Source organism: Ornithorhynchus anatinus, chromosome 3 (genome assembly GCF_004115215.2).
Source record: "Ornithorhynchus anatinus isolate Pmale09 chromosome 3, mOrnAna1.pri.v4, whole genome shotgun sequence".
Taxonomy (NCBI): Eukaryota; Metazoa; Chordata; class Mammalia; order Monotremata; family Ornithorhynchidae; genus Ornithorhynchus; species Ornithorhynchus anatinus.
In genome coordinates this window covers 5,859,371-5,920,985 of record NC_041730.1, presented here as the reverse complement: position 1 = coordinate 5,920,985, position 61,615 = coordinate 5,859,371, and the positions used below count along the sequence as shown (strand labels likewise).

The 61,615-nt window shown below is 58.5% G+C and overlaps 6 protein-coding genes across 8 annotated transcripts in view; 2 read left to right on the top strand and 4 right to left on the bottom strand.

Moving 5' to 3' along the window:
* CST6 (cystatin E/M) overlaps window positions 1–494 on the bottom strand; it is a 3,359-nt gene extending 2,865 nt beyond the window's left edge. The window contains exon 1 of the mRNA XM_029060949.2: window positions 67–494. Coding sequence (XP_028916782.1) covers window positions 67–354 — 288 coding nt within the window. The 5' untranslated portion in view covers window positions 355–494. The remainder of the gene's footprint in view (window positions 1–66) is intronic.
* Window positions 495–12,401: 11,907 nt separating this feature from the next.
* On the bottom strand, window positions 12,402–16,593 carry BANF1 (BAF nuclear assembly factor 1). The gene is made up of 3 exons (XM_029060332.1): window positions 16,488–16,593; window positions 15,498–15,636; window positions 12,402–12,975 (listed from the first exon to the last, which is right to left on the bottom strand). Exons 2-3 carry the CDS (start codon window positions 15,618–15,620, stop codon window positions 12,829–12,831), a joined length of 270 nt encoding a protein of 89 aa, XP_028916165.1. The 5' UTR covers window positions 15,621–15,636; window positions 16,488–16,593; the 3' UTR covers window positions 12,402–12,828.
* Window positions 16,594–18,320: 1,727 nt separating this feature from the next.
* EIF1AD (eukaryotic translation initiation factor 1A domain containing) lies at window positions 18,321–22,312 on the top strand. 2 transcript variants are annotated; one of them, XM_029060330.1, is made up of 5 exons: window positions 18,321–18,488; window positions 20,253–20,361; window positions 20,461–20,569; window positions 20,727–20,774; window positions 22,008–22,312. In XM_029060330.1, exons 1-5 carry the CDS (start codon window positions 18,336–18,338, stop codon window positions 22,180–22,182), a joined length of 594 nt encoding a protein of 197 aa, XP_028916163.1. In that variant the 5' UTR covers window positions 18,321–18,335; the 3' UTR covers window positions 22,183–22,312. The 2 variants fall into 2 exon arrangements, with proteins under 2 accessions (XP_028916163.1, XP_003429077.2); XM_003429029.5 differs by lacking the exon at window positions 18,321–18,488 and adding an exon at window positions 18,571–18,691.
* An 86-nt stretch (window positions 22,313–22,398) lies between these two features.
* Window positions 22,399–30,847, bottom strand: SART1 (spliceosome associated factor 1, recruiter of U4/U6.U5 tri-snRNP). Its single transcript, XM_029060329.2, has 20 exons — window positions 30,338–30,847; window positions 27,992–28,049; window positions 27,719–27,774; window positions 27,375–27,501; window positions 27,029–27,134; window positions 26,646–26,723; window positions 26,405–26,504; window positions 26,179–26,321; window positions 25,859–26,065; window positions 25,617–25,741; window positions 24,949–25,091; window positions 24,727–24,860; window positions 24,461–24,634; window positions 24,263–24,373; window positions 24,085–24,172; window positions 23,908–23,998; window positions 23,645–23,780; window positions 22,810–22,899; window positions 22,598–22,719; window positions 22,399–22,495 (listed from the first exon to the last, which is right to left on the bottom strand). The coding sequence occupies exons 1-20, from the start codon at window positions 30,669–30,671 to the stop codon at window positions 22,477–22,479; spliced, it is 2,442 nt and encodes an 813-aa protein (XP_028916162.1). The 5' UTR covers window positions 30,672–30,847; the 3' UTR covers window positions 22,399–22,476.
* Window positions 30,848–39,096: 8,249 nt separating this feature from the next.
* LOC103168845 (testis specific 10 interacting protein) lies at window positions 39,097–49,850 on the bottom strand. Of its 2 annotated transcripts, XM_007663633.3 has the most exons (6): window positions 49,225–49,850; window positions 48,517–48,658; window positions 48,034–48,207; window positions 45,646–45,745; window positions 43,079–43,167; window positions 39,097–39,273 (listed from the first exon to the last, which is right to left on the bottom strand). In XM_007663633.3, the coding sequence occupies exons 1-6, from the start codon at window positions 49,766–49,768 to the stop codon at window positions 39,114–39,116; spliced, it is 1,209 nt and encodes a 402-aa protein (XP_007661823.1). In that variant the 5' UTR covers window positions 49,769–49,850; the 3' UTR covers window positions 39,097–39,113. The 2 variants fall into 2 exon arrangements, with proteins under 2 accessions (XP_007661823.1, XP_007661824.1); XM_007663634.3 differs by lacking the exon at window positions 48,034–48,207 and having other exon boundaries at window positions 43,079–43,206.
* A 7,314-nt stretch (window positions 49,851–57,164) lies between these two features.
* Window positions 57,165–59,049, top strand: LOC114810314 (collagen alpha-2(I) chain-like). Its single transcript, XM_029061629.2, has 3 exons — window positions 57,165–57,296; window positions 58,007–58,628; window positions 58,666–59,049. Exons 1-3 carry the CDS (start codon window positions 57,280–57,282, stop codon window positions 59,047–59,049), a joined length of 1,023 nt encoding a protein of 340 aa, XP_028917462.1. The 5' UTR covers window positions 57,165–57,279.
* The last annotated feature ends 2,566 nt before the right edge of the window (window positions 59,050–61,615 follow it).

The window sequence follows — 61,615 nt, the reverse complement described above, 5'->3', positions numbered from 1 at the left end:
CTCTTGAGCCCGAGGACCCCCCCTCAAAGCCTCTCAGAGCCGCTCCCCGCCGCCTGGGCCGCTCACCTGGCTCTGGGCCTTGAGCACTTTGACTTGTCTGAAATAGTAGAGGCTGTTGCTGGCCTGGTTGTACCTGGCCACGACGTCGCGGGCCACCTTCTGCACCTCGGGGTCGGTGACGGACAGGTCCCGCCGGCCGCCCAGGAGGTTGGGCCGGACGACGCCGGGGTCGGTGGCGGGGCCGGCGGCCGGGTCGGCGCCCGGGTCGGCGCCGGGGTCCCCCTGCGCCCAGGAGGCCTCGGGCAGGGCCAGCAGCAGCAGGCAGAAGGCGGCGAGCGGCGGAACGGCCCCCATGACGGACCTGAGGAGGCGAGGAGATGAAGGGACGAGGAGGTGGACGGGCAGGTGCCGGGACGGGCGGATGCTGGGCAGATGGGGAGCGCCCGCCCGGGGCACGGCCTTTACCTGCTCCCTTGGCCCTGCCCCTAACCCCAGACCCCGCCCAGCACAACGGCCCCCGCCCCTTCATTCTCTCCCCTCCCCCCACCCCCGCCCCTCATTCATTCCAATTCGCTCCATTTCTCAGGGGAGAAGCGGCGTGGCTCAGCGGAAAGAGGCCGGGCTGGGGAGTCAGAGGTCGTGGGTTCTAATCCCGGCTCCGCCGCCTGTCAGCTCTATGACTCGGGGCAAGTCACTTCACTGCTCGGTGCCTCAGTGACCTCATCTGTAAAATGGGGCTGAAGACCGTGAGCCTCACGTGGGACGACCTGATGACCCTGTATCTACCCCGGCACCTAGAACGGTGCTCGGCACACAGTAAGCGCATAACAAACACCAACACGGTTATTCCTCGACCCCATCGGCCCCTCTCTCCCTCAACTCCCCGGCCCCGGGCCGGTGGAGCTGGTAATAATCACAGTCATAATCATAATTGGGGTATTTGTTAAGCGCTTACTGGGGTGGATTCAAGCAAATCCCGTTGGACCCAGTGTCCGTCCAACGAGGGGCTCACAGACTCCCATCCCCACTGGACAGATGAGGAAATTGAGGCCCAGAGAAGTGAAGTGACTTACCCAAGGCCACCCGGCAGACGAGTGGCGGCGGCCAAATCAGACTTCCGACTCCCAGGCCCCGGGGTCAAGCCACTCGGCCCCGCCGCGGCCCGGCCCGTCCGGGCCCCGCGGAGGAGCGGCCGAGGATGGGGGCGGCGGGCCGGACCCCCGGACGCCTGGGTCCCGGCGGGCGGGCGCGGTTTGTCATCCTCCCCGCCGGGCCGGCCGCGCCTCGACGTGTTTCCCCGCCTTTATCTCTCCGTGGCCGCCCCCGGCCGGCCTTCCCTCCCTGCCCGCAGCTGGCGGCCTTCGCCGGGCCCGTGGGCCTCGGGACCTCCGGATGGCCTTCGGCCGTCGAGGCCCACTTGCTGCTGCTTCTGGGAGGGCGAGACCCGTTGGAGTCACGCAAATGTCTACTCGGAAGGGACAACGTAAGGAACGGACAACACCTTCTGCCTCCTTCCCCCCGTCCGGCCTTCCTCGCTTAAGAACAACAATCCTCGAAAAGCCCTTACTATGTGCCTAGCACCGTACTAAGTCCTGCGCTAGATACAAGATCATCGAGCCGGACGCAATCCCCGACCCGCCTGGGTTGTACGGCCGAGAGGAGCGGCACGGCCCGGTGGAAAGAGCAGGGGCCTGGGACTCGGAGGACCCGGGTCCGCCGCTTGCTGGCTGTGAGACCTTGGGCAAGTCGCTTCACTCCTCTGTGCCTCAGTTCCCTCAACTGTAAAATGGGGATTGAGACCCGGAACCCCATGTGGGACAGGGACCGTGTCCAACCCCATTTGCTCGTATCCAACCCGCTGCTGGGCACGAAGTGAGCACTTAACCAATTGTTATTAATTATTAGAGGACCTGAGTTCTAGTCCAGGCTCCACCTGGGGCAAGTCATTTCACTTCTCTGGGCCTCAGTTTCCTCCTCTGTAAAGGTGGGATCGAATCCTTGTTCCCCCTCCACCTTAGACTGTGAGCCCCGTGAGAGACGACAGGGACCGTGTCAGATCTAATTGAATTGGCCCATAATGGTGACCTAACAAATTTCAAAATTATTATTATTTTTAGAGGACCAAAAATGAGTCAGCACAGTTGAGGAGTGAGTGTCGGGGCATCCCCCTGCCCCCCAACACATCCTCCTTTTCCTCCTCTCCCTCGTTTCCCTCTCCCCTCCTGCCCCATGTATTCGTTTCCTTCACATCTAAGAACCCAACTCTTGGGCTCCTTCTTCTCCTCCCCACCCCGGCTCCCCCAGGCCTAAGCATTTTTGGAAAACACCGTGTCAGTTGATCGATCCGTCAACTAATCGTATCTACTGAGCACAGGACACTGGGCTAAGCACTTGGAAGAATGCAATAATAATAATAACGTTGGTATTTGTTAAGCGCTTACTACGTGCAGAGCACCGTTCTAAGCGCTGGGGTAGATACAGGGTAACCCGGTTGTCCCACGTGAGGCTCACAGTCTTCATCCCCATTTGACAGATGAGGTAACTGAAGCACAGAGAAGTCAAGCGACTTGCCCACAGTCACACAGCTGACGTGGCAGAGCCGGGATTCGAACCCCTGACCTCTGACTCCAAAGCCCGGGCTCTTTCCACTGAGCCACGCTGCTTCGCTACAACAGAGGCGGTAGTTGGGATCCCTTTCCACAAGGAGTTTACAGTCGTAGAGGGGGAAGACGGATAAGCAGCGTGGTTCAGTGGAAAGAGCCCGGGCTTGGGAGTCAGAGGTCATGGGTTCTAATCCCACCTCTGCCACTTGTCAGCTGTGTGATTTTGGGCCAGTCACTTCACTTCTCTGTGCCTCAGTTACCTCAGCTGTAAAAATGGGGATTAAGACTCTGAGCCCCACGGGGGACAACCTGACAACCTTGTATCTACCCCAGTGCTTAGAACAGTCCTTGGCACGTAGGAAGGGCTTAACAAATACCCTCATCATCATCATTATTATTGTTATTATAAATTAGCAATAGGGGAAATACATTATAGATAGGGGACAGAGCAGACTATGAGGCTACGTACGGAAGTGCTGTGGGGCCGGGGGGTGGGGTGAGTATCAAAATGCCTAAGGAGAACACGCCCAAGAGCATGGGCGACGTACAGGGCAGGACAAATAGATTGGGGAAATGAGGGATTAGTCAGTCAGCCAGTCAATCGTATTTATTGAGTGCTTACCGGGAGAACAACACTGTACTAAGCACTCGGGAGAATAGAATAGAATAATATGGGAAGCAGCGTGGAGTACTGGCGAGATCACCGGCCTGGGAGACTGAAGGTCATAATAATCACGGTATTTGTTAAGCAGTCTCCTTCATTCATTCATTCGATCGTATCTATTGGGCGCTTATTGTGTGCAGAGCGCTGGACTAAGCGCTTGGGAGAGGACAATTGGGCAACAGAGAGAGACCATCCCTACCCAACAACGGGCTCACAGTCTAGAAGGGGGAGACGGACAACAAAACAAGTAGACGGGCATCAACACCATCAAAATAGAGAAATGGAATCACGGCACTTACTGTGTGCCGAGCACCGTTCTAAGCGCTGGAGTAGATACAAGGCAACGAGGTTGTCCCACCTGGGGCTCACGGTCTTCATCCCCATTCTCCAGGTGAGGTAACTGAAGTCCAGAGAAGTTAAGTGGCTTGCCCAAGGTCACAGAGCAGATGAGTGGCGGAGCCGGGATTAGGACCCACTTGCTCTGACTCCCGAGCCCGGGCTCTTTCCACTGAGCCACGCTGCTTCTAATGCCGCCTGCACCACTTGTCTGCCGTGTGACCTTGCGCCAGTCACTTCGCTTCTCCGGGCCTCAATCGCCTCATCTGGAAAACGGGGATGAAGACCGTGAGCCCCAGGTGGGACGGGGACTGTGTCCAACCCAGTTTGCTTGGATCCACCCCAGCGTTTAGTACAGCGCCTGGCACAGTGTAAGCGCTTCAGAAATACCACAGTAGTCGTTATTATATTAAGCTCAGCAAATTCGATATACTGAATATTCAATATTCGGTTCGGAGACGGAGGCCGGGCCGGGAGTCAGCTACGTGCCAGGCACGGAGGGGTTTCCTACTGGCCGTGGACCGTCCCCTTCAGCGGCGGGACTGGACCGCGACTCTTCCCCACCCCCCGCCTCCCCTCCCATGACTCCGCAGGTCTGCCACGGCTCGAGGAGGACACGGAGGCGGGGGGGAGAGCCTCACCTTACTCCTCCAAACAGTCCTCGAGGCCTCTCTCGGGGCCACAAATCTTTTTTTTTTTATGGCATCTGTTACGCACTTACTGTGGGCCAGGCACTGTTCTCAGCACTGGGGTACACGAGGATAACCAGGTTGGACGCAGTCTCTGTCCCACAGGGGGCTCAGAATCTTAATCCCCACTTTACAGATGAGGGAACTGAGGTCCAGAGAAGCAAAGTGACTTGGCCAAGTTCACACAGCAGACAAGTGGCGGAGCCGGGATTAGAACCCATGACCTGACTCTCGGGGCCAGGCTCTGATTAAGCCCTCGTTCCCCTTTCTACCTCTCTCCCGCGTCGCCCTCGCACTCGGATCTGCCCCCTCTGAGAGCTTGCTAGCCACCCCCCCATCGGCCCACACCACTTCCGACCGGATCCGACATTGATTTTAACCTCCGACTCCCCGTCTAGACTCCAACCTAAACGAGGAGCAGCTTGGCTTAGTGAAAAGAGCCCGGGCTTGGGAGTCAGAGGTCGTGGGTTCTAATCCCCACTCCGCCACTTGTCTGCTGCGTCTGCAAGTCGCTTCGCTTCTCTGGGCCTCAGTGACCTCATCTGTCAAAATGGGGAATAAAAAATGTGAGCCCCAGGTGGGACAATCTGATGACCCTGTATCTCCCCCAGCGCTTAGAACAGTGCTCTGCACATAGTAAGCACCTAACGAATACCATAATTATCATTATTATTATTAAACTCCCTGTGGGCAGGGAACACGGCCACCAACTCTGCCTTCTGCGCTCTCCCGAGCGCTTACTACAGTGCTCTCTATAGTCGGTCAGCGCTCAGTAGATACTTTAGAACAGTGCTCTGCACATGGTAAGCGTTTAACAAATACCCTAATTATTATTATTATTACTACCACTGCTTGAGCGATCGCCTGGAGACGCAGAGCTGCCCGCCCCGACCCAAACGGTCCCCGAGGGGGTCTCCGCCGTCGGTCCCCCCCGCTCTGTCGGGCAGATCCCGGAGGGACGAGGGAGGAGGAGTTGGAGAACCAGGTGAGCGAAGGCCAAGTCGTCGCTGCAGCCGGTGGCTGCCGGGATGTGGAGGGCGGCGGAGGGTGGGGGCGGGGGGAGCCCCGGAGGCCCACGGTGCCGCCGTGCCCGTACCCGCCGTAGGCGCTCGGTGAATATTTGTTGCCGGGGACTTCTTGAGTGAGTTGAAGGGCACGCCTGTTTGCTCTTCCCATGCTCTTGCTCGGGCGATGCAGACTCCCTCTGGCAAGAGCCTCCTCTGGGGGAGGTGGCGAGGACCCCTCTGAAAGGGCAAACCCGATGCCGTCCCAGAGGCTGCTGAGACTTTGCCCGGCCTTGACCGTCGGAGGATTGTCATCAGTATTGTAATAACGATAATTGTGTCCGTTAAGCGCTTACTATGTGCCGCGCACTGTATGAAGCCCTGGGGTGGATACGAGGAAATAGGGACACAGTCCCCGTCCCACCTGGGGCTCCCGGCCTTCACTCCCATTGTACAGACGAGGTAACTGGCTGAAGGGACTTGGCCAAGGTCACACACAACAGATGAGTGGCAGAATTAGAACCCAGGGCCTTCTGACTCCCAGGTCCGGGCTCCATCCCCTAGGCCACGCTGCTTCTGAAGGTCCGTGCTTCCAGAAGGTCCTCCCGCCACCCTCCCCGGCCTGGTTTCCTGAGAGGCAGCGGAGCCGAACTACTGTCGTTATTTATTTGCCTCATCATTATAGCCATTATTATTACTTTCACCATACTTATCATTATTCTCATTATTATTATTCTTAATCATTATTATTATTTGCTTCTTAAGCTCTATGTGTCCAGCACTGATTTTATTTTCTTTTTTATAACAGTTATTCGTTAAGCCCTAGGTGCCAGACGATATACTCAGCCCCGGAGAAGAGACGAGCTAATCAGGACGGACACAGTGGTCCCTGTCCCGCATGGGGCTCACGCGCTTCATCCCCATTTGCCAGACGAGGGAACTGAGGCCCAGAGAAGTGAAGCGACTCGCCCGAGGTCACACAGCAGGGCTGCGCTCTATCCACTCGTCCGGCCTGCTTCTCACTGTTCTAATACAAGTTTACGTGGGGAGAGGCCGGAGCGGGGCGCAGCTGCCCTGGGTTCTCACCCCGGCTGCGTTGCTTGCCGGGTGAGACCTTGACCGGGAACCTTAACTTCTCCCTGTCTCGGTTTCTTCCCCCGGTACAACGGGGATTCGGTATCTGTTCCTCGTCCATCAGTCCACGGTATTTATTGAGCGCTTCCTCTGAGCAGGACACGGTACTGAGCGGTCGGAAGGGTAGGATACCGCGGACGCGGTAGACGGGCTCCCGGCAGAGACCGGCTGCAGCGTCGGCCAGTGGGAAGAGCTCGGGCTTCGGGGTCAGAGGTCATGGGTTCGAATCCCGGCTCCGCCACTTGTCAGCTGGGTGACTGTGGGCAGGCAACTTCACTTCTCTGGGCCTCAGTGACCTCATCTGTAAAATGGGGTACTAACCGTGAGCCTCACGCGGGACAATCTGATGACCTTGTATCTCCCCCAGCGCTTAGAACAGCGCTCTGCACATAGCAAGCGCTTAACAGATACCAACATCGTTATTATTATCCTATCTGATCTGGAGCGTATCTAGCCCAGGGCTGGGCACAGAGTGAGCGCCGAACGAATACGACAGATATCAATCGACGGTAGTTACTGAGGGCTTATTGTCTGCGCTTGGGAGAATTCGGTCCAACAGAATTAGCAGGAGTGTTTCCTTCCCATAACGGGCCCCAGTCTAGAGGGGGAGAGTATTATTATTACCATAATATTACTACCATAATTATTATTAATACGTTTCCGGTGTCCCGTCAGCAGGGTAAGGCCGTGCCCTCCTCCCCACCCCCGTAGCACTCTGAGATGACAGGGGTCCTAGCGGCTACCAGGAACCAGGGCCGGGCTCTGGGGCAAGCCCCGTGGGTAAGAGGGAGGGCGGACTGGTATTTAAGCCCCATTTTACAGATGAGGAAACTGAGGCACCGTGAAGTGACTTACCCGAGGTCACCCAGCAGACCGGGGGGGGGGGAGCTGGGATTAGAGCCCAGGTCCTCCGACCCCCAGGCCCGGGTTTTTTCCTCTAGATCCTGCGGTTTGACCCGCTTCCTTTCATCAGCCCCCCTCCCAGCGCCACCACTCTTAGGTACGTAACTGTCTTTTATTTCTATTGCTATCTGTCTCCTCCTCTAGACTGTCAGCTCGTGGAGGGCAGGGAACGTGGCTGTCATACCGTTATATTGTACGCGCCCAACCTCTTAGTACAGTGCTCTGCCCCCAGGAAGCGCTCAATAAATACAACTGAATGACTAAATACAATTGACTGACACCTCTCGTCTCCGGGTTTGGGCTACCGTCCCTATGGCTCCCCCGGACCTTCCCGGACCGGGGGAGCCTCGGTGACAGGTAGTAGAAGTCGATCCACACCTCGGATCACCAAGGTTACTGTGGGATGCTTTTTTCCTGAGTTTTACCAACGTGCAAGGGAGAGTGACACACCTCTGGCTCTCAGCGCCCCGAACGCCTGGACCTCCTTCTCTCTTCACCCCCACCCCATCCCAGCTCACCACCCCATCTTCGAGGCCCCGGGGATCTCGCCCCCCTCCTACCTCCTCACCGATTTCTCACACACCCCGCTCCTCTCACGCCAACCCACTCTCTGTCCCTCCATCTCGTCTATCTCGCCGCCGACCTCTCGCCCCCGTCCTGCCTCTGGCCTGGAACGCCCTCCCTCCTCAGATCTGACGGGCAACGACTCTCCCACGCTTCCAAGCCTTACTGAAGGTGCATTTCCAGGAAGCCTTCCCCGACGAATCCCTCTTTTTCCCTACTCCCCCTCCTTCGGGTCCCTGCACGTGGACCCTTTGCACACCTACTAGACGATGTACAAATTGCACAGCCCTAACGTACAAATCCATAATTAATTTATATTCACGCTTGTCTCCCCTTCTAGACTGTAGGCTCACTGTGGGCAAGGACCCTGTGCAGCATGGCTCAGTGGAAAGAGCCCGGGCTTGGGAGTCAGAGGTCAGGGGTTCTAATCCCAGCTCCGCCCCTTGTCAGCTGTGTGACTTTGGGCCAGTCACTTCACTTCTCTGGGCCTCAGTTCCCTCATCCGTAAAATGGGGATGAAGACTGCGACCCCCCACCTGGGACGATCTGATCACCTTGTATCCCCCCAGCGCTTAGAACAATGCTCTGCACACAGTAAGCGCTTAACAAATGCCATCGTTATTATTATAGTGTACTCTCCCGAGTGCCCAGTACGGTGCTTTGTACACAGTAAGCACTCAACAAATATGATTGCTACTCCCCCAAGAGCTTGGTACCGTGCTCTGCGTAGGGTGCTGAATACTGTTACTCTCCCAAGAGATCAGTCCAGCGCTCTGCACGGCAAATAGCACCGACCGATTGACTGATCCATCAAATTCTCCCCAGCGTCTAGTACAGCGCTCTGCAGACTGACAGCTGCCACTCGAGACTGTCGATTTTCAGATTGGCGGATGGCGCCCCGGTGGTGTTCCCACGGCTGCAGGGGGCAGACCCAGGCTCAGACATAACATGGGGGAAGAGAGGCAGTGTGGCCTAATAATAATTATTAGTGGTATTTGTTAAGCGCTTACTATGTGCCAGGCACCGTATTAAGCCCCGAGGCGGATACAAGCAAATCAGGTTGGCCACAGTCCCCGTCCCCGTCGCGAGCCACCGGTTGGGACCGACGAGGACCTTCCCGGACCGGGGGAGCCTCGGTGACAGGTAGTGGAAGTCGATCCACACCTCGGATCACCAAGGTTACCGTGGGATGCTTTTTTCCTGAGTTTTACCAACGTGCAAGGGAGAGTGACACACATAATCACTTGCGCCACTCCACCGAGGGTCCGATACCAGTCTGCCCGTTCTGCCAGTCCTTCTTCTTGCTGCTTCTACTCCTCCAACGCTAGCTTCTCTTCCCCATTCAAAATGACCGCCTCTTATCGGCTTAGGTGTCGCGGCCGGGTCCGGGCCCCTTAGCGGGTAGGACGGGGAGAGAGCCCCGCCGCCCTCCAGGTCCCCGGCCGCCCCCCCCCCCACCGGTCACCTGCCTCAGGTAGAGCCGGCCAAGGGGCTTCGCCGAGTCTCTTCCTCGACGTCGTTCACGGGATCACGGGCAGTCCCCAACCCGGCAGCCTGTCGCTGGCTCGCCGCAGTCCCGCTTAGGGGCTCGCGGTCTCAATCCCCATTTTACAAATCGGGTCACCGAGGCCCGGAGAGGTGGAGTGGCTTGGCCCAGGTGACGCAGCAGACAAGCGGAGGAGCTGGGATTAGAACTCATGGCCTTCCGGCTCCCAGGCCTATGCTCCAGCCGTTACGCCCCGGGAGGGAGAGGACCCGGGTTCTCATTCTGCCAAATGCTCACTCTGTGACCTTGGGCAAGTCACTTCCCTTCTCCGGCCCTCAGGTCTCCCTCCTACTAAGACCGCGAACCCCACGCGTGACAAGGACCGGGTCCAACCCCATTAACTTGATTCTACCCCACTACTTAGACCGGTGTTTGACACACAATCAGTGTTCAGTTCCATTTTAAAAAGAAGGAGATCTAAAAAAAAATAAGGCCGTGACAGGAGTCGAAGGCACCGATATCCAGGCCTCGGCATCGAGGGCTTTTCCCTTGCCCTTTGCTCCTGCTCAAATCCGTTCACATCCATCGATCGATGGCATTTACTGAGCTGTGCGCTGAGCACTGGGCTAAGCGCTTCAGATAGTGCCACGGAATCGACAGGCGGGAGCAGCGTGGCTCAGTGGAAAGAGCCCGGGCTTGGGAGTCAGAGGTCGTGGGTCCTAAATCCGACTCTGCCACTTATCGGCTGTGTGACTTTGGGCAGGTCACTTCACCGGGCCTCAGGTCCCTCATCTGCAAAATGGGGATGAAGACTGGGAGCCCCACGTGGGTCAACCTGATGACCTCGTATCCTACCGCAGCGCTTAAAACAGTGCTTGGCACATCCTCACCATTACGCAGGATCTTTGCCCAAGTGGAGCTTACGGTCTCCAGGGGGGGACGGACGTTAAGACAGACTAGGGAGAGGGGAAATAGCGTGCTCTACTCTGACACCGAGAGCTCCTTCACATTCTACCGCTGTTCTGTTGCACGCTCCCAAGTGCTTAGTACAGCCCTCAGTAAGCGCTCAATAAATCCAACTGACCGTTGGCCTCCAGCTTTCTGTCGATCGGTGGTATTTATCGAGAACTTACCGCGTGCGGAGTATTGTACCAGGTGCTTGGGAGGGTACGATCCAACAGAGTCGACCGGATCCCTGCCCACGACGAGCTTCCAGTCTAGAGGTGGATCCGTCAGTGAATGGTATCGATCGAGCACCGCGCACCGCGCGCTAGGGAGAGTACAATCCGAGAGACGTGGTAGACGGGATCCCTGTGCGCACCCAGCCTACACGATTATCTGCTCCCTTTGTGTAAAACCTTCGAGGCGGCGGCTGAACGTATTCCCTGTTGTGTTCTCTCAGACCCTCAATGGAGAAACAGCGTGGCTCAGTGGAAAGTGCCCGGATTTGGGAGTCAGAGGCCATGGGTTCTAATCCCGGCTCCGCCACTCGTCTGCTGTGTGACTCTGGGCCAGTCACTTCACTTCTCTGGGCCTCAGTTCCCTCACCTGTAAAATGGGGATTAAGACTGTGAGCTCCACGTGGGACAACCTGATCACCTTGCATCCCCCCCAGCGCTCAGAACAGTTCTTTGCACACAGTAAGCGCTTAAATACCAGCATTATTATGCCGCTTTACACGCACAGTAGGCGCTCGGTAAATAGCACCGATGAATCCTCTGTTGGAAAGATGACGACCTGTCACTTATGCTAGTGTCTGTCGGGCCCACTGATCTGTAGGCTCCTTGAGGCCAGGGATCATTCATTCAATCATATTTATTGAGTGCTTTCTGTTTGCAGAGCACTGTACTGAACGCTTGGAACGTACAGTTCGAAGCTCTAATTTATTCTCCCAAATTCTTAGGATGGTGCTCTTGCCCAGAATAAATGCTTAATATTATTATTATTAATAATAGCGGTCTTTGTTAAGCACTTCCTATGTGCCAGGCACTATACTAAGCACTGGGGTAGACACAAGGTAATGGGGTTGGACACGGTCCCTGTCCCGCGTGGGGTGCTCAGGCTTATTCCTCATCTGACAGATGAGGCAACTGAGGCCCAGAGAAGTGAAGTGACTGGCCCAAGGTCACACAGCAGACGAGCGGTGGAGCTGGAATTAGAAACCTGGTCAGAACAGGGCACGGGGGGAGAATTGGAAAGATCAGTCCGTCGGTCAGTGGATCAGAATACAGATCCTTCTGACTCGCGGGCCTGGGCTCTAGCCACTAGGCCCTAGCCACTAGGCCACGCTGCTTCTCTAAGCTCTCCTAAGCGCCCTGGGTAACTCGGTTGCATTACCCATCCCTGCCCTTCCAGCAGCCTCCGTGGGCTGGTGGCAAGAGCCCGCGCCCGGGCGTCGGAGGACCCGACTTCTCATCCCCGTTCCACTTGCCTGCCGGGTGACCTCGGGCAAGTCACAACATCTCGGCGCTTCAGTTTCCTCACCTGCAAAATGGGGGCGGGCGGCGGGGGGGGACGACTCGATACGCATCCTCCCTCCTACTCAGTCCCTGAGCTTCGCGTGGGGACAGGGACCGTGTCCGACCCCGTGATCTCGGACCAACCCCGGCTCTCGGCACAGCGTTCGGCGGACGGGGAAGCGTTTTAACACATACTACGATCGGCCTCACTCCCCGGTGCCCGTCGATCTCTTCTGATTTGCCCCGGGCAGGACGGAGGGCCCGGCAGGGTGGCCGGCGCGGACCCGGGCGGCCCCGCCCCCGTCCCTCGACCTCGGCGGCGGCCCAGACCTTTGCTCCCATTCCTGGGTGGTTGAGACACCCGAAACCTCCGGGCCGAGTCCCACGCCGTTGGCAGCCGCGGCCTCCGAGGGTGGCAGGGGAGGGCAGCTGCCGGTTTCGGGACGATAAGCCTCCGCGGCCCCTGGGCAAGTGACCGCTCGCCGCCGCCCTTCCCCCAGTGCCGCCCTCCCCAGCCCTCCCCCGACCCGGGCCAGGGCCCTTGGGGCGAGACTAGACCTCGAGGTGTCAGACTTTATTGATTTTTAAAAAAAACCTTTACAACGGCAGCGTGTGGAGCGCGCTGACAGAAAGACAAGCCGGACGGCGTAAAACAGACCGGAGGGTGGGGGCGGGCCGGGGAGACGGGCCGGCCACGTGAGCGGGTCGCCGGCGCCCCTGGGTCCCCGGGGAAGGGGGGGTGGCAAGCTCGGGGGGCGGGAAGGGGGACGGGGGGGGGGGGGGGGCGGCGGGAGGCCGGAGAGCCGAAGGGGCCGAGGCCACGCCACCTCCCGCCAACGGGGAGGATGTCCGAGGAGATGCGACGGCAGCAACCTTTCCCCGCGAGGAGGAGAGGGAAACGGGGGTTCCCACTGGGGCGCTGACGGCCAAGGCCCGACTCGGGGGGGCGGGGGCACCGACCCCCACCCCCACCCCCGGCGTCTCGCTCACAAGAAGGCGTCGCACCACTCACGCAGGCAGCCGAAACAGTCGCGGGACTGCTTGGCGTTGGCCCCGCACGTGTCCTTGAGCCACTCCCGGAACAGGTCCTCGTCCTTCTTCAGCACCAAGAACTGGCCCAGCACCACGTACGCCTGTGCCCGCGACGCACAGCCATTAGGAGCGAGGGACGGGAGGGCGTCCGGCCGGGGCGCCCGCCCTTTCCCCGCCCAAAGACCCCCCGCACCCCACCCGGGGGGGAAATAAATCCATCGGGGCTACTTACGGAGCACAAGTGCTGGACTAAGCGCTTGGGAGAGGACAACACGACAGAGTGGGTGGTGATAATAGCCGTGATGCTGGTTAAGCGCTTACTATGTACCAGGCACCGTGCTGACCGCTGGAGTAGATACAAGGGCTCCCAGTCTGAATCCCCATTTTGCAGATGAGGGAACTGAGGCACAGAGAAGTGACTTGCCCAAGGTCACACAGCAAACCCTGGTGGAATCGGAATCTGAACCCAGGTCCTTCTGACTCCCAGGCCTGGCCCCTAAAGGTAACCTAACAGTTTACGCCTATCTCCCCTCCTAGAGTATAAGCTCAGTGTGGGCAGGGAACAAGGTTATTACCTCCGCTACACTCTCCCAAACACTTAGTACACACAGTAAGCGCCCAATAAGAGCGAGTGAGAAGCAGCGTGGCTCAGTGGAAAGAGCACGGGCTTTGGAGTCAGGGCTCATGAGTTCGAATCCCGGCTCTGCCACTTGTCGGCTGTGTGACTGTGGGCAAGTCACTTAACTTCTCTGTGCCTCAGTTCCCTCATCTGTCAAATGGGGATGAAGACTGTGAGCCCCACGTGGGACAGCCTGATTCCCCTATGTCTACCCCAGCGCTTAGAACAGTGCTCGGCACATAGTAAGCGCTTAACAAATACCAACATTATTATTATTATTAATAAATTCCCCTGACTACTGTTCTCCTCTCTGAAGTGCTTAGTACAGTGCTCTGCACAGAGTAAGCGCTCCGTAAACACCACTGATTAAAGGAGAATCCCGCCTACGCACTCTACCGGACTCTCCCAGGCGTTCAGTACAGCACTCTGCCCGCGGAAAACCCGAAGCTATTTCGAAGATCATGCCTGCTAACTCTATTGGACTCTCCCAAGCACTTAGAAGACGTAGAATAAATGGTCTAAAAGCAGTCTAGATTGATTATATCCTTTGGTAGTTGATAAAGCCCAGGCCTGGGAGTCAGAAGGTCACGGGTTCTAATCCTGGCTCTACCACTTGCCTGCTGCGTCACCCTGGGCAAGTCATTTCATTTCTCTACACGTCAGTTCCCTCGTCTGTAAAACGGGGATTAATAATGATGATGATAATAAGTGTTGTGGTATTTGTTAAGCTCTTACTATGTGCCAGGCACTGTATTAAGCGCCGGAGTAGACACCAGCAAATCAGGTTGGAGAGAGTCCCCCACATGGGGGCTCACAGTCCCAATCCCCACCTGACAGATGAGGTGACTGAGGCCAAGAGACGTTAAGAGACTTGCCCCAGGTCACGCAGCAGACAATAATAACGTTGGTATCTGTTAAGCGCTTACTATGTGCGGAGCACTGTTCTAAACGCTGGGGTAGATATAGGGTGGTCGGGTTATCCCCCGTGAGACTCACCGTCCTCATCCCCATTTTCCAGATGAGGTCACTGAGGCCCCGAGAAGTGAAGTGGCGTGTCCAAAGTCACACAGCTGACAGGTGGCGGAGCCGGGATTAGAACCCACGACCTTCTCACTCCCAGGCCCGGGCTACGCTGCTTCTGTTCAGACTGAAAGCCCTAATGTGGGACGGGGACTGTGGCCAACCGGCTCCGTGGAAAGAGCCCGGGCTTGGGAGTCCGAGGTCATGGGTTTGAATCCCAGCTCTGCCGCTTGTCAGCTGTGTGACCGTGGGCCAGTCACTTCACTTCTCTGGGCCTCAGTGACCTCATCTGGAAAATGGGGAGGAAGACTGGGAGCCTCACGTGGCACAACCTGATGACCCTGTATCTACCCCAGTGTTTGGAACGGTGCTCTGCACATAGTAAGCACTTAACGAACACCATTATTATCCTGCTTCTGCTACTTGTCAGCTGTGTGACTGGGGGCAAGTCGCTTAATGTCTCTGTGCCTCAATGACCTCATCTGGAAAGTGGGGATGAAGACTGTGAGCCTCACGTGGGACAACCTGATGACGCTGTATCTACCCTGGCGCTTAGAACAGTGCTCTGCACATAGGAAGCGCTTAACAGATACCAACGTTATTATTATCCTGCCTCTGCCACTTGTCAGCTGTGTGACTGGGGGCAAGTCACTTCTCTGTGCCTCAGTGACCTCATCTGTCAAATGGGGATGAAGACTGGGAGCCTCACGTGGGACAACCTGATGACCCTGTATCTCCCCCGGCGCTTAGAACAGTGCTCTGCACATGGTAAGCGCTTAACAAATACCAACATTATTATTATTATTATTAATAAGGGATGGGGACTGTGGCCAACCCGGTATCTACCCCAGTGCTTAGGACTGTGCCTGGCACCTAGTCAGCCCCTGACAGATACCATGATTACGATTATTGTAGTTAGGCTGACGCCAGCCCCCGGGCCCCCGGCCGGTCCCTCCCCCGCCGCCCTCCCCGTCGCCCCCGGACCTTATCGAAACCCTTGTCCTCCAACTTCTTGCCCAGCACCTCTCCGATGCCGGCCAGGCTGCCCACCGGCTTCTCGCCCATGGGCTCCGCCACGAAGTCCCGGTGCTTCTGCGAAGTTGTCATGGTGGCTGACGCTGACCTGTCACCCCCGGGGGTGGTGGGGGGGGGAGGGGAGGGGGCAGAGGATGAATGGGGGGAGGGGAGGGGGCAGAGGATCAATGGGGGGGAGGGGAGGGGGCAGAGGATCAATGTGGGGGAGGGGAAGGGGCAGAGCCCTCGGTGGCGTCGACACGGCGTGGTGGTGGTGGCGGCTCCCCCGCCCCCCGGTTAGCCCGGGAGCCCGTCAATAGGCAGGGCCGGTCTCTCTCTGTTGCCCAATTTGTCCATCCCAAGCGCTTAGGGCAGTGCTCTGCACATACTCAGCGCTCCAGAAATGAGATGGAATGAATGAATGAAGGAATGAACGAATGAATGAATGCATGCATGAGGGTCTGGCCTCCCGCCTCGCCCTTTCCCGCGCGCGCAGGCCCCGCCCCCTCCGGCCGCGCGCTGAGGGATGGTCCGCGCGCCGCCGGCCCCGCCCCCCCCCCGCGCGCCCTGAGTGACGGTCCGCGTGCCTCCGGCCCCGCCCCCCCCGCGCGCTGAGGGATGGTCCGCGCGCCGCCGGCCCCGCCCCCTGCCGCGTAGGCCCCGCCCCCCGGGCGCTCTGAGTGGTCCAGGCGCCGCAGGCCCCGCCCCCTCTCGCGCCGCGCGCGGAGTGACGGTCCACGCGCCCCCGGCCCCGCCCGCCCCCGCGCGCCCTGAGTGACGGTCCGCGCGCCGCCGGCCCCGCCCCCTCCTTCTCCTCCACGAGTCTCCGGCCCGAGGAGCCCCGCCCGCCCGCCCTCCCTCCCTCCTGCCCTCCCTCCGGCCCTCCCTCCGGCCCCGCCGCCGCCGCCGCCGCCATCCCCGCCCTTCCCGCGGGCCCCTCGGCGCGCGCCCCGCCCGTACCGGCGCCGAGCGGGGCTGCAGCTCCTCTAACGTCTCCTCCCGCCAATCAGCCTCTCCGGCCGCTCTCCCCACCCCGCCCCGACTTCCGCTTCCGGGGTGAGGGCCGGCACGGCCGCTTCCGGGTCAGGGGTCACTTCTAGCCGTAGGAAAGCGGGGGCCGCTCCTCCCGCCGCCGCACCATAGAGGAGGGCGGGGCGCTCTCTCCGCCGCTCTCTATGGTCGTCCGCCCGCTCACCGTCTTGGCCGCTTCCGCGGGGCGGGGGCGGGGAAGGTAGTGGACGCCCCTTCCCCCGGGGCGCCCGTTGCTGCAGAATAACGGCGCGGGGCGAAGACGGCCGCGGATGCGAATGAGGGAAGCCAAAGGGCTTGGGAGTCGGAGGTGCTGGGTTCTAATCCAGACCCCGCCCCTGTCATTAGTCCTTATTGAGCGCTTACTGCGTGCAGGGCACTGGACTGAGCGCTTGTCAGCCGGGGGGCTTTCATTCATTCATTCAGTCGTATTTACTGAGCGCTTACTGCGTGCAGAGCGCTGGACTGAGCGCTCGGAAAGAACGATTAGACCGTGCGCCCGTCCAACGGCAGGGACCGTCTCTATCTGTTGCCGACTTGTTCATCCCAAGCGCTCAGCCCAGTGCTCTGCACATAATAAGCGCTCAATAAATACTATTGAATGAACAATTGGGCAACAGAGAGAGACCAGCCCGGCCCAACAACAAGCTCATAGTCTAGAAGGGGGGATTCATTCATGCATTCGATGGTATTTAATGAGCGCTTACTGTGTGCAGGGCACTGGACTAAGCGCTTGGAATGGACAATTCACCAACAGAAGAGACCATTCCCCCTCAACAACGGGCTCGCAGTCTAGAAGCGGGGGAGACAGACAACAAAACGAAACAAAACCAGTAGACAGGCATCAATAGCATCTGTATAAATAAATAGAATTATAGATATATAGAGATAGATAGATAGATACACACCTTTTCTGGGCCTCAGTGACCTCATCTGGAAAATGGGGACGAAGGGGGTGAAACAACCTGATGCCCTGGTATCTACTCCCCAGCGCTCTGAAGAGTGCTTGGCACAGAGTAAGCGCTTAACGAATACCGCTATTATTATTATTAATAAGAGAGGTCACCAGGCTTCCCAGTCCCATATCATGTTATTATTATTAATAATAATAATAATTAGAGAAGCAGCGTGGCTCAGTGGAAAGAGCACGGGCTTGGGAGTCGGAGGTCATGAGTTCGAATCCCAGCTCTGCCACTTGGCAGCTGGGGGACTGTGGGCAAGTCACTTCACTTCTCTGGGCCTCAGTTCCCTCATCTGGAAAATGGGGATGAAGAGTGGGAGCCCCACGTGGGACATCCTGATTCCCCTGTGTCTCCCCCAGCGCTTAGAACAGTGCTCGGCACATAGTAAGCGCTTAACAAATACCAACATTATTATTATTATTATTATTATAATGTGTCAATCGCTTGGCACAGAGTAAACACTTAACAAATAGCATTATTATTAATGTATATTATATATTATGTTGTATCATATCATCATAACCCTCGTACAATAGTTGTATGATCATTAGAATTAACAATTTATCATACAATAGTAAAATAGTCACATATTATTACTGATAACATTATATATCATATAATCATCATAACCCACCGTACAATAATTTGTATAATCATTATAACTATTCGATTATACAATATTATACAATAGGATAACTGTCACACAATATTGTCATTACTAATAATGGCATTTGTTAAGCGCCAACTCTGTGCCGCGCGCCTAACGAATGCCACTACCGTTCTTCATGATAACCTGACACCGTTCCTCCACGATTATATGACCGATCGAAAGAAGAAGGATAAAATCCGAGCGAACGACCCGAACGGCGGAGAGGCAGGCGGCCCGGCCCGCCTCGGCGAGGGGAACTCGAGAGGCCGGGGCGGTGTTTCCAGAGCGGGGGCGGAGTTAGGCGGACGGACCGGAAGTGAGGTGGGTGGAAGTGGAGCGGGGCGCCCCCTGCCGGGCCGGGCGGGCGCTGCGGGTCACGTGGGGGGGGGTGGCGCGCAGGCGCAGTCGGCGGGCGGCGGGCGGCCCGGGAGCCCACCATGTCCCAGGCGACCAAGCGGAAGCATGTGGAGCGGGAGGCGCTGGGCCACCACGTGGTGCCCTCCGCCCGGCAGCAGATCGTGCGGGTAACTCACCCTTCATCCCAAGCAGCGGCAGCGGCGGCGGCAGCGGCAGCAGCAGCAGCATCATCGTGCTGTCTTTTAGGCGCTCACTACGTGCCAAGCGCCGTTGTAAGCGCCGGGGGATAGAAGGTCATCAGCATGTCCCTGGCTTCGACCCCCTTCATCAGAGGAGCGAACGGACTGGCCCAAGGTCACCCGGCCGACGGGGGGGGCGGGATTTGAACCCACCACCTCTGACTCCCCAGCCCGGCCTCTTTCCGCCGAGCCGCTGCCGCTTAGATTGAGGGTATTTGGGAAGCGCCTAATAATCGTGTCGGTATTTGTTAAGCGCTTCCTGTGCGCAGAGCACTGTTCTAAGCGCTGGGGGGGGGGGGACGCAGGGGAATCGGGTCGTCCCACATGGGGCTCCCAGTCTTCATTCCCCATTTGACAGATGAGGGAACTGAGGCCCGGAGAAGTGAAGTGACTCGCCCACGGTCACCCAGTTGACAAGTGGCAGAGCCGGGATTCGAACCCATGACCTCCGACTCCCAAGCCCGGGCGCTTTTCACTGAGCCCCGCTGCTTCTCAAGTGTGCCTTGCGCCGGGGTGGGGGTACAAGACAGGTGGTCCCCCCTGAGGCTCCCGGTCTTCATCCCCCTTTTCCAGATGAGGGAACTGAGGCCCAGAGAAGTGAAGTGACTTGCCCAGAGTCACGCAGCTGACAAGCGGCGGATCGGGGATTAGAAGGCCCAGCGCTTAGCCCAGTGCTCTGCACATAGTAAGCGCTCAATAAATACTCACGCACGAATGAACCCACCACCTCCGACTCCCAGGCCCGGGCTCTTTTCGGTAGGCCACGGTGCTTCTCATATAAAGAGGGTATTTGTGAAGCGCCTACTATGTGCCAAGCACTGCTGTAAGCGCCGGGGGAGGTACGAGACAGGTGGTCCCCCGTGGGGCTTCCAGTCTTCATCCCCATTTTCCAGTTGAGGTCACTGAGGCACAGAGAAGCAAAGTGACTTGCCCAAAGTCCCCCAGCTGACAAGTGGCGGAGCCGGGGTTAGAACCCACGACCTCCGACTCCCAAACCCGTGGGCTTTCCACTAGTAAGGGCCGCTCGGTCAGGGCTACTTAGGGAGCGCTCTCTGTGTGCGGAGCACTGAACTAAGCGCTTGGGAGAGGGCAGTGCGGTAGCTTGCGTAGACAGGAACCCCGCCCTCACGGAGCTTACACTCTTCCCTCCGATCACTTCCCAGACGAAGCAGCGTGGCTCAGTGGGAAGAGCCCAGCCTTGGGAGTCAGAAGTCATGGGTTCGAATGCCGGCTCTGCCCCCCGTCAGCTGTGTGACCGTGGGCAAGTCACTTCACTTCCCTGGGCCTCAGTTCCCTCATCCTGATGACCCTGTATCTCCCCCAGCGCCTAGAACAGCGCTGTACGCATAGTAAGCACTTAACATTATCGTTATACGATTCAGTCTCATCCGAGTGAGTAACTTCAAAGGGAGGTGAAGCCGGTCGGGTGGGCGGGTCGTGAGCACCCCATTCCTGGGCACCAACCCGCCCCGTCCCCCCCCTTTGGCAGGTTCTGGGCACCCCCGGCAACAATCTACACGAGATAGAGACCGCCCAGGGGCAGCGTTTCCTGGTCAGCATGCCCTCCAAATACCGCAAGAACATCTGGATCAAGAGAGGTGAGGAGACGCCACCGACGCTGCCCCGGGCGCGAGGGGTAAGGGCTTCGCTCCGGGAGACGCCCCCGCCCCCAATGCTTCCCGTCATCCTCCCTCCAGGCGACTACCTCATCGTGGACCCCATCGAAGAGGGGGAGAAGGTGAAGGCCGAGATCTCCTTCGTACTGTGCAAGGACCACGTGCGCTCTCTGCAGGAGGACGGACTCTGGTACGGGGCCCGGGGCCCTAGGATGAGCGGGCGGGAGGAGGCAGGGGACCGGGCGACCCCGACTGAAGTGACTCGTCCCCGGCTCCCTCCCCGGGGAATCCTACCCCGGGCGACCAGGGGCTTTAACTTTTTATTCCTCCACTCTCCCCTCCTCCAGGCCCGAAGCATTCTCCGCAGGGGCCGGGAAGCCCGACGGCAAGAACAGGTGAGGAGGGAGGGACGGGGCCGTGGGACTCTCCCCGGGCCGGGTGGGGGCAGCCGGGGCAAGGGAAAAATCGGTCCCCCGGTCAGCTTCAGCCTCTCAGTAAGCGGCCCTCCCAACCCCTGCCTCCTCCGCTCTTCTTCCTCATTTCTAAGAAGGATAATGTCGGTATTTGTTAAGCGCTTACTACGTGCAGAGCACCGTTGTAAGCGCTGGGGGAGATGGAGGGTCGTCAGGTTGGCCCACGGGAGGCTCCCCCTCTTCATCCCCATTTGACAGATGAGGGAACTGAGGCCCAGTGAAGCGACTTGCCCCCAGTCACACACCTGACAAGGGGCAGAGCCAGAGCCTCCCAGGCCCAGGCTCCTTCCACGGAGCCAGGCTTCTAATCCCCTCAAGGTCCGCCAATGGACCGCTTTATTCTCACACTCCCTTTAGGTTGTAAGCTTGTTGTGGGCGGGGAATGTGTCTGTTCTATTGTCCTCTCCCAACCTCTCAGTACAGTGCTCTGCCCACAGTAAGCGCTCAGTACAGTCGAATGAACACCCTTCCCTCCTCTCCCTTATGCCGGTACCTTAAATTCTCTAGTACCTAAAACACCGCTAACTTCATATAATAATACGTATGGTACTTCTTAAGCGCTTAACTGTGTTAAGCACCGGGGTAGATACAGGTTAGTCGGGTTGGACACAGTCCCCGTCCCCTACGGGGTTCACGGTTTGTCTCCCCAGTTCGCGGATGAGGGAACCGAGGCACGGAGGAGCGGGGCGGCCTGCCCGAGCTCCCCCAGCAGATAAGTGGCAGGGCCGGGATTAGATCCCAGCTCATTCCGACTCCCGGGTCCGTGCTCTATCCGCTAAGAGATGCTGCTTCTATGCCCATTTTATTCCCGTCTCGAATTTATCTGTGTCCGTAGTCGCTGCCGGACCGCGAGCCCCAGGAGGGCTGGGATCGTGTCTGCCCCGTTTAGCGTCTGAGAAGGTTTAGGGGTCCCCACCCTTGTGCTCAGAGGGGAAACGCTTTTAAGCTCTCCCTTTCCCAGAGGGGAGCTTTGCATCGGATTAAACCGTTGGCCCTTTGAGCAGGGCATTCATTCCGTAGATGTGGCCGTGGCTGTGTTAAGGAATCCCCCGGGCCCTGCCCTCTTCTTTCTCCCCTGGAGCTGGCTGATGAGGGCCGGGGGAGAGCTGAGCCCGGCCCCGTCTCCCTCACCGCTCCCTCGTCCCCCTCGCGCAGGGAGGCTGACGCCCGGGCCCCGGCCGGGCCTCGCTCCGCGGACTCGGACGACGACTCGGACCTCTTCGTCAACACCAACCGGGTGCAGTACCAGGAGAGCGAGGAGGAGGAGGAGGAGAGCGAGGACAGCCGGGACGACGACGAGGAGCGGGGGGAGGAGGACGCGGCGGCCTGAGCTTCGGGACCGCGCCCCGGCCGGGGACGGGGCGGGCTCCCCGCGGAACTGAGCCCCCGGCCGGGGCGGGGGGGACACGGGACTGTTGCCCGAGAGCTGCGTGTACAGTAAACCGGAGTTGACCACCGAGCGCCTGGCTCCTGTCGGGGCCGGGGTTGGGAGGGGGCGACGGACGGGGCGGGGTTTGGGGCCGGCGGACAGCCAAGCCAGTACGAGGAGGAAAAAAAAAATAAGGGGGAGGTTTATTTAATATTAAAGGGGGCGTAGGAGGTGGACGGAGGGCAGCCGGCAGCCTCACTTGGTGATGGTGTTTCTGGGGAGAGAAGGAGCGAAGTCAGGCAGTCCGGGGCCGGGGGAGAAACGCGCCCGCCCACCCGCCCTGGGGGCCGAGTCCCGCCCCCCGCCCCCGACTCACGCGTTCATGCTCTTGCCGCTGCCGCTCAGCACGATGTAGGGCGTCTTCTGGGCTTTCTGCTTCTCCTGCAGCAGGGCCACGGTGCCCAGCGGGGTGTCGCTGGAGCTCATCTTCTTCAGGAGCTGCAGGGGGAGGAGGGGAGGGACCCCGAGGGGCGCTCAGCCTCCCGCCGGCGCGCCCCTCTTCCCCCCGGCCCCGGGTTCCCCACTCACCGCCTCCTCGTCCAGCTTCTTCATCCGCCGCTCCGTCTTCATCTTGCCCGAGCCCTTCCCGTGGAAGCGGTGGGACAGCTGCCGGAAGGCCTGGGAGACGGGGGCGAGGGAGGGGCTGGGGACCACCGGGGCCCCCGTGACGGGGGACACTCGGCTTCTCGGCCTCGGTCCGGGGCCTCTGTCCAAGGTGGAGCGGCAGCGGATTTGGGGGTGGGGGGGGAGGGGCCCGCACGGGCCCGCCTCGGTTTCCCCCTCCCGGCCCCCGGAGCCGGGCCGGGTCACGGCAGCAGGGGCGGCAGCCTCCTGTGGCCCCCTGGCCTGGCTCAGGGGACGCCTGACTAATGATAAAAATAATGTAGGTGTTTGCTAAGTGCTTACTATGTACAGGGCACCGTTCTAAGCGCCGGGGGAGATACAGGGTCGTCAGGTTGGCCCAAGTGGGGCTCACAGTCTTCATCTCCATTTTCCAGATGAGGTCACTGAGGCCCAGAGAAGTGAAGTGACTCACCCACGGTCACCCGGCTGACGAGGGGCAGGGCCGGGATTCGAACCCATGACCTCGGACTCCCAAGCACGGGCTCTTTCCGCTGAGCCACGCTGCTTCTTCACAGCAACGATAATAATGCCAAGTAAAAATGACGGTGCTATCTGTTACGTGCTTACTGTGGGCCAGGCACCGTACTAAGCGCCGGGGTGGATCCAGACAAATCAGGTCGGACTCCGTCGCCGCCCCCCGCGGGGCTCCCGGTCTTCACCCCCCTTCGACAGATGAGGGAACCGAGGCCCAGAGAGGTGGACTTGCCCCGGGGTCACCCAGCAGACGAGCCCCTCCTACCTCCTTGGGGGTGAGCTTGCGGCCGGTCTCGTCCACGTACTCGATCTTGACGTCCGGCTTGTAGCCGTCCTTCTCCTTGAAGTCCTGCGTGAAGCCGCGGTATTCCTCCCGCCGGCTGTACTTGTCGTCGATGGCCCTGGGGCCGGGAGGGGGGGGGCGGGGGGAGTCGCTCGGACCGGCTCGCGGCGCTCGGGGAGAGCCCGATACGGCCGTAAAGCGGACGGGTCCCCCCCCCCCCCCCCCCCCCCCGGGCTCCCGCTCACATCTTGTCCTCGATGCAGTAGACGGCCGACGGGAGGGACTTGTTGGGAGCCTTCACCCGCGCCACCTTCTGCACCGTGGTCTCCAGCAGGCCTGCGTGCACGGCGGGGTCTCGCTTCGGGTCCGCCCCGGCCCCCGGCCCCCGGCCCCCGGCCGCCCCCCGGGACCCTCCCTCCTACCTTTGTTCTGACAGAGCAGCAGGGCGGCCGCCAGGCCCCGGTTCACGATGGGCTCCTCGTCCAGGATGGTGGTGGAGGAAGCGGAGAACTGGAGGGAGCGGGAGGGTGAGCGGGGAGAGCCGCCCGGCCGCCCCGGCCCCCGGCCCCCGGCCCCGGCCGCCCCCCGCCCGCGGCTCACGTCCTGGTGCTGCTTCTCCTCGTCCAGGTTGACGGTGCTCCAGCCGATGTTCTCCTCCCCGTCGGAGTCCGAGCCGCCGTTGGCCGACCGCTCCTCGTCCCTCTCGAAGTCCTGGGGGGGGGGGGGGGGCGGGAGGGTTCGGACTCGGGCCGCCAAGGAGGGGGACCCCCCGTCCCCGGGCCGGGCCCGCCGGCGCACCATGAGCTCCTCTTGGTCCTCGCGGTTTCCGGCCAGGCCGTAGGTGGGGATCTCCCCCAGCGTGCGGCAGAACTCGGAGGTGGCGTTGAAGACGATGGCGCCCTTCCGCTCCTCGTCCTCGTCGTCCTCCGCCCGGCTCCGCCGCGTCTCCAGCTTCTTCACGATCTCGATCACCTGCGGGGGGGGGGACGGGGTCGGGACGGGACGCGGGTCACCCCGGCGGCCCCCCGGCCGGCTCCCGCCCGGCCCCCGGCCCCCCGGCCCACCTTCTCGCCGCTGTCCTTGAGCTGCTGCAACTGCCTCAGCCTGCGGCCCTTCTCCAGCTGCTTCTGCAGCTCCAGCTCCACCTCGTCCTCCTCCAGGGCCCCGCCCGCCTCCGGGCCCCGGGCCCCGTCCTCCTCTGCGGGGACGGGCGCGGGCGTGAGGAGGGGCGCCCGCCGGCGGGGCCCGCCCCCGCCCCCGGCTCCGCCCGCCCGCCCGCCCCTCACCGTCGTCGTCGCTGATGTCCATGTTCTCCAGGCGGTTGTCGTCCGACTGCGGGGGCGCGGCGGGGGCTCCGTCGCCTCCGTCCTCCGCCTCCTCCTCTTCCGCCTCCGCCTCGGGCACCCGGCGCCGCCCCCGCCCCCGCAGCCTGCGCCAGTCCTCTCGTCAGCCTCGTGGCAAACCCGGGAACCCGTCCGGCTCCTGTGGGGCCGGGGGGACTCCTCCTCCCGCCGCTCCCCGACACCCCGACGGCAGGGCTCGGCCTCCTCCCCGCCCCGATATCCTCCCTTTCTCCTCCCTTCCTTCTTCCCACCACCACCCCTAACCTTCCTGCACCCCTTCCCTCCTTTTTTCCACCTCCCTCCCCTCTGCAAACCTCCTCCCTTCCGCCTCTTCTCTCCCTCCTCCCTGTATGCCCCCCGACAACCTCTTCCCCTCTCCTCCTTTCCCCGGCTCCACCACTTGTCTGCCGTGTGACCCTGGGCAAGTCACTTCGCTGGGCCTCGGTTCCCTTACCTAGAAAATGGGGATGAAGACCGGGAGCCCCACGCGGGACAGGGACTGACTTGATTACCGGGCACCTACCCTGGCGTTTAAAACAGCGCTCGGCCCATAGTAAGCGCTTAACGGATCTCATCGCTATCATCGCGACCGTTATTCTTATTACTGTTACCTGGAGCCAAAGTCCCCCTCGCTGGACTCGTTGCCGAGGGGCAGGAGATCATCGGCTCGCACCACCACCTCCTTTTCCTTCTTGCGGATCTTCTTCACGCGCCGCTTCGTCTTTTTGAACGTCACCTGGCGGGGGACGGGACCGGCACGGGATGGGGGCCCGGCCCAGAGCGAGGGACCCCGTCCCCCGCGCCCCCCCGGTGCTCCCCTCGTCCCTTCCCGCCTCGCGCCGGGGGCACCCACCATCTCCTGCGGGGTGAGGTACTCGGAGGCCAGGCGGGGCCCCGCGTCGTTGAGGGACTGGGCCTGCTGGCGGAGGTTGGCGCGGATCTGGTCCAGCTCGCGCTCCCAGGCCCCGTCGGCCGCCCCGGCCTGGTCCAGCCGGAACGACTGCGGCCGCTCCCCCTCCAGCTCTTCGTCGTACTTGGCCAAGATGGAGCGGGGCTTCTGCTGCGGGGGGCGGGGGGGGGGGTCGAGGGGACGGCGTTGGGGGGGGGGATGTCGCCCACCCCGCCCCCGCCCCCCGGGACCCTCCTCCGGCCCCCCGGCCCCGGCCGGCCTACCAGGACCATGTCATCCACGCTCTCCTCCTCGGCGTAGGGCCGGTAGTCGGGCTTCTTCTTGCGCAGCTCGACGTTCTTCTCCGCCCTCTCCTTGTCCACCAGGTTCACGTTGACCAGCACGTCCTCCTCCTCCTGGAGCACGCCTGAGGACGGCACGGGCGCTGACCGCGCCGTCGGGGGCCCGGGGCCCCGCCCCCGCCCCGGCTCCCCGTCCCCGCGCCCCCACCTTTGTCTTTGAGGGTGAGGATCAGGGTCTCCCCTTCCCGGAAGGAGTCGATGGTGTGTTCCACGGTGAGGCCCTTCAGGTCCCGGGAGCTGTACAGGTCCTGCCGGGGGAGGGAGGGAGGGAGGGAGGGGAGGGAGGGAGGGAGGGGAGGGAGGGATGGGGTGGGGGTCCCCGGAGCCGCCGTCCCTCTGCTCCACCCCCCACCTCACCCGCCCCGAGGACGGCTCCCCTTTAGCCTCACCTTCCGCCTCTGCCCGAACTCTTCCTCCACGAGGCTGCTGACGCCAAACTCCTGGTCCATCTCCTCCAACAGTTTGGCCTGGGGAGGGGAAGGGCAGCCTGTCAGGCGTCCGCCTCTGCGGCACGCCGGGCTCGGGGGACGGGGGACGGGGGGGACGCACGACGCCACCCAGGCCGACCCGGAGCCCGTCCTCTGGGCGCTTCCGCTCAGACGAGCAACGAGGGGAAGGCCCGACGGGTCCTCTTCCCATTTCTCCGTGCCCGCCGCGTGACAGACGGGGAGGAGCGAGGGCCGCGACCCGCGACCCCGGACCCCCGGCTCCGCCTCCCCGGGCAGCCGGGCCCCTCCGGCCTCAGGCCGGGGAGGGGGGCGGCGGCCCTCACCCTCTTCTCGGCCAGATCCTTCTCCTTCTGCAGCTGGCGGCTCCTCTCGATCCAGGCGGCCGTGTCGTCCAGCCAGGGGTCGTCCTCGCCCAGCGTCTTCACCTTCCTGGGGAGGGAGGGGACGTTCTAGTCGCCGCACCTCTCCGGGAGTCGGTGGGGGAGGCAGCCCATCGGCAGCCCACGTCCGGAGAGTCGAAGGTGGGTCCTCCTCTCTACGGGGGCCTGGGCGGAGCCGGTCTCTAGGATCCGAGCTCGGGGCCCGTGCCCTGGGTGTGTGCGCGTTGGGGGGAGAGTGGCTCGCCGCCCCGCCGCCCCCTTCCCCGGCCGGGCCTCCCCGCCCCCTCACCCCAGCTTCTGGTTGAGCAGCCGCTTCTCCTTGGCCGCGGCCAGCTTCTCGCGCAGCTCCTCGCGCTGCCGCAGGGCCATGGGGTTGATGACGTCGGCCGACACGGGCTCCTCCTTGGTGCCGGCCTCTGGCAGGGGAGGAAGGCCCGAGCTCGGACCCTCGGCCCGCTGGGGGAGGCGTCCGTTCCGCCTCTCCCCCCCGGACCCCCTTCCCCCCGGCCGTTGCCACGCCGAGCATCCCACCGGGATGGCCGGAGGCCAGCATCCCCCCACCCACCCCTCCTGCGGCCGTTTCCCCCCGGCAGCCCCCTGCCAACCCCAAGAGAGCCCCTAACCAGTTCTCACCTTTCTTGGCGGTATTGACCTCCAAGGGCTTCAACCCCAGCTTCGCCCGGAGTTTACTGTGAACGAGACGGACGGGATGAGGGTCGGATGAGATCCGGCCGCTCAGACTCAGGGGGGCGGGGCCGAGGAGGGGGACGGCGGGACGGTCGTGGCTCCACCGGGGAACAGCCGAGAGGGCGGGGTGGAGGGGAGCTCGGGGCCACGTTAGGGACGCGGCTGCGGCCGGGGAAGCGGGTTCCGGGGAGCCCCTCGGGCCGCCCCGACTCCACTTACTTGGTCTCTTCGATGCTGAGAGAGGAGGCGTCTCCGGAACCGGCCTTGGAGCCGGAAGCTGGAATCGATCAATCGGTGGCATTTATTAGCGGGTACGGGGCGCCGGACTGAGCGCTTGGGAGAGTCTAATGCAACGGGGCGGGGCGATACGTTCCCCGCCCACCAGGAGCTTACGGGCCAGAGGGGGAGACGCCGTTCGACCACGGATACGGACACGAGCGCCGAGGGTGGGGCGGATCCAAGGACGAGGGCCGCCCAGAAAAGAGAGGGAATGGGGGCGGAGACGGCTCGGTCGGGAAAAGGCCCCCGGGAGGAGATGGGGTTTTAACACGGCAGGAAGGATGAGCGGGTGAAACTGCGTCCCGGGCAGCCTGACGGCGCTCAGAGGACCGAAACCTCCTCCCGATCGACACGAATAATAACGATGATAATAACGTTGGTATTTGTTAAGCGCTTACTATGTGCCGAGCACCGTTCTAAGCGCTGGGGGAGATACAGGCTCATCGGGTCGTCCCACGTGAGGCTCACGGTCTTAATCCCCATTTTACAGATGAGGGAACTGAGGCACCGAGAAGTGAAGTGACTTGCCCACAGTCACACAGCCGACAGGTGGCGGCGCCGGGATTAGAACCCGTGACCTCTGACTCCTAAGCCTGCGCTCTTTCCACTGAGCCACGCTGCTTCTCACTCTTCACTGAGCACTCCTGCTCAGCAAAACACTGTGCTAAGCACTTAAAGGATTACCTTAGACACACCCCCGCTCTCGAGAAGCGCGTAATCAATCGGTGGCATTTACTGAGGGCTCACCGTGCGCAGAGCACTGTGCTAATCGGGAGGATACAAATAGGTCAGCAGTTAGTCTCGAGGAGTTGCCGTCTACTGTCAGCGAATTAAGCGCTATTTGGGAGAGCAGGGTAGAATCGGTATTATCATCGTTTATGGTACTTCTACGTGCCAGGCGCCGTTCGAAGCCCTTGGGTAGACACGAGGTCGGACGCGGTCCGCGTCTCGCATGAGGCTCCCGTACTTAATCCCCGTTTTAGAGAGGAGGAAACTGAGGTCCACAAGCGACTTGCCCAAAGTCACAGGCAAGACAAGTGCTGGAGCCGGGATTGGAACCCAGGTCCTCGCGACTCCCAGGTCCGGGTTCGATCCCCAGTGCTCCGCACGTGGTAAGCGCTCAATAAAGACTACTGAATGAGTGAACTGGGCCACGCCGCTTCTCCCCACCTAGACTGTGAGTCTCGTGCAGGGGCAGGAACTGTGCCTGACCTGATTGTGTTGTTCCAACCTCAGCTCCCCGCCCCTGAGGAGCCAAGGGTCTCCTGTGTGAAGAGCACCGTGCTGAGCGCTTACCGGGGAGGGGGAACTGAGTTAGTAAGCACGAGCACCGTGGCTTAATGGGTAGAGCACCGGCCTGGGAATCAGAAGGACCTGAGCTCGAACCCGGGCTCTGCGGAGAAGCAGCGTGGCTTAGGGGAAAGAGCCCGGGCCTGGGAGTCAGAGGTCGTGGGTTCTAATCCGGCCCGGCCGCTCGTCTGCTGTGTGACCTCGTGCCAGTCACTTCGCTTCTCTGGGCCTCAGCGACCTCAGCTGTCAAAATGGGGATTGAAAAGTGTGAGCCTCACGTGGGCCAACCCGATGACCCTGTATCATCTCCGCCAGCGCTTGGAACAGTGCACAGCACATAGTAAGTGCTTCATAAATACCAACCTTATTATTATTACCGAGCGCTTTGGGGGGCGGGAGAGGGGGAGAGACACCGCACCGGGGGCCTAAGGGAGCCGAGTAAGGAGCCCCAGGACGTGGGCCAGACCCGCCCCTATCCCGTCAGCCCCCGCTCATCCCCACAGGCCCCGCCCACCTGGCTACCCAGGCTCCGCCCCAGCCCATCAGCCCCCGCGCACCCACCCAAGCCCCGCCCCCTTTCCCATCAGCCCCCGCCCCATCCCACCACCCCCGCTCGTCCACCCAAGCCCCGCCCCCTGCTGCATCAGACCCCGCCCATGTCTCGCTAGGCCCCGCCCCTTTCCCACCAGCCCCCGCTCACCCACACAGACCCCGCCCACCCGTCTCGCCAGATCCCGCCCCCTATCCCATCAGCCCCCGCTCACCCACCCAAGCCCCGCCCCCTGCTGCATCAGGCCCCGCCCGTCTGTCTCGCTAGGTCCCGCCCCCTTTCCCATCAGTCCCCGCTCGTCCACACAGGCCACGCCCCCTTCCCCATCAGCCCCCGCTCATCCACACAGACCCCGCCCCCTATCCCATCAGCCCCCGCTCACCCAGCCAAGCCCCGCCCCCTTTCCCATCAGCCCCCGCCCCCTCCCGCAGGCCCCGCCCCCTCACCGGTGTCGTGGCCGTCATCGCGCTTGTCCCTCTTGGCCCTGCGCTCGGCGCCGTCGGGCTGGCTCCGCTCGCGCCCGTGCGCGCTCCCGTTCCGCGCCTCCGCCTCGCCCCCCCGGCGGCCGCTCCCGCGCTCCGCCGCGCGCTCCCGGCTCCGCTTCCTGCGCTCGCCCCCGCCGCTCCCGCTCCCGCCGCTCCCGCCGCCTCCGCCGCCCCCGCCGCTGCGGTGCTTGTGCTTCTTGTGCTCCCGGTGGCGCGGGGGCTGCTCGGCCGGGGCCGGGGCCGCCGCCGCCCCCCCTCCCTCCTTCTCCCCGCGGTGCTTCTTCGAGGAGCCCATGGCGCCTCCTCAGGCCCCGGCGCCGGAAGCCGCGGCCCGCCGGCCCCCGCGCCAAGAAGAAAGTGTTCCGGGTCGGAGGGCGGGCCGGCGGGGGATGTTGCCGGAAGGGGCCGGGGGCCGTTTCCGTGGAGGGACTCGACCCTGCGAGGGCGCTCCGCCCCCTCCGCTTCCGCTGGCTGGGCCGTCACGCGCATGCGTGGCCGGGAGACGCCGGCCGTTTAGAGCCCGGGTTTGGCCTCTGATCTGCGCATGCGCCACCGGGTGACTGACGCCTCGTCTCCGGGGCCGCGGACAGAGGGGAGCATCGCGCACGCGCGCCATCAGATGACTGACGCCTCGTCTCCGGCCCCGCTGAGGGGGCATTGCGCACGCGCGCCATCAGAAGACTGACAGGGGAGCATCGCGCATGCGCGTCACCAGATGACTGACGCCTCGTCTCCGGCCCCGCGGAGGGAGCATTGCGCACGCGCATCATCAGATGACTGACACCTCGTCTCCGGGCTCGCGGACAGAGGAGAGCAATGCGCGTGCGCCCCAAGAGCTCACCTCCTCCAGGAGGCCTTCCCAGACGGAGCCCCTCTTTCCCTTTGCTCCTCTTCCCCTCCTCATTCCCCTTACTCCCGCCCTCCGCTCTTCCCCTCGGCACTGCATATTTGTATATATTTTTTATTACTCTATTCGTGGCTCAGTGGAAAGAGCCCGGGCTTGGGAGTCAGAGGTCATGGGTTCGAATCCCGACTCTGCCCCTTGTCAGCTGTGTGCCTGTGGGCAAGTCACTTCACTGCCTCAGTTCCCTCATCTGTAAAATGGGGATGAAGACTGTGAGCCTCACATGGGACAACCTCATTCCCCTCTATCTACCCCAGCGCTTAGAACAGTGCTCTGCGCGTAGTAAGCGCTTAACAAATACCAACATTATTATTTTATTAATGATGTGTCTATCTTTATGATTCTATTTATCTTGATGCTGTTGTTTTCTTTTGTTCTATTTTGCTTTGCTGTCTGTCTCCCCCTTCTAGACTGTGAGCCCGTCATTGGGCAGGGATGGTCTCTATCTGTTGCCCAATTGTCCATTCCAAGCGCTTAGTCCAGTGCTCTGCACATAGCAAGCGCTCAATAAATACTATTGACTGAATGAATGACGCCTCGACTTGGGGCCCGCGGCTGGAGGGAACTGCGCACGCGCCACCGGGTACTGACGCCTCATCTCCGGGCCCACGGAGAGCGAGCACTGCGCGTGCGCACCACCAGATTACTGACGACTTCGGGTCCGGGCAGAGAGAGCACTGCGCATGCGCACCATCCATGACCGCCGCCTGGTCTCCGGGTCCCACGGCTGGAGGGAACTGCGCATGCGCCATCAGGGTACTGACGTCTCGTCGTCGAGGGGGGGGGAGAGAGAGCGCGGCGCATGCGCGCCATCCCTTGCCTAACGTCTCCGGGCCCACGGCGCGAGGGAAATGCGCATGCGCCATCAGGGTACCGACGCCTCGTCTCCCGGGGGGGAGGGGAGAGCACTGCGCATGCGCACCATCCCATGCCTAACGCCTCGTCTCCGGGCCCACGGCTCGAGGGAACTGGATCGATTGATTGGTTCTCACCTTCCTGCCGTTCTAGGGATCCTGCCTATATTAAAAAAAAAAACACCTTCCCACCCAAACGATCAGTGGTAGTTATTGAGCATCGAGTATTCAGGTCAAGTGCCTAGTAATAATTATAATAATAATAGGTTTGGTATTTGTTAACCAGTTACTGCACACCAGTCACCATACTAAGCACTGGTGTGGATATAATAATAATAATAATGTTGGCATTTGTTAAGCGCTTACTCTGTGCAGAGCACTGTTCATTCAATAGTATTTATTGAGCGCTTACTATGTGCAGATCAGTGTACTAAGCGCTTGGAATGTACAAGTCGGCAACAGAGACAGTCCCTGCCCTTTGACGGGCTTACAGTCTAATCGGGGGAGACGGGCAGACAAGAACAGTGGCGATAAATAGAGTCAAGGGGAAAACAATGGCAACTAAATAGAATCAGGGTGATGTACATCTCATTAAACAAAATAAAATAAATAGGGTGATGAAGATATATACAGTTGAGCGGACGAGTACAGTGCCGAGGGGAGGGGACGGGAGAGGGAAAGGGGGGAGAAGAGGGTTTAGCTGCGGAGAGGTGAAGGGGAGGGTAGAGGGAGCAGAGGGAAACAGCGGGGAGCTCAGTCTGGGAAGGCCTCTTGGAGGAGGTGAGCTTTAAGTAGGGATTTGAAGCGGGGAAGAGAATTAGATCGTCGGAGGTGAGGAGGGAGGGCGTCCCGGGACCGCGGGAGGACGCGGCCCGGGGGTCGACGGCGGGACGGGCGAGACCGGGGGACGGCGAGGAGGCGGGCGGCGGAGGAGCGGAGCGTGCGGGGTGGGCGGTGGGAAGAGAGAAGGGAGGAGAGGTAGGAAGGGGCGAGCTGATGGACAGCCTCGAAGCCTAGAGTGAGGAGTTTGTGTTCTAAGCGCTGGGGTGGATACAGGGTAATCAGGTTTTCCCACGTGAGGCTCACAGTCAATGCCCATTTTGCAGATGAGATAACTGAGGCACAGAGAAGTGAAGTGACTTGCCCACAGTCACACAGCTGACAAGTGGCAGAGTCAGGATTCGAACCCACGACCTCCGACTCCCAAGCCCGGGCTCCTTCCACTGAGCCACGCTGCTTCTCTAAGCAAATCGGGTTGGACACAGTCCCCATCCCACAGGGGGTTCACAGTCCTCATTTTTAGAGTTGGGGGGAGCAGAGGCACAGAGCACTAAAGCGACTTGCCCAAGGTCACACGGCAGACGTGGCGGAGCTGGGATTTGAACCCAGGTCCTTCTGACTCCCAGACTTGGGTTCTGTCCACTGGGCCATACGGTCCTCCCGGTGCCAAGCACTTAGATAAGCAGCGTGGCTTAGTGGAAAGAGCACGGGCTTGGGAGTCAAGAGGTCGTGGGCTCTAATTCCGGCTCCGCCGTTTGTCGACTGTGTGACCTTGGGCAAGTCACTTCACTTCTCTAGGCCTCAGTTCCCTCATCTGGAAAATGGGGATGAAGACTGTGAGCCCCACGTGGAACAACCTGATCACCTTGTATCTACCCAGAGCTCAGAACGGGGCTTGGCACATAGTAAGTGCTAACCAAATACAGTCGTTTTTATTACTGTGTTCTGTACACAGTAATCGCTCAATAAGTACAATCGACTGACTGAATCAATCGATCAATTGATCGATGGTATTTATCTACCATGTGCAGAGTGCTGTATTAAGTGCTACAGAGAGTACAGTATAACAGAGTCAGGAAACAGCGTGGCTCAGTGGAAAGAGCCCGGGCTTGGGAGTCAGAGGTCATGGGTTCGAATCCTGCCTCTGCCACTTGTCAGCTGGGTGACTGTGGGCAAGTCACTTCACTTCTCCGGGCCTCAGTTCCCTCATCTGGAAAATGGGGATGAAGACTGTGAGCCCCACGTGGGACAACCTGATTCCCCTGTGTCTACCCCAGCGCTTAGAACAGTGCTCTGCACAGAGTAAGTGCTTAACAAATACCAACATTATTATTAGAGAAGCAGCGTGGCTCAGTGGAAAGAGCACGGGCTTTGGAGTCAGAGGTCATGGGTTCGAATCCCGGCTCCACCACTAATCAGCTGTGTGACTTTGGGCAAGTCATTTAACTTCTCGGTGCCTCAGTTCCCTCATCTGTAAAATGGGGATGCAGACTGTGAGCCCCACGTGGGACAACCTGATTCCCCTGTGTCTACCCCAGCGCTTAGAACAGTGCTCGGCACATAGTAAGCGCTTAACAAATACCAACATTATTATTATTGTGACTGTGGGCAAGTCACTTCACTTCTCTGTGCCTCAGTTACCTCATCTGTAAAATGGGGATTAACTGTGAGTCTCACGGGGGACAACCCGATGACCCTGTATCTCCCCCAGCGCTTGGAACAGTGCTCTGCACATAGTAAGCACTTAACAAATATCAACATTATTATTATTTCCCGCCCTCGGTGAGCTTCCATAAGGTCTTGAGGGGAAGACGGACGTTAATATAAATGAATAAATGACAGTTGGGTACGTAAGGGCCGTGGGGCTGAGGGAGGGGTGAATAAAGGGAGCAAATCAAGGCGGCGCAGGAGGGAGTGGGAGAAGAGGAAACGCCGGATTAGTCGGGGAAGGCCTCTCGGAGGAGGCGGGCCTTCAATAAGGCGTGAGAAACCGTGTGTCGGTTAGGAAGAGGGAGGGCATTCCAGGCCAGAGGCGGGACGTGGGCGGGAGGTCGGTGGCGACACGGAGATGAGATGGAGGCCCAGTGAGTAGGGTGGCATGAGAGGGGCCAGGCTGGGCCGTAGTAGGAGAGTAGCTAGATGAGGTAGGAGGGGGCAAGGTCGTTTAGCGTTTTAAAACCTATGGCGAGGAGTTTCTCTTTGATGAGGAGGTGGATGGGCAACCCCTGGAGATTCTTGAAGAGTGGGAACACGCGGTCTGAATGTTTCGGTAGGGCAACGATCCAGGCAGCAGAGTGAAGTACGGACTGGAGAGGGGAGAGATGAGTCGGGGAGGTCAGCAAGGAGGCCGATACGCAGTCAAGGCGGGAGAGGATTAAGTGTTTGGCTTAATGATAATGACGATGGCATTTGGTAAGCGCTTACTATGTGCCAAGCAGTGTGGGGGGGGGGGTACAAGGTAATCAGGTTGTCCCACATGGGGCTCGCAGCCTTAATCCCCATTTTACAACTGAGGCCCAGAGAAAGTGAACTGACTTGCCCAAAGTCACCCAGCTGCCGAGCGGCGGAGCCGGGATTCGACCCCACGACCTCTGACTCCCAAGCCCGGGCTCTTTCCGTTAAGCCACGCTGCTTCTCACGCTGAGGGCTCGGTGGAAAGAGCCCGGGCTCGGGAGTCAGAGGTCATGGGTTCGAATCCCGACTCTGCCACTTGTCAGCTGTGGGACTGTGGGCAAGTCACTTCTTCACTTCTCTGTGCCTCAGTTACCTCATCTGTCAAATGGCGATGAAGACTGTGAGCCTCATGTGGGACAACCTGATGATCCTGTATCTCCCCCAGCGCTTAGAACAGTGCTCGGCACATAGTAAGCGCTTAACAAATACCAACATTATTATTATTATTATTCTCTTTAACATGGTAGTAGGGATGGAGAGGAAAGGGTGGATTTTAGTGATTTCAGTGAGGTCGCAGGGATGTGATGTACCTTACCTTAGTAAGGTAAGGGAGCATAGAATCTCCCCGACAAGGGGGACAGGCCTGGAAGTCAAAGGTTGAATGGGCAGGATTTAGCGATAGATTGAATCCGTGGGCTGAATGGGAGGGACGAGTCAAGGAGAACGGCAAGGTCACGGGCTCGTGAGACGCCAAGATGGCGGTGCCGTCTACGGCGAGGCGAAAGAAGGAGACTAGGGATTGTGTTGGAAGATAAAGAGTTTGGTTTCACATGTGTCGAACGTGTGAGGTTTGAGGCGTAGGCGGGACATCCAAATAGAGATGTCTTGATTGCGGCAGATGTGAGGCTGCAGAGAGGGAGAGAGGTCAGGGCAGGAGGTGCAGATTTGGGAATCATTTCTGTCGAGGTGGGAGTTTAAGCCACGCAAGCAAATGAGTTCTCCAAGGGAATGGGGGTAGATGGAGGATAGAATTAGGGGGCAGAAAACAGGAGGAGCCCGCGAAAGAGACTGAGAATGAGTGGCCAGAGAGGTAGGAGGAGAACCAGGGGAGGACGGAGGTCTTTTTTTTTGTTGTTGTTGGTATTTGTTAAGCGCTTACTATGTGCCGAGCACTGTTCTAAGCGCTGGGGTAGACATAGGGGAATCAGGTTGTCCCACGTGGGGCTCACAGTCTTAATCCCCATTTTACAGATGAGGGAACTGAGGCCCAGAGAAGTTAAGTGACTTGCCCACAGTCACACAGCCGACAAGTGGCAGAGCTGGGATTCGAACTCATGAGCCCTGACACCAAAGCCCATGCTCTTTCCACTGAGCCACGCTGTCGGAAAACGTTTCCGGGAGAAGGAGGTGGTCAACAGAATCCAAGGCAGCTGAGAGGCTGAGGAGGATCAGGATGGAGTAGAGGCCGTTGGGTTTAATAATAATAATAATAATAATAATAATAATAATAATAATAATGTTGGTATATTTTAAGCGCTTCCTATGTGCAGAGCACTGTTCTAAGGGCTGGGGGAGATACAGGGTCATCAGGTTGTCCCACGTGAGGCTCACAGTCTTCATCCCCATTTCACAGATGAGGGAACTGAGGCCCAGAGAAGTGAAGTGACTTGCCCACAGTCCCACAGCTGACAAGTGGCAGAGGCGGGATCCGAACCCGTGACCTTCGACTCCCAAGCCCGGGCTCTTTCCACTGAGCCACGCCGCTTGCCAGAGGGAGATCATCGGTGACCTTGGAGAGGGTGGTTTCCGTGGGGCGAAGGGGGCGGAAACCAGATCGGAGGGAGTCAGGGAGAGAATCGGAGGAGAGGAACTTGGGTGCCCGCGACTGGCTCAAGGAGATTGGAGAGAAACGGTAGGAGAGAGAGGGGGCGAAAACCGGAGGTCCCGTGAGCAGGTTGGCGGTAGAGGAGCGAAACGTGGGTCGGAGTAGGAGAGGGTCGAGGTGAGGTAGGCGGGGGGCGAGGGGTCTGAAGGCTTTGAAGCTGAAGGTGAGGAGTTTCTGCTCGACGTGGAGGTGGACGGGCAACCATTTGGAGGTTTTGGAGGAGTGGGAAGAGAAAAATTGAGAAAAATTGAGAAAAATGAGCCAGGCGGCAGAGTGAAATCACCGCCTTACTCCTTGCCCAGAACCCGGGGCCTAGTGGCTAGAGCCTGGGCCTGGGAGTCAGAAGGACCAGGGTTTTAATCTCCGTTCGGCCCCCGGCCTGCCGCGTGACCTTGGGCAAGATGCTTCGCTGCTCTGTACCTCAATTACCTCATCTCTAAAATGGGGATTAAAACTGTGAGCTTCGTGAGGGGCAGGGACTGGGTCTGACCTGATTTGCTTGTATCCGCCCCAGCGCTTAGAAGAGTGGTTGGCACACAGTAAGCACTTAACGGTGGTGGTTATTATTATTACTATTATTCTCTTAGAGAAGCAGCGTGGCTCAGTGGAAGGAGCCCGGACTTGGGAGTCAGAGGTCATGGGTTCGAATCCCGGCTCCGTCACGTGACAGCTGTGTGACTGTGGGCAAGTCACGTAACTTCCCTGGGCCTCAGTTACCTCATCTGTAAAATGGGGATGAAGACTGTGAGACTCACGTGGGCCAACCTGATGACCCCGTATCGACCCCAGCGCTTAGAACATAGGAAGTGCTTAACAAATACCAACATTACACTATTATAATTATTCTCGGTGCCTCATTTACCTCATCTGTAAAATGGGGATTAAGGCTGTGAGGCCCATGTGGGACAGGGCCTTCGTCCCACCCGATTGCCTTGTATCTACCCCAGGGCCTAGAACAGTGCTTGGCACATTGAAAGGGCTTAATAATTACTACACTTACCATTATTATTATTACTTCACTTCTCTGGGTCTCAGTTCCCTCATCTGTAAAACGGGGATGAAGACTGTGAGCCCCATGTGGGACAGGGACTGTGTCCAACCGGCTTAGCTTCTATCTACCCCAGTGCTTAGAACAGTGTGTGGCATGAAGTGAGTGCTTCACAGATACCATTAAGAGAAAGAAGCGGGATATCTTCTAACTCCGTTGTATTTTTCTCTCCCAGACGCTCGGTCCGGTGCTCTGCACATAGTCGACGGTATTTATTGAGCGCTTACTGTGTGCAGAGTACTGGACTAAGGGTTTGGGAGAGGACGATATTAAAACAGCCACGTTACCTGCCCACAATGAGCTTACAGAGAAGCGGCGTGGCTCAGTGGAAAGAGCCCGGGCTTGGGAGGCAGAGGTCATGGGTTCTAATCCCGGCTCCGCCACTGATCAGCTGTGAGACTTGGGACAAGTCACTTTGCTTCTCTGCGCCTCAGTGACCTCATCTGCCAAATAGGGATGAAGACTGTGAGCCCCAGGTGGGACAACCTCATTCGCTTGTATCCACCCCAGCGCTTAGAACAGTGCTCGGCACAGAGTAAGCGCTTCCCAAATATCATCATCGTCATCATTATTATTATTACAGTCTAGAGACTCTCCCGGCTCTGCCACTTGTCAGCTATGTGACTGTGGGCAAGTCACTTCACTTCTCTGGGCCTCAGTTCCCTCATCTGTAAAATGGGGATGAGCCTCACGTGGGACAACCTGATGACCCGGTATCTACTCCAGCGCTTAGAACGGTGCTCTGCACATAGGAAGCGCTTAACAACTACCAACATTATTATAGTAAGCGCTAAAGAAATGCCATTGATTGATGGACTCATTGATGTTCCCGGATGCAGAGGAGGCCAACACCAGTCTCTTGGATAAGAACTTCATTTCTCACTCCCGTCCCCGCCCCCGTCCCTTGAGTCCCGGGTCCGCCAGCTGCCCCCTCCCGGGGGTCGGTGGCCTTCGTCCCCCTCCGCCGTTTTCCGAGCACTCTGTGAGGACGGCTCCCTTCCGGCCACCGGACTCTTCCCCGGGCTCGAAGACCTAGGGGTCAAGGGGCACCGAGTCACCGCGGGGTCCTCTCTCCAGGCCTGCTCCTTCGGGCCGCCAAGAGCCTGGGCCTGGGAGACAGAGGACCTGGGTTCTACTCCCACCTCCGCCACAGGACTGCTGTGTGACCTCGGGCTCGTCACTTCACTTCTCCGTGCCTCGGTTCCCCCATCTGTAAAACGGAGGTTAAAACCTACTCCCTCCTACTTCCCCCTGTGGAACGGAGACGGTGTCTAACCCGATTAAGTTGCATTTACCTCAGCACTTAGAACAGTGTTTGACACCGAGTAAATGAAAACAAAAAAGGGAGAAGCTAGTGGAAAGAGCCTGGGTGGAACTGGGTTCTTATTTGGAGAGAGATGGTCTTCCTGCTTCTCTTCACTCCCAACCCTTTCTGTATTTTATGAGGGGAAAGTTCTCACTTCCAAGAAATATGGATTGATGAAGCCTGCGTCCTGGTAAGAAGGAGTGTGGCCTAGTGTAAAGAGTGTGGGGCCTGGGAGTCAGAGGACCTGGGTTCTAATCTGCTCATTTGTATATATTATTTATTACCCTATTTATTTTCTTAATGAGGTGTCCATCCCCTTGATTCTATTTATCGTGATTAAATTGTCTTGTTTTTGTCTGTCTGTCTCCCCCGATTAGACTGTGAGCCCGTCAATGGTGAGGGATTGTCTCTATCTGTTGCCGACTTGTCCATTCCAAGCGCTCAGTACGGTGCTCTGCACATAGTAAGCGCTCAATAAATACTATTGAATGAATGAAGGAATAATCCCTACTCTGCCAAATGCTTGCTGTGTGACCTCGGCCAAGTCACTTCACTTCTCTAGGCCTCAGTCCTCCTCTTCTCCCTCCTGCTTAGATCGGACCCCCCAGTAGGGACAGGGACCGAGTCCAGCCTAATTAATTTGTACCTACCCCAGCGCTTAGAATAATAAATAATAATAATGTCGGTATTTGTTAAGCGCTTACTATTTGCAGAGCACTGTTCTAAGCGCTGGGGTAGATACAGGTTAATCAGGTTGTCCCACGTGAGGCTCACAGTCTTCATCCCCATTCATTCATTCATTCAATAGTATTTATTGAGCGCTTACTATGTGCAGAGCACTGGACTAAGCGCTTGGAATGAACAAGTCGGCAACAGATAGAGACGGTCCCTGCCGTTTGACGGGCTTACGGTCTAATCGGGGGAGACGGACAGACGAGAACAATGGCAATAAATTTCACAGATGAGGGAACTGAGGCCCAGAGAAGTGAAGTGACTTGCCCACAGTCACCCAGCTGACAAGGGGCAGAGCCGGGATTCAAACCCGTGACCCCTCACTCCCAAGCCCGGGCTCGTTCCACTGAACCACGTTGCTTCTCTAGAACGGTGTTTGACACAAAGTAAGCGCTTAACAGATACCATAAACAAACACGGCCTGTTCCTTCTGACCACGAAGAGCCTGGGCCTGGGAGTCAGAGGATCTGGGTTCAAATCCAAGCTCCAGACAAACAAACAAAAAACCCCCACACCATTCCTTTAATGCTTAGACTGCAGCTGGATGGATGAGAGTTGGATGGATGGGGCGAATGTGAGCCTTAGACTGTTAGCTCGTCGTGGGCGGGGAACATGCCTGTTCTATTGTACTCTCCCAAGTGCTTAATACAGTGCTCTGCACACGGTAAGTGCTCAATAAGTACGATCGATTGACTGACTGCCTGAAACGGCCCAGGCTGGGGAGCTGTAGGTCATTCAATCATTCATTCATTCATTCATATTTATTGAGTGCTTACTGTGTGCAGAGCACTGTAGTCAGATCTTCGGAGCGTACACTATCACACTAAAAAAGACAATTTCCTGCCCACAACGAGCTTACGGTCCAAAGGGGGAGACAGACATTAATATAAATGAATTACAGATATAATAATAATAATAATAATAATGATATTTCTGAAGCGCTTACTATATGCCAAGCACTACTCTAAGCGCTGGGGTAGATACGAGGCCATCAGGTTGTCCCACCTGGGGTTCACAGCCTTAATCCCCATTTTACAGATGAGGTATCTCAGGCTCAGAGAAGTGAAGTGGCTTGCCCAAGGTCACACAGCGGACGAGTGGGGGAACCGGGATTAGAACCCACGTCCTCTCACTCCCAGGCCCGGGCTCTTTCCAATAGGCTACGTCTATGGCCCGGGCTTGGGAGTCAGAGGTCATGGGTTCAAATCCCGGCTCTGCCACTCGTCAGCTGTGTGACCGTGGGCAAGTCACTTCACTTCTCTGGGCCTCAGTTACCTCATCTGTAAAATGGGGATTAACTGGGAGCCTCACGTGGGCCAACCCGATGACCCTGTATCTCCCCCAGCGCTTAGAACAGTGCTCTGCACATAGTAAGCGCTTAACAAATACCAATATTATAATAGGGACATAAGTGCTGTGAGGCTGGGAAGGGGGATGAATCTAGGAGTACGGGGGTCATTCAGCCCTTTAAGGGGAGGGGTTTGACTCCCCAAGCTGTTTTTAGAGAAGCAGCGTGGCTCAGTGGAAAGAGCCCGGGCTTGGGAGTCGGAGGTCATGGGTTCGAATCCCAGCTCCCCCGCTTGTCAGCTGACTGTGGGCAAGTCACTTCACTTCTCTGGGCCTCAGTGACCTCATCTGTAAAATGGGGATGAAGACTGGGAGCCTCACGTGGGACAACCTCATGACCCTGCATCTGCCCCAGCACTTAGAACAGTGCTCTGCACATAGTAAGCGCTTAACAAATACCAACATTATTATCATTATTCTCTTGGTCTGACCATTCGGCTGCCTTTGGGACACCAGATGGTGAGGGCTGGTTGAGCTACATACCGACCCGAATCGATCAGTGGTATTGATTGAACGTTTCCTGATAATAATAACTGTAGTATTTTTTTAAGCACTTACTATGTCCCCGGCACAGTATTAAGCACTGGGGTGGATACCAGCAAATCAGGTTGGACACAGTCCCTGCCCCAAGTGGGGCTCACGGTCTCAGTCCCCATTTTACAGGTAAGGGACCTGAGGCACAGGGAAGTGAAGTGACTAACCCAAGGTCACCCAGCAGACAAGTGGCAGAGCCGGAATTAGAACCCAAGACCTTCTGACCCCCAGGCCCGGGCTCTAGCCACTAGGCCGCACTGCTTCTCTAATAACAATAATAATGGCAATAACGGTAATCGTTTTTGTTAAGGGCTCACTGTGTGCCAAGCACGGTTCTAAGCACTGGGGGACAGAAGTAATCAGATTGGACACAGTCCCTGTCCCACGTGGGGGTCACAGTCTCCATCCCCATTTTCCAGATGAGGGAACTGAGGCCCAGAGAAGTGAAGTGACTCGCCCAAGGTCACACAACAGACAAGCAGTGGGGGCCGGGATTAGAACCCAGGTCCTTCTGACTCCCAGGCCCGGGCTCAAGCCACTAGACCACACTGCTTCTCAGGAGGCTTGAGAAAAACACAGTAAAGCCCCTAAATCTAGCCTCAAAGCCCTGCGGGCCCTGGTAGAGGTGGGCGAGGAAGCAGCGTGGCCCAATGGCTACAGCCCGGGGCTGGGAGTCAGGTCCCGGGTTCTAATCCCGGAGCCGCCATTTGCCTGCCGTGTGACCTCGGGCAGGTCACTTCATTTTTCCGGGCCTCAGTTCCCTCATCTGGAAAATGGGGATTCGAACTGTGAGGCCCATGAGCGACAGGGACCGTGTCCCACCCGATTACCTTGAATCTACCCCAGCGCTTAGTACAGATCCTGGCACATAGTAAGCGCTTAACAAATACCACGACGATTAGCGACTGGGGGCCTCACAAGCACTTGGAGGACGTTCCCTTGGCTGCCGCCGCCTTGGCCGCCTGGACCCACAGCCGGTCTTCATCCACACCCAGGGCTGCCAAAACCTGGGAAAAGCGTCGTGCCACGGAAAGACGGGCATTGGCCTGTTAGGAGACAGTAGCCCCCGGGCTCCACGATCGATCGATCGATCGACCCATCGATTCCCCCCACGCCCCCCCCCCCATCCCGGGCGTAAACTCCCCGAGGGCTCAGCCCCCGAGGGCCCGGGATCTACAGCCCAAGCCCACCCACCCTGCCCCAGAGCCGGAGCGGCGCTCGGGCCTGCTACTGATGCCTGGCTCCTTCTTTGGATACCTAGGGAAGCAGCGTGGCTCAGTGGAAAGAGCCCGGGCTTCGGAATCAGAGGTCATGGGTTCGACTCCCGGCTCTGCCACTTGTCAGCTGTGTGACTGTGGGCGAGTCACTTCACTTCTCTGTGCCTCGGTTCCCTCATCTGTAAAATGGGGATTAACTGTGAGCCCCACGTGGGACAACCTGATTACCCTGTATCTCCTCCAGCGCTTAGAACAGTGCTCTGCACGTAGTAAGCGCTTAACAAATACCAACATTATTATTATTATTATTATTATTATACCTGTCTCCCCCTTTCTAGACCGTGAGCCCGGTGTGGGCAGGGATTGTCTCTCTTTGTTGCTGAATTGTACTTCCCAAGCGCTTAGAACAGTGCTCTGCACACTATAAGTGCTCAGTAAATACGATTGAACGAATGAACTATGATTCTATTCAGTTATAATGATGCTACTGATGTCTGTTTCCTTGTTTTGATGCCTGTCTCCCCTTCCTAGACTGTGAGCCCGGGGCGGGCAGGGATGGTCTCTCTTTGTTGCTGAATTGTACTTCCCAAGCACTTAGAACAGTGCTTTGCATGCAATAAGTGCTCAATAAATACAATTGAATGAATGAACTATGATTCTATTTATTTATACTGATGCTACTGATGCCTGGCTCCTTCTTTGGATACCTGCTCCCCCTTTCTAGACCGTGAGCCCGGTGCGGGCAGGGATGGTCTCTCTTTGTTGCTGAATTGTACTTCCCAAGCGCTTAGAACAGTGCTTTGCACACTGTAAGTGCTCAGTAAATACAATTGAATGAATGAACTATGATTCTATTTATTTATAAAAATGCTACTCATGCCTGTTTCCTTATTTTGATGCCTGTCTCCCCCCTTCTAGACCGTGACCCCGGTGTGGGCAGGGATTGCCTCTCTTTTTGCTGAATTGTATTTCCCAAGCGCTTAGAACAGTGCTCTGCACACAGTAAGCACTCAATAAAGACGATTGAAAGAATGAATGGCCTAGTGGATAGAGCCCGAGCCTGGGAGTCCAAAGGACCTGGGTTCTAATCCCAACTCCGCCACTTGTCCGCTGGGTGATCTGGGGTAAGTCATTTCACTTCTCTGGGCCTCATCTGTAAAAGGGGGATTAAGACTGTGAGCCCCATGTGGGACAGGGACTGTGTCCAACCTGAATAGCTCATATCTACCCCAGCGCTTACAACAGTGCCTAGCACATAGTAAGTGCTTAATAATAATGATAATAATTAGCGTATTGGTTAAGCACTCACTAGGTGCCAGGCACCGTACAAAGCACTGGGATGATTATAAGCAAATCGGGTTGGACCCAGACCCTGTCCCAAGTAGGGATCACAGTCTCCACCCCCATTTTAAAGATGAGGGAACTGAGGCCCAGAAAGTGAAGTGACTTACCCAAAGTCACACAGCTGACAAGTGGCGGAACCGGGATTAGAACCCATGACCCTCTGACTCCCAGGCCCGGGCTGTTTCCACTGCATAATAATAATGTTGGTATTTGTTAAGCGCTTACTAGGTGCCGAGCACTGTTCTAAGCGCTGGGGGAGATACAGGGTCAACAGGTTGTCCCACGTGAGGCTCACAGTTAATCCCCATTTTACAGATGAGGTAACTGAGGCACAGAGAAGTGAAGTGACTTGCTCATAGTCACACAGCTGACAAGTGGCAGAGCCGGGATTTGAACCCATGACCTCTGACTCCCAGGCCCAGGCTGTTTCCACTAACATCATGCTGCTTCTATACCATCATTATTATTATCCCACTGCCAGGAAAGAAGGGAGCCTGGGCTGAGGGGGAAGTAGATCTGGGCTTCCTCCCGGAAGGTTTCTCGGTGTCCGCTTGGTATTTTTGTAATAATAATAGTAATAATAATGCCCGGTATTTGTTAAGTTCTTATTAGGTGCCAGGCACCGTACTAAACGCTGGCATGGATACAAGCTAATTGGGTTGGACAGTCCCCGTCCCAGACTGGGCTCCCAGTCATAAGCCTCATTTTACAGATGAGGGAACTGAGGTCCAGAGACCCACCCAAAGTCACCCAGCAGGCAAGCGGAGGAGCCGGGATTAGAACCCAGGTCCTTCCGACTCCCAGACCCGGGCTCCATCCACTAGGCCACCCCAGGCGATGCGGGGAGCCGGTCCAGCTCTGGTATTTGGGGATTCCGGACGGAAGGAGAGGACTCTCGTCCAGGAGCGGGCGAGGAACCGTCACCTGCATGGCTTGCTCGAAGAGGAAGGGTCGGGCCTGCACTCTGTGCCGCATCCCCTGCAGCTCCGCCCGGTACTCCGCCGCTCGCTGCTTCTCCTGGAGCCTACGGCACAGTCGCTCCATCAGTCCGTCAGGCGATCGTACTGAACGAGCGCTTTCTGTGTGCTCAGCACTGCGCTAAGCGCTTGGGAGAGGACAAATCAACAATGAACAGACACGTTCCCTCCCCGCAATGAGCTTATAATCTAGAGGAGAAGATAGACATGAATAGAAATTTTAAAAATGGCAGATATGGACATAAGTGCTGTGGGGTTGGGAGAGAGATAATAATGATAATGATGTCATTTGTTAAGCGCTTACTATGTGCCACGCACTGTTCTAAGCACCGGGGTGGATACGAGGTCATCGGGTTGTCCCATGTGGGGCTCACAGCCTTCGTCCCCATTTGACAGATGAGGTCACTGAGGCCCAGAGAAGTGAAGCGACTGGCTCAGAGTCACCCAGCTGACAAGTGGCGGAGCCGGGATTAGAACCCATGACCTCTGACTCCCAAGCTCCTGCTCTTTCCACTGGGCCACGCTGCTTCTCGATGAATGAAGGGAGCGAGTCGGGGTGACGCAGAAGGGAGTGGGAAAAGAGGAAAAGAGGGGCTTAGGGAAGGCTTCTTGGAGGAGACGGGCCTTCAGTAAGGCTCTGAAGGCGGGGAGAGCGAGGGCCCAACTGGGTCCGCTATCCAGAGTCCTCCTCTCCCTCAGTGTCACGGTGAAGCCCCGCCAGACACCATCCTCACTCAATCATTCACTCAATCGTATTTATTGAGCGCTTACTGTGTGCAGAGCACTCTACCAAGCACTTGGGAAGTACATTTCGGCAAGAAATAGAGACAAATCCCCGCCCACACCGGGCTCTAGAAGCGGGGAGACAGACATCAAAACAAGTAAACAGGCATCAGTAGCATCGATAAAAATAGAATTAGAGATATATACATATCATTAATAAAAATAACTAGAATTATATTTATAAATATGTACATAAATATAGTCATCCTCCACCTTTCAGGTGGATGCCACCCGGCCCTCGCCGGCCTGAAACCTCCGCTTCGGTAAAAGGGCCGAGAGACAGAAGCGACCGGTTCGGTGACCTCCCCGTCTTCCCCTCTAGACCGTAAGCTCACTGTGGGCAGGGAATGTGTCTGCTTATTGTTCTCTTGTTCTTGCTTCAGCGCTTAGTACAGTGCTCCGCACACAGTAAGCGCTCCATAAATACCACTGACTGACTGACTTAAGCTGCGAGGCCCGAAAACCTATTAATATTTATTTATTGGGACCCTTAAAAGACCGGGCCGGAGAGGAATCCGCCGTCATTACTTGCAGCTAGACCCTGGCACACTTGAAATCGAGCCGCAGATGCGCGCCGAGCAATATGCAGACCAGTAGAAACTTAGCTGGTTGGGATTTCTTGTTGTTTTTTGACAAGCCTCCCAATTTCCATTTTCCCAATTTCTCTGCTTTAGAGAAGCAGCGTGGTTCAGTGGAAAGAGCCCGGGCTTGGGAGTCAGAGGTCATGGGTTCGAATCCTGGCTCCGCCCCTCGTCAGCTGTGTGACTTTGGTCAAGTCACTCCACCTCTCTGGGCCTCAGTTATCTCAACTACAAAATGGGGATTAAGACTGTGAGCCTCATGTGGGGCAACCTGATTACCCTATAATTACCCCAGCGCTTAGAACAGTGCTCCGCACATAGTAAGCGCTTAACGAATACCAACATTATTATTATTTCCATATGGAAGGTTGCTGAGGATGAAGCAGCTCCCAGACTAGGAAAACCGACGGCCTCTCCTTACCCTCCCGTGGCTTCCTGCTCTACCTGCATCCACCCTGGCCTGGTGTAAGGGGGGGGGGGCACCAACTCTAATAACCATAATAATAATAATAATAATCCCAGCTCCGCCACTTTTGGGCTGTGTGACTTTGGGCAAGTCACTTCAGTACTCTGGGCCTCAGTTTCCTCATCTGGAAAATTGGGATGAAGACCGTGAGCCCCACATGGGACAACCCGATTACCCTGTATCTCCCCCAGCGCTTAGAACAGTACTCTGCACATAGTAAGTGCTTAACAAATACCAGCATTATTATTATTATGAGGATTAAGACGGTGAGCCCTATGTGGGACAAGAACTGTGTCTGACCTGATGTGGCTTGTATCTACACCCGTGCTTAGTCCAGTGCCTGACACATAGTAAGCGCTTCACAGATACCATTAAAAACACTTCTTTAAGCTCACCAGAAAGCCCTGTGTTCCCTGCCCCCGCTGTTCCCGGGCCCCCCACCCAATTTAAACCCTAGCCTGGGCACCCCCCGGCCTCCCCGCCCACCGCCCCCCGGAGGGGCTACCTGAGCTCCTCTCTCCTCCGCTGGGCGCCCCAGCCGGGCCCACCGGTCCCTGGGGGCGTGTAGGACGCCAGGCAGCGGGCGACCTTGCGCTGCACCCGCTGAGCCCGGGCCCGGCGCTGCTCTGCCCTCAGCCGCTCTTCCAGCTCCCGCCGCTCCCAGGCCCGCAGCAGGATCCTGACCCACCCCGGGGGCAGACCGGTGGACGGACGGACGGAAGGACCGAGGGGCTCGGGTCGCCGCCGGGGACCTCCCCGGCGATGTGGAAGGGGGCGACAGGTGGCCCAGGCGGAGTAGGAGCCCCGGGGAGGGCCGTGGTCGGTCAAAGGTCACGGACTGAAGGGGATGATGGAGGGAGATGCCTTGGCTGAACGCCACTGGGTTTCTGAGGAAGGGTAGTTGGCGGGGAGGGGGAGGATGGATCGGTCCCCGCACCGCTCTCTTGACCCCCTCCCCCCCTCGCCAGCCCCCCGATTTCCCCGGTACCTGGTGGCCTCCAGGCGCTTGTGGGAGGTCCGGGTCGGGGAGTCGGAGGCTGGGCAGGGCCCGCCGTCCCCACGGGCCCGGACCCTCCCGCCGCGTCTTCGTGGAGGGGCAGGGTCCCTGGATGGTTGAGTGGGGGCTGCCTCTGGCAGAGAGACCGCGCTGGAGTGAGGCCCGGCCGAGGACCGGACGGGGAGAAGGCGCTCCCCGCCGCCATCCCGATCCTACGCGGCCCCCCGCCCCAAGACTCTTCCCCAGGGACTGGGGGAGGTCCCGGTCCCCACTCCTCTGCTCCGCCCCATCTCCCAGGCCCCGGACTAGACTGTAAGTTCCCCCTCTAGACTGTAAGAAGCCCGTCGTAGACGGGAACCGTGTCTGCTCATTGTTCTATTGTCCTCTCCCAGATGCTTAGTACAGTGCTCTGCACACAGAAAGAGCTCAATAAATATGATTGAATGAAATCCGATAGAATGAATCCTTCCCACCCGAATCCCTCCCCGGCAACCAGAGCCCAGGAAGGGGTCTCCAGCTCTGGCTTTCCCTGGACCCCCTCTGTGAGCCCGTTGTTGGGCAGGGATCGTCTCTGTTGCCGAATTGTACATTCCAAGCACTTAGTACAGTGCTCTGCACACAGTAAGTACTCGATAAGTACGATTAAATGAATGGATGAATCCACCCGACCCCCGCCCCGACCCCGGCCTCGGGCCTCACCACGGAGGCCCGGCTCTTCCAGGTCTTCCTGCGGCTGCTTCTGGGGATTCCCCGGGTCCTGCTGTTTCAGCCACCTCCGGGTTGATGGGTGGCCTCGTCGGGAGGCAGGACGGGTCTCCCTTCTGGTCCCATCCTCCTCTTCCTCGTCGTCCGTCACGCCCCTCCTCCGAGGGCAGGATCTCCTCAGGGGTTCCTTCCCTTTCCAGATCCTGACCTCCACCTCCCCAACCTCCCCTTCGTCCCCTTCCTCCTCCTCTTCCTTCAAACTCTGGGCTTTCCCGAGCAGTCGGGGAGGCCCGGAGAGGCCTCTGCCCCGCCTCCTCTCGGCCTTCGCTTCATCCCCGGCCTCCGCTCCATCCCCGGCCTCCGCTCCCGCCTCTTCTTCCTCCCGCGGGCTGCGGCCCCGGAGGCCCGACGCCCTCCCCCGCTCGGGCCCGGCCTCCGTCCCGCCGTCTTGTCCAGCCTGCCGGGTCCTCGGGGGACCCCGCGTGAAGCAGGCCCAGGCGTTCGGCTGCCTCCTCTGGTTCTTGGGTCGTCCTTCCATCGTCGGCCCGGAGGAGGGGAGGCCGGGCCCGGGGCCCGGGGGGCGGCGTCTCGGCCTGACCGTCCCCTCTGGGTCGGGGGGTCTCCGGGCGGGCCGGGGGGCCCGGCCGGCAGGTGTGGAGCCGGGCCGGAGGACGGCGCGGCCGTCGGCGACGAAGCTCTCCCAGGCCCACTGGAAGGGGAAGGAGAGGCGGCGGGGAGGCGGGGGGACGGGGCTGGGGGAGGCAGAGAGGGGGCCCCGGTCAACGTCGAGGTTCGGGGTCCCCTAGGCCGCTCTGGAGATCCGGTCATCCTGACTCGGGTCCGCTCCCCCCCACCTGAAACTCCCTCCCCCTTCACATCTGGCCGACGGTGGCTCTCTCCTTCTCCAGGGACCTTCCAAGACCTCGTCTCCAGGAGGCCTTTCCCAATTGCGTGGCCTAGTGGAACGGGCCCGGGCCTGGGAGTCCGAGGACCCTCTGGCCTGCTGCTTGACCTTGGGCTGATCCCTGCTCTGGGCCACGGTTTCCTCAACAGCAAAAAGGGGATACACCACCTGTCCTCCCTCCTATTTAGACCGTGAGCCCCGGGTGGGACAGGGACTGTGTCCAACCTGATTATCTTATATCTACCTCAGACCTTAGTAGGGCGCTTGGCACGCAGAGAGCGCTTCACGAAAAACAAAGTTATTATATTAGTTTTCCCCAGACCACTGTGCATATCTTTAAACTCCGTTGCTGCTCTCTCCCTGGAATTTATCTTAGCGTCTAGCAGCCCTCGGGGGCAGGGACCACGTTTACTAGCACTATCGTACTTCCCCAATCCATCCATCGATCGATTTGGTATCGTCCGGGCGTTTATCGTGCGCAGAGCATAGGACTAAGCACTTGGGCGGGTATGATACGATAGTTTGTTGACACGAGCCCTGCCCCCAAGGTCCTTACCTGACCTTTAGAGCGCCTAATCATTCATTCGATCGTATTTATCGAGCTCTGTGTCCCGAGCACCGTACTAAGCGTTTGATCTCAATCCGCTTATCTCGCTGCTCTCTTACTACAACCCGGCCGGCACACTTCGCTCCTCTAACGCCAACCTTCTCACTGTCCCTCCATCTCGCCTATCTCGCCGCCGACCTCTCGCCCACCTCCTGCCTCTGGCCTGGAACGTGCCCCCCTTCCATATCCGACAGACAATCACTCTCCCACCTTCAAAGTCTTATTAAAAGCTCATCTCCTCCAAGGCACCTTCCCCTGGTTAGCCCTCATTTCCTCTTCTCCCACCCCCTTCTGCCTCACCCTTTCTCTTGGATTTGCCCCCTTTATTCGCTCCCCCCCAACCCCGCAGCACTTGTGTCCCCCTTCACCTCTCCGCAGCTTAACCCTCTTTTCCCCCCATTTCCCTCTGCTCCTCCCCTCTCCCTTCCCCTCAGCACTGTACTCATCTGCTCAACTGTATATATTTTCATTACCCTATTTATTTTGTTAATGAAATGTACATCACCTTGATTCTATTTAGTTGCCATTGTTTTTATGAGATGTTCTTCCCCTTGACTTTATTCATTGCCACTGTTCTCGTCTGCCTGTCTCCCCCGATTAGACCGTAAGCCCGTCAAAGGGCAGGGACTGTCTCTATCTGTTGCCGACTTGTTCATTCCAAGCGCTTAGTACAGTGCTCTGCAGATAGTAAGCGCTCAATAAATACTATTGAATGAATGGTGTCCATATCCTTAATTAATTTATATTAACGTCTCTCTCCCCCGCTGGACCGTAAGCTCATTGTGGGCAGGGAATATATCTACCAACTCTTGTTATATTGTACTCTTCCAATCATCTGGCACTTGCATACATATGTATATATCTATAATTCTATTTATTTACTTGTTTTGATGTGTATATGTATAATTCTATTTATTTATACTGATGCTACTGATGCCTGTTCACTTGTTTTGATGCCTGTCCCCTTCCTTCTAGACTGTGAGCCCGTCGCAGGCAGGGATTGTCTCTCTTTGTTTTTCAAAGTGCTTAGTACCGTGCTCTGCACACAGTAAGCCCTCACTAAGTACGAGTGAATGAATACAGTGCTCTGCACGCAGTAAGCTCTCATTAAATATGATTGACTGATTGATTATTGATTGAGCCTACAGTCTACAGCGGGAGACCGACATTAAAAGAAACCACAGAAGGGGAAAAAGTCAGAGTGTAAGAAAACGTACCTAAGTCCCGTAGGGTTGGGGTAATGGGTGTTTGAGGGTCAGACTGCATAAGCGATGCAGAGGGGAGGGTGGAGAGGGGAAGTGAAGACTTAGTCAGGAAAGGCCTCTTGGAGATGTAATTTGAAGAAGGCCTTGAAGGGGAGAGTGGGAGTCTGTCGTATATGAAGGGGGCGGGAGTTTCAGGCCAGAGAGAGGATGAGGGCAACGTGGCGGGATAAATGAGATCAAAGTACAGCGGGTAAGTTGGCATCAGAGGAGCAAAGCGTGCGGGCTGGGTTGTAGTAGGCGAGCAGAGAGGCGAGGCAATAATAATAATAATGTTGGTATTTGTTAAGCACTTACTATGTGCAGAGCCCCGTTCTAAGCGCTGGGGTAGATACAGGGTCATCAGGTTGTCCCTCGTGAGGCTCACAGTCTTAACCCCCATTTTACAGATGAGGCAACTGAGGCACAGAGAAGTGAAGTGACTTGCCCACAGTCACACAGCCGACAAGCGGCAGAGCCGGGATAGGAGGGGGCGAGCAGGTTGAGGGCCTTAAAGCCGATGGATGGGCAACCGCCGGACGTCCTTGAGGAGTGGGGAAACACAGATTGAACTTTTTTTTAGCCAAATGCTCCAGGCGGCAGACTGAAGTATGGACCGGGGGAGGGACAGAGAGCAGGGAGGTCAGAGAGGAGGCTGATCGGTAGTCAAGGTGAGATAGGATTAAGTACTTGGATCGGCGTGGTGGTGGTTTGGATGGAGAGGAAAGGGAGGATTTTATCGATGTCGTGAAGGTTAAACGTTATATTGGACTCTCCCAAGCGCTTGGTACAGCTCTTGGCACAGGGGAAGCGCCCAGTAAATCCGATTGACAGACTGGTCCAGACAGAGTAAGTGCCCCAATTGATGAACCTCAAGACCCCCAAGGCCTCTTTTCCTCCCCCAATTCTAGTAGCAGGAGCAGTTGTACTTATTGAACGTCCCCTGGGGGCTCTGCATTGAACTAAGAGCTTGGGAGCTGCAAAATAAGCAGCAACTGGGCCCACAGGGAGCTTCCACTGTAATGGGGGAGACAGGCATAAAAGCCTTTGCACGCCAAGGGATAATAATAATAATTGTGGTATTTGTTACGCCCTTGCTACGTATCCCCATTTTAAGATGAGTTACTGAGGCCCAGAGAAGTGAAGTGATTTGCCCAAGGTCACTCAGTGGCGGAGCCAGGATTAGAACTCAGGTTCTTCGGACTCCCAGGCCCGGGCTCTATCCACTAGGCCACGCCGCTTCTAGATGGGCAGGGGAAGGGCGAAGGTAACCCCCTGCCACTCTGGCACCCTCCCTCTCCGGACTGACCCCATGGGCAGGAGGAGGCTTGTGGCCTGGGCAGAGCCGCTATGTTGTCCGCCATGCCCCCCCGCAGCAGCTAGTTAACGATTATGGTTATAATAATAATTTTGGCATTTGTTAAGCGCTTACTACGCGCCAGGCACTGTTCTAAGTGCTGGGGCAGTTTCAAACAAATTGGGTTGGACGCGGTCCCCGTCCCATATAGGACTCACAGTTTTAATCCCCATTTTTACAGGTGAGGGAAGTGAGGCCCAGAGAAGTGAAGTCACTTGCCCAAGGTCACACAGCGGACAAGTGGTGGAGCTAAGATTAGAACTCATGACCTTCTGACCCCCAGGCCCCAGCCGCTGCTGGTCGGCTGTCCGGTCTGAGGCCCCGGACCCGGGGGTTACGTACTCTTGGGGCGGGGGTCCCTTCCTGGCCCGGCCGGGGCGGCCGCCGTCCATCGTCCCCCGCGAGGCCGCTTCCCGAGCCGGGATGCCGCTCCGCTGCCTTCCGCCTCCTGGTTCCGACGGCCCCTGAGGAGCAGAACGGGCTGTGGGCCCTTCCCCTTCCCCCTCAGAAGACCCCTGTGCCCCGCCTGCCCAGTTCTGACAGTTGGCCGGCCTCCCCCTCCCCCCCAGTCCAGGGCCGCCCCCGCCCCGTACCTCCCGGCTTAGGGGGAGCCCCGTCAGGATCCCCAAAAGCCTCATGGGGGACCCTTTTTCCCACGAGGCCCCGGGACCCTAGGGGTCCAGGCTGGGCTTGCCAGACCCGGGGGCCAGAACGGCGGGAGGCTGAGGACCCAACATGATGCTCTCCTGCAGGAGGAATGCTCCACCGTTGCTATGGCAACCACCTCGTCCTCCAACTTCCCGGACACCATGGCAACGGGCCTAGGAGGGGAAGGAGATGGGGATGGTGGGGGTTGGGGAGGTGGGGAAGCGGGGGCGGATGGAGGTAAGCGGGGAGGCTCCGGAGGGAAAGGGAAAACCCGAAGCCCTCGACAGGCGACCCCCCAGACCTTCTGTTCCCTGCCCCCTCCCCCAGGGCCGGCCCCTTGTCCCTTCCCGTTCTCACCGCCCCCTCTTCCCGCCTCTCTCCATTCTCCTGGCCCGAATTCCCAGACTGGATGCAGTCATGGCTCATCTGGGTTCTGGGCCCCACTGCCTCCTTCTCCTTCTCCTCACCAGCCCCTCTCCCCTTCGCTCAGCCCAAAATGCTGTGGCTGAAATGATAGAGAAGCAGCGTGGCTTAGTGCCTAGAGCCCGGGCCTGAGCGTCAGAAGGACCTGGGTTCCAATCCCGGCTCCGCCACCCGTCCGCCGGGTGACCTCGGACAAGTCGCCTCACTTCTCTGGGCCTCGGTTACCTCACTCGGAAAATGGCGATGAAGACCGTGGGCCCCGGGTGGGACAGGGACCGCGTCCAACCTGGTTATCTCGTATCCACCCCGGCGCTTAGTACAGTCCCTGGCACAGAGTAAGCACTTAACGAATACCACAGTTATTATCATCCCTTCTGCCAACTCTGTTATAGAGCACTCTCCCAAGCACTTAATACAGTGCTCTGCACAGAGTTCGCACTCAAATAGTGATTGATCGATTCTGCCAATCCAACCCTGCCCATCCCCCTCCCCCCTGCAGTCTCCACTAGCCTGTCGTCATCCTTTTCACCAGGCTAAGCCTGCTCTCCCCCAACCCACGAACAATAATAAATAACAGGGATATTTGCTAAGTGCCTATTATGTACCAAGCGTGTTGCTAAGCACTGGGGTAGATACACGTTAATCAGGTTAGACACAGTCCCTGTCCCACACAGTCTAAGTAGGAGGAAAGCAGCTATCAAATCCCCATTTTACAGACGAGGAAACTGAGCCACAGCAAAGGTCACACAGCAAGCAAGTGGCAGAGCTGAGATCAGAATCCAGATCCTCTAAGTCCCACGCCCGGGCCCTTTCCACCAAGTCACCTTGCTTCTCTCAGCTCAGTTTGGGGTTTTTTGGTTTGGTTGGGTTTTTGATAGCATTATCTAAGTGCTTACTATGTGCCCACGAGGGGTTGACCGTCTTATTCCCCATTTTACTGATGAGGTAACTGAGGCACAGAGACGTTAACAGACGCCCCCGAGGTCACACAGCAGACAAGTGACGTGAGCCAGGATTAGAACCCAGGTCCCCCGACTCCCAGGCCAGGGGTCTTTCCACTAGGCCAGGCTGCTCCCCAACCACTTCCGTTCCTATCATTTATTTCTGTTCATGTCTGCCTCCCTCCCCCTCTAGACTGTAAGCTCATCGTGGGCAGGGAATGTGTCCTTTCGTTGTTCTGTTGTCCTCTCCCGAGTGCTTAGTGAAGTGCTCTGCACACAGTAAGCGCTCAATAAATACGACTGAATGAATAAATGCATGACTCCCACACCCTTAATTCTCCAGGACTCCCCTGCTGGTGCCCTGCAGACAGGTGAAGCTCTTTATGCCCCTCTAACCCTGTTCTTCCTTCTACTCAAGTGCTTAGTACAATGCTCTGCACGTAGTAAGTGCTCAATAAATACCACTGATCAATTGATCGATTGATCGATTCAAATCCCGGCTCCGCCGCTTGTCAGCTGGGTGACTTCGGGCAAGTCACTTAACTTCTCTGTGCCTCAGTTACCTCATCTGTAAAACAGGGATGGAGACTGTGAGACCCACCTGGGATAACCTGAGCACCTCGTATCCTCCCCAGCGCTTAGAACAGTGCTTTGCACATAGTAAGCACTTAACAAATGCCGTCATTATTAGTATTATTATTGTAGTTACCTCGGGACTGCATCCATCCCGATGATCTTGTAGCTAATAAATAGAATTAGAGCTATATATACACACGTCAGAACAAGTAAAACAAGCATTAATATCCATGAATAGAATGACATCATTCAGCCTGTCTCGTCGTATGCCGTCGAGTCGTTTCCGACCCACGGCGACACACATCTCTCCCAGATCGCCCCGCTCTCCTTCCGCGACCGTTCCGGCGGTGGATCCGGAGAGTTTTCTCGGTAAAAATCCGGATTTGGTTGAGCGTCGTCGCCTTCGGTAAACTCGAGTCTCCGCCCTCGACTAGCTCCCGGGCCACCGCGGCCCAGCACGGGGGAGTTCTGCCCCGTGGCAGACGGCCTGCCGCTCGCTAGCCACCGGCCAAGCTAGGAGAAGAACGGACGGGCCTCTGCTTGCCTCTCCCTCGCGGAGCTGAGAATCGTAGAGGACTGGAAACTCTCCAGGTGCGACCCCGAGAGGGACATTCAGCGTGACCTAATGGAAAAAGAACGGACTGGACGCTCCTTGAGGGCAAGATCTTGTCTACTTATTCTATTGTACTGTGCTCTGGAGAGTAAGTCCCCCGCCCCACCGTAAACCTTCTATAAACATCACCGATTGTTTGACGGACTGTTTCTAATTCCGGCTCTGCCCCCACCCCGCTGGATGACCTTGATCGAGCCGCTTAACTTCTCTGGGCCTCCATTCCTGGTCTCCTCCGGCGCTGTCAGGTCGTCTCCGACCCGCGGCGACTCTGTGGCGTTAAGGGAGAGAGCCCGGGCCTGGGAGTCAGAAGGTGAGAAGTGACTCAGTGCCTCAGTCCCCTCATCTGTAAAATGGGGATTAAGAATGGGAGGTGTAGGTGGGAGAGGGAGCGTGTCTGTCCCGCTTGGATCCACCCCAACGCTTAGTACAGTGCCTGGTACGTAGTGAGCGCTTCAAATGTCAGAATTATTATTGTAATTATCTCCCCGGGCACAGGACCGGGCAGGAGGATGTCAGACTTTCGCAGGTCCGCCCCTTCCAGCCTGGAGGGGTTTCTCCTGGGCGATAATAAACGGGCCCCCCTCTATCAGCCAACTGGCAATCTGTCTCTGCGGGGGTCCCGCCCTCACCTCTGGAGGAGTCACCCAGGGCTCCGGGTCCAGCCTCAGTTCGCCCCCGGGCCCTCGGTCGCCCCGCCAGCAGAACCCGGTCGTCTCGGAGGCTGTCGGCCCGCAACATCATGGGACAGGCGGGAAGGTAAGGCGAGGGACAGGTGACGTTCCACTCCTCCTTTGACCCCCTAACCCGTGCTCAGGTGGGTACCTGTACTCCCCTGGCTTAACAAATGCCACAGTTATTAACTTTTCGGCCCCCTCTTCCCAACATGTCCTTCCCCCTGCACCTTCTCTCCCTCCCAGTTCTGCTCCTCTCACCACCCCATCCCCTCCCCCGGAACATGATTATTTTTATTATTAACGTTATCGTTACCATTAGCCTTTCAGTCCCCTCCTCCCAACGTCACCTCTCCCCTGCACCCTCCCCCCCTCCTCCCAGGTCCGCTCCATTCACCACCCCGTCCCCTCTCCAGAGCGATGTAATTTTTTTTTTATAGTATTCGTTTAGCACCTACTCTGTGCCAGGCACCGTATTAAGCGCAGGAGTAGGCCCAAGTTAATCAGGTGGGACCCAGTCTCTGTCCCACATAGAGCTTCCGGTCTTCATCCCCAATGGGCAGACGAGGGAACTGAGGCCCAGAGAAGTGAGGTGATTTGCCCAAGGTCCCCCAGCCGAGTGGCGGAGCCGGGATTAGAACCCAGGTCCTCCTAGGCCCGCGCTCCACCCACAAGGCTGCGCTGTCCTCTCGGTCATCTCCTCGCCCCCGCCCCCGGCCCCCTTCTCCCTGCCAAGCGTGCTCCTCTGACGCCCCTCTTCCCGCGTCTGTGTCCCCCACCCCTCCCCACCGGCAGCATGCCCTTCCTCCACGACGCCCTGCAGGATCTCCAGTGCCACTTCACCTGGGATCTGGACGGGGCGGCGGACGAGCCCCTGGACCCGGCCCAAGGCCTGGCCTCGGTGGCCCTGCGCCTGGCTCACGGCCCCCCCGGCCGGCGGGCCGACCTCCTGGCCCTGCGCGCCTTCCTGCTGCAGAGGCAGGGCCGGGCCGAGGAGGCCCTCCGCAGCCTGAGCGAGGCCGGCCGCCAGCCTGCCCTGACCCCCCACCAGGCCCTGCTGGTCTGCGGCGACCGGGCCTGGCTCTCCGACCAGCTGGCCCGCCCCGAGGAGCTGGAGCAGTCCCTGGCCGAGGTCTGGGCCATCTGCCGCGGGCTGGGGAGCCCCCTGCCCTGGACCGCCCCGGGCCCCGAGCTGGCCGCCCTGAGGGGCCGGGCCCTGCTGACCCTGGGCTCCCGGTTCGGGGGGGGCGGCCGGCTGCTTCCGGGAGGCCCTGCGGGGGCAGCCGGAGGTCGAGGACCACCGGGCCGGGCTGGCCCTGGCGCTCTTCGCCGCCTGGAAGCACCCGCGGGCCGGGGAGGGGGCCGAGGAGGCGGGCCGGGAGGCCCGGGAGCAGCTGGAGCGGGTGGTGGGCCTCCAGCCGGGGAACTACGAGGCCAAGGTGGCCCTGGCCCAGCTGGTGCGCGGGCGGGAGCCCGGGAGGGCCGCCGTCCTGCTGGACGAGGCCGCGCGCCACAGCCGGGACCCCGAGGTCCTGAGGGCGGCGGCCCGGGCCCTGTCCCCCACCCGGGCCCTGGGACCGCTGCGGCGGGCCCTCGACCTGGCCCCCGACCACCCCCGGCTCCACTTCGACCTGGGGCGCCATCACTACGCCGCGGCCCGGCTGGGCGGGGGGCCCGCAGAGCTGGAGGCCGCCGTCGCCTCCCTGCAGGTCGCCCTGGAGAAGCAGCCCACCTTCCTCCGGGCCGAGACGCTACTGGCCGAGGTCCTGGGGGCGCGGGGACCCCTCTCCGCCCCGGAGCCCGGCTCTGCCGCCGCCGAGGGAAACGGTGCGGCCTAGCGGAGAGGGGCGCGGCCTGGCGGGGGCCGGAGGGAGCGTGGGTTCTAATTCCGCCTCCGCCACCTGCCTCAATCGTTCGATCGGATCTATCGAGCCCTCGCGGCGTGCAGAGCATCGTACCGAACGCCCGGGAGAGGACGACGCAACAATAAACGGACGCGTTCCCTGCCCACGACGGGCTGACGGTCTAGAGGGTGACGAGTCACTTCGCCTTTGCGGGCTTCAACTTCGTCCTCTGCGAGACGGGGATCCGATCCCGGTTCTCCCTCCGATTTAGCCCCTCCGAGGACAGAGACCGTGTCTGACCTGATCGCCTTGTAGCAACAACCCCGGCGCTCAGTACGGTGCTTAGCAACAGTAACGTGGGTACTAACGGGAGGACCGGGGTCTCCGCGAGGATGGGAGAGGGTGGGGTTGGGGGGAATTCCCGTCTTCCCATCTCTCCCGTTGCAGCTCCGGCCCTACAACGTGACTCCGGGAGGTCTCGGAAAAGTGTGGACCCGGGGCGGAGTGGCTGGAAATATTGACAGCTGTTTACTCGCTTTGATGCCTGTCTCCCCACTTCTAGACTGGAAGCCCGGTGTGGACAGGGATGGTCTCTCTCCATTGCTGAATTGTACTTTCCAAGTGCTTAGAACAGTGCTCTGCCCACAGTAAGCGCTCAATAAATACGATCGAGTGAATCAGTGAATGGAAAGGATAATAATAATAATAATAGTAATAATCACTGTGGTTTTTAAGCACCTACTATGGGCCAGGCAGATAGGGGGGAGATACAAAACAATCAGATTGGACACAGTCCCTGCCCCACATGGGGCTCACAGCCTTCATCCCTATTTTACAGATGAGGGAACTGAGGCCCGGAGAAGTGAAGCCACTGGCCCAAGGTCTCACAGCAGATGGGCGGCGGAGCCGGGATTAGAACTCAGGTCCTTCTGACTCCCAGGTCTGGGCTCTCTATCCACGAGGCCGCGCCGCTTCTGGAAGCAGAGATAGCAGCTGGTAGGCGGCGGGGAGAGGTGCGTCCCCTTAGATAGCGGGAGCCGAGCTGCTTAATAAACGAATAATTGTGGTATTTGTTAAGCGCTTACTATGGGCCAGGAACTCTATTACATCCTGGGGTGGCTAATCTGGTTGGACACAATCCCTGTCCCACATGGGGCTCACAGTCTTAATCTTCATTTAGACGGTGCTTTGCACATAGTAAGCGCTTAACAAATACCATGATTATTAGTTCATAGATGAGGTAACCGAGGCTCAGAGAAGTTAAGTGACTTGCCCAAGGAGACGCTTAAGGGAACCCGCTTGGGTTGAGGAAAGAGGGAAACACAGTGGCCCCCTGGACACGGGGAAGCAGAGATTGGAATCGGGGACTGGGCGGGGGGGGGGGGTCTCGTTCCTGGGTCGTTCATTCATCTGATCGTATTTATTGAGCACTTACTGGGTGCAGAACACTGTACTAAGCGTCTGGGAGAGTTCACTACGACGCTAAGCAGACACATTGCCTGGGTCCAGAATAGGAGAGGGCTGTTTCGGCAGAGGGGACCCGCGGGGCCACACCAAGGCTAGCCCAGGGGGCCACACCAAGGACTCAGGCCCCGGAGGGCAACGATGATCGTCTGCGAGAGCCCGGTGCCCAACCTGGAGGAAGGGCATGAGGAAGAGGGGGAGGAGGAGGGTTCCGGAGACCCCCTCCCGGCCGACTGGATGCCTGGCGGAGGCCGAACCCCGGCAGAAAAGGCGGCGTGGCCTAGTGGAAAGAGCCCGGACGTGGAAGTCAGAGGACCTGGGTTCTAATCCCCGCTCCGTCACCTGTCTGCTGGGTGACCTCGGGCAAGTCACTTCTCTGGGCCTCAGCTGCCTCATCGGCAAAGCGGCGATCAGGACCGTGAGTCCGGTGTGGGACGCGACTACGTCCGACCCGTTTAGGTCGTATCTCCCCCAGCGCTTAGTACGGTATAGTAGAGTGAACGCTTAACAAACACCACCTAACAAAAAATAAACAGAAGGCGAAGCCACGGTGCGGGGGCCGGCCTCCAAAGCCCGACTGTGTAACCGAGGCTGGGGTCCTCGGGACCGCGGCCCTCAGCCGTGTGAGAAGGGCAGCCCGTTCTACCCTGGGAAATGGCACCCTGTCGAGAAGCAGCATAGCCTAATGGACAGAGCCCGGGTCTGGGAGTCAGAAGGTCACGGGTTCTAATCCTGGACCCACCACTCGTCCGCTTGCGTGACCCTGGGCAAGTCGCTTCACTTCTCTGGGCCCCAGCTCCCTCATCCGTCAAAGGGGATTGAAGCTGTGAGCCTCACGTGGGACAAGGGTTGGGTGCAACCCGATCTGCCCGATCCACCCCGGCGCTTGGCATGCAGTGAGAGCTTACCGAACGCCACATGATTATGATTAAGCGGGTCCGGAGGGTGAGTGGGCACCGTCGGCAGAGAGCCCCGGGGGTGCCGAGGGGCCGGAGGCCCTGGCTGGGTCACGTCCGCCCGGAGCGTTTTCAAACGGAACGTGGCTGGTTTTTTGTGGCATTTTCCTCTTCCAAGCGCCTAGTACGGCGCTCTGCAC

Excerpts from the sequence above, each read along its gene's own strand:
- BANF1 (XM_029060332.1), bottom strand. The coding sequence starts at position 15,620 with ATGACAACTTCGCAGAAGCACCGGGACTTCGTGGCGGAGCCCATGGGC. Across the intron at positions 12,976-15,497 it reads AGGACAAGGGTTTCGATAAG|GCGTACGTGGTGCTGGGCCA; the intron begins GTCCGGGGGCGA and ends TCGCGGGCACAG.
- EIF1AD (XM_029060330.1), top strand. The coding sequence starts at position 18,336 with ATGACCGATCGAAAGAAGAAGGATAAAATCCGAGCGAACGACCCGAAC. Across the intron at positions 18,489-20,252 it reads GCGGACGGACCGGAAGTGAG|GTTCTGGGCACCCCCGGCAA; the intron begins GTGGGTGGAAGT and ends CCCCTTTGGCAG. Across the intron at positions 20,362-20,460 it reads GAACATCTGGATCAAGAGAG|GCGACTACCTCATCGTGGAC; the intron begins GTGAGGAGACGC and ends TCCTCCCTCCAG.
- SART1 (XM_029060329.2), bottom strand. The coding sequence starts at position 30,671 with ATGGGCTCCTCGAAGAAGCACCGCGGGGAGAAGGAGGGAGGGGGGGCG. Across the intron at positions 27,135-27,374 it reads CTGCTCAACCAGAAGCTGGG|GAAGGTGAAGACGCTGGGCG; the intron begins GTGAGGGGGCGG and ends CTCCCTCCCCAG. Across the intron at positions 22,900-23,644 it reads GCAAGCTCACCCCCAAGGAG|GCCTTCCGGCAGCTGTCCCA; the intron begins GTAGGAGGGGCT and ends CCCGTCTCCCAG.
- LOC103168845 (XM_007663633.3), bottom strand. The coding sequence starts at position 49,768 with ATGGAAGGACGACCCAAGAACCAGAGGAGGCAGCCGAACGCCTGGGCC. Across the intron at positions 45,746-48,033 it reads CGGAGGAGAGAGGAGCTCAG|GCTCCAGGAGAAGCAGCGAG; the intron begins GTAGCCCCTCCG and ends ACTGTGCCGTAG. Across the intron at positions 43,168-45,645 it reads TCTTCGAGCAAGCCATGCAG|GTTTTGGCAGCCCTGGGTGT; the intron begins GTGACGGTTCCT and ends CGCTTTTCCCAG.
- LOC114810314 (XM_029061629.2), top strand. Across the intron at positions 58,629-58,665 it reads GAGCGGGTGGTGGGCCTCCA|CTGGTGCGCGGGCGGGAGCC; the intron begins GCCGGGGAACTA and ends GCCCTGGCCCAG.